Here is a 72089-nt window from a genome sequence, read left to right on the forward strand (position 1 = left end):
ATTTGGTTTACTCACATTTATACATGTCCATTATTTTAATAATCATTGCTAATACGTATCATTATACACCGTGTCCATAAATTTACTGTCATACTTTAAAGTGGTATTACGTAGCTTTGGATAATCGTATTTAAATGAAATTGGTGACATTTGAAAGAAAAACTGAAATATTTTTGTGCATGTCAACAATGGACACCAATATCAGCAATGGACAACAATGAACGAGATCAAACATAGAAACTGAAATAAATTCACTCCTGACAACAATGGACGATGCGGGTTCGTTGTTGGATATTTAGCAGGCAGGCAGGTTACATGTGAATGTTTTCCGTTAAAATTGTGTTGTTATTACAGAAGATTTAAGAACGTAGTTGAGGTGTTTTAGAATATCATTACACGCAGAGTTTGGTGAAGGTCTTCTACAATTGGCCGCCGAGGTCACCTGACTAGACGGTCTGTGACTTTTTTTATGGGGTTACATAAAAGATTGTGTCCATGCACCCCCATTGACTCAAAACCTGCAAATTTGCATCACTTCTGCAATCCAGTCCATCCCTGTGGAAATGTTGGAGCGTGTGTGGCATGAATGGGAATATCGCCTTGATGTCTGCAGGGCCACTCGTGAGTTGAGTTTTTCTTTCAAATGTCACCAATTTATAGATATATTTTTTTCAAACAACATGCAATTATCACGGTTGTTCAGTGACCCTGGTATAAGAAAATTAAAAGGTAACTTTGGAAACATTGTCACTCTTCGAATACTTCTGAGAAATGAATGTAAACAATAAACATCAAGTTGTAGAGCCTTGGTCTATAAGCGACTGTGTTGCTGCTTGTCAGGTCGAGGGGGGGGGGGGGACAGGTTTCTATCGGTCAGTTAATTTTTTTCGTTACTATGGACCATAATATTTCAACTCTACGCTTGTAAGTTTAGCTTTAGCTGCAATACTGCCATGGCATTGGTGGCCACATCTAATACTCCAACAGCATTTCACCAACCACCACGGTGGATTTGTTATCACAGCACGCTACGACTTCAGAGGTCCCGGGTTCGAATGCCGGCCTGGACATGGGTATTCTTTATAATTTTCCCTTCATTCATTTGATCATATCATCACTCATACTCATCGTCGCGATTAACCAAACTAACTAACTCTCTAGCCTTCTTAAACCCGAAGGTTCATGGCTGCAGCATCACAGGCCTTCCCTCTTTCCCTATCCTGAGCAAGATCTATACACTCTTTTCCATCCCTATCGATTTCCTTTAGGTCTATCGCAACGTTGTCCCTCCATCTTCGTCTTGGTCTTTCTACAGGTCTCTTACCATCAGGTTTCCCAACAAGAATCCTGTAAACTCCTCTTTCCTCTCCCATTCGTGCCACATGGCCTGCCCACCTAAGTCTTCTTGATTTAATTAATTATTCTAATAATATCTCCCCCACCCCCGGGCGATTAACCAAAAGTGGATTGAAAAAGACAACCTAATTCAATCAGTCCCAACAGAATTTCGGATCATATATGTTCCATATTTTCGGATCTGCCCCCTCCCTCAAAAGAATCCTGGGCACGGCCCTGCCAATGTATATGGTTTATATGGACTAACAAATTCTTACACTTCGACAATCTTTCGTTCTTTATATTTTTACGACGCTTTTTTACCTCTTAGGTTAATCGCGACGATCAAGTTGATGAAATGGATGAAATAACTATTCAGGGTTGTCTGTTTTGTAGAGCTCCGAAGAACAATAAATGTTTTTTAAGTTCAAAATAAGGAGGTGAAACACGGCTAAATGTGTGCGAAAGAAATGATGAAAAAGGTGAGTGTCTGTTCTTAGTCGATGCCTCCCTCTTTCTCCTCTGCGAGAGACGTTCCATGGGGAATTAAGGTAAAAGCTAGTTATCGATCTATGGGGATGTATCAGATAGTCAGCGCAGGAAGATTAATGGTCCCCTGTCGCCATCTTTGTGATTAAATTGATTGACGAGGCTTTCCATCGATAGGCGACACGTCTCAATAACTAGCTGCGATTCAACGAAGCGGTTTCGGCTTTTGAAAAGGCTTCAGTTCATTTCAGTCTTGACACCAGTGCAAGAACATGTCTGTGTGCAGTTTCTGGCAGCGCTAAACACGACGCTTTGGAGCCCACATCAATGAGTATGTTCTATTTGGATTATACTTGACATCAACATTTAATGAATGTATCTTAGTATGGCCACCTCATCTTCAAGGCATCTTCACCTTCTTCCCAAATGTGAAATATTACTTCACCTTACTGAGGCACCTTGACACGTCCTTTCTCCTTGGACTAATATTTATTGTTTTTAATTGTTTATTGTTCTTCCCAGTTGGGGAAATATTTATTGTTTTTCTTAATCGCTGTAATTCGGTACATGATTTTTGTGTTATTTATTGCATACACCTATCACTGATGATGTCACAGGTTAGTGACTGACCTGTATGTATGTATCTTGTAAGACTTGTTGCCATGGTAATTATGTACTGTAGTTTTTTCTAGTTTTGAGTTGTCAAGCTGAATTGTAAGATGCTGTTATTTCTTTGAAATTAGAATACATTTACGCATATAAGTAAAAACTTGAATTTAATTTTTAAACAACGCACTGGGAGGCATCAAGTGAATGCTGTGAGGTAGTAGATGCCTCATTAATCGTGAGGTCATTTGAAATAGGGATGGTATTGAGCCAAGACTAGATTTGTTAGTCTCGAGTCACCAAATACACATACACACACACTACAAACTTTCACATCGTATAGAGGCCATTAAGACAAGAAACTGTTCTAAATAATGTTTTTCTTGACATCTCGGTTCTAAGCTACTAGCTTTCAAAAAGCAGAATTTATCCTGATTGAATGCAACGCTGCATTACAGATTTCCTTTTAAATTTTGACCAGGAATACTGCGCCAAGTGCTACTGCAACATGACAATGCACACCCACACTCCGCTAACGTGACAAAAGCTGCTACCCACCTTACTTCCCTGATCTTTCGCCCTTGGATTTCAACAATTTCCGTTTTCTATCCAACAATCTTCAACGAAACTCCTTTGATATCGAAAATGGTCTTCAAACTCAGCTTTACGACTTATATAACTCCAAGTAGCTTATTTCTTCGTATTTAAATTCATCCGGAAAGAAAGGTTCCTGGACCGAAATGGAATACTTTACAGGTAAAAAGGTCCTTTACGGTCCAGAATTCATTTACGCTTGCTGGTTTTCTCTCCTAGACCGGAATTTAATTTTTTTTAAATTCGTGGAGCTTTAACAGCCTTGTATGTAACATATCTAATTACTTTCAATAAAGCCAATACTAAACCTTTCTTAAATATCCGATAAATTCGTTGCGGGGGGGGCGACACCACCGTAACAATTTTTACACCCCCATTCAGATACTCCCGGCAAAACCTTATGGCGCAAACTTACCCCTGGTTACCAGTTGAACCGGAAGTAACAAAAGGGACGCATAGATTTCACAGCCCCGGCCAGAAACAGCGCTTACTTTTCCGCCGCAGTGCAGCTCCTATGGTCCCTAACGCGGTGTGTAGCAGGCGTCAAATGGGCCCATTGTTGCCGTGCTGTGGAGGCCCGGCTACTGGAAAAGCGGGCAAAGCCTGTGGGCAGGGCAGCCTCGCTTTGAGCCCCTCCGCCCGCTGAAAGGAGAATTTCCACCGCAAAGGGCGCCACCTAGTTATATCAATATTTGTAACTTACCACGAAATTCGCCCTTTTTTTTGTTGTTGCGACGGAAGCGCACCTGGCGATGCGAAGTCGGTTCTGGTTGACCGGAGATTTCGGATCTGATCCGCCTTCTTGGTAGTTGCGACAGTGTTGCTGACCCAGGTAAGAAATATCTAAATACCGATATATTTTTATTCTATTGTAACTACTTGATTTCGCAGAAGCTGGAAAACGAGAGTAGATAGGGTGGATACTGACAGGGAATTATTGGCTCCGGGAAATTCTGCGTGAATTTCTCTCCGTAGACGTGAAAAATTGCAACTTTTATTAATCTAAATCCCATTGAATTTATATATGCTTAATAATGACCTGAGGCAAGATTTTCACGGTTTAGCTTTCATTTTTCTCGAGGAAGGACAAGAAAGCTGCTTGGAAAATGAAACAGAATTCTCTCAATTCGTTAACTTTGTTAGTGTCCTTTGCAGAATACTCTGACACACGGAAAATTATTGCAGGATAAGAAATCTTGAAGCTGATTGGGTAAATTTGAGTTTGAAATTCTTATAGTAACAATTTTTCGTAGATTAGTAGCCGGCCGCTGTGGCGGAGTGGCTAGCACATCTCGCTACGACGCTAGGGGTCCCGGGTTCGAATCCTGGCCTGGGCATAGATGTTTCTGACTGTCCATTTATCAATTGTCAATTGATGATTCCAAACAAAAAGAACGACTTTCGATGGACCATTTCCATCCCACGAAAGGTCTCATATATTTCCTAACGGGACACGGTCCCTACGGTCAACACCTAAATAAGCACAACCTCAGACAGACTGATAAGTGCCTGAAATGTTATACAGAGACGGACACACCGGAATATAAAGCCTTCTTTTGCCACACATCGAACAAACAAATCGAAGATTTAAGACAAAAGCTACCAAACTTCAACACGTACCAGTTAATAAGAAATCCCGAGCACTTTACGTTACTAAACGACTTAACAAACCTGGTGTCGAAAGAGGAACATTCCCTCTTCAAATCCGGCATCACTCACCTCCCCATTCAACCCCTACCTCCGGAATGTAATATACCCCCCAGAAGATCACAAAGAATCCACCTTCGACAAACTCAACAACAACAACAGGATATCCCTCCTTCGGACTAAGATCACCAAGAGGATAATGAAGCAGAACCTATCACAGGAACATCAAAAAGGAGACACTAATACACAAGACAGTGATACGCCAAAACGAAAAAAAGGTTACGCCTCCCAGGAGAAAGACAAAGGATAACACTGCAAGGATTCGACCCAGGAACCGACCGAATTTAACGCAGATTTTTCTTTTTCCTTTCTTTCTTAAACTGTAATCTTACACCCCCTTCTTTATTCTCGTTACTAAACACTCTGCAAACTTCTCTCACTGATTCTTGACAATTCTCCATATTTCCACTACCAAAGGTACTAAAGTACCCGATACTTCCCAAGAAATCTCCCTACTTCTTTCCTTCCTGATGATGTCCCATTTACCAACCGTCGTACCGATGTTCATCCCAGTCCGACCAACTCTTGCTGGTCTCCCGCAAGTCTCCTTGCATCAAGCACCACTCGTTCTTTCATATCCCTTCCTAGTATTAATACTTACATCTCAAAGCCAATAATACTCTCACTATCTCAAACATAACATACTAGAACATAGACCCTGCTTAACGTTCATAGAATCGTGTTAATGTCTATCCCTCATCTCATCCATCAACACTAATGCACATGATACACAATAAAACTTATCCTAACAAATCATTACCCACCCAATTACACACTTATGTATTTCCGTATCTGTGTTCATAAATAATATTAATGTTAAACACTAACACTTATTTACTTCCTACTATTTCTAACCTTTATCTTAATCTTCTTACCTTGTAGAATGATGTAAAACCAACTTTGTTCAGGAAAACCGAACAAATTTGGTTCTTCACACTGGGGCATTCTTGCCAATGTCACAGTGAATTATTGTAATAAAAAATTGGAAAATAAAGGATGACTCAAAGAAAAGCGGGGGAATCCGCAAAAAAATTCGCGGAACTGACGCCCTGGGTTAATTTTCATGTACCAAGGCATAAGCGCATACCTCCGAAAGTAGTTTGACTACTTTCATCCGTATACATAAAATAATAATCGTTCTATGTAACCATATCTTGTATACTGTTTAGGAAAATAAAATTCTTTGTTCTGTCCATTCATCAATTTTATCATATCATCACTCATTCCCATCTTCGCAAATTAGCCAAACGTGGTACGAAAAGCGAAGTAAAATAAAGCAAATCAAATCAAATCAAATAAAAAATCGTAGATTAATATACCCCGTAACATTAGTGACTTGCATTTGTTGATGTATTTAGTGTCCCAGTATGTGAAATGGCAAATGTAAACCCCAAATGTAAATATTTTAAATATGTATGCCGTTTGATTGAATTGAATTTGGATAAATTGGAATCACACAGACCCTTTATATTGTTAATATATTTGTGTGTGGGTGGTGAGAGGCGGTAATACATAAGGTTGAAATGGAGGAAACTCTTGTTTGTATCCTTGAATTTTTTTAAAGTTTGCCTTGAAAACCGGGAATTATGCTTGAATTTTATCATGCTCGTGGAGTGGCAACCCTGTAGACAGATCCAGATAAGAATCAGAGTTGCAATAAAAAGGCATGTGGAAGTATCACGAACAAACCAAAATCATTGTCTGGCCGCCCATACATACATACTCGACATGGCGTCCGCTATTGTCTACTCCGTACTCCATGCAACGATCCGAGACTGACTGTCCGATTTTTTTCTCGTACAGCATTTGCAAAATTTACCTGAACTAAATTTACTATGAGACTTCTTCAGATGTACACTCACCGGCACTAAAAATGGGACACCCTAGATCCTGAAATATTCGCTTCCCTCCAAGGCGTTAGGTGTGTTGTCTAACTCTAAGGCGGTGGTAGCGTTCCCATTGAAAATTTGCCATTAAAATCCACTTATCTTCGTAGACAACACACACAACGGAAGTGAGTATTTCAGGATCTAGGTATAACATATGTATTGCTGTTGACTGTACCAAGCAGAAATACAGGGTGTCTCAAAAGTAATAGCGCAAACTGACACAGGTGGAAGTACACGATATTAGAAGCCAAAAAGTCTCAGTAAACATGGGTCTGCAAAAGCCGTTTTCGAGATAATCGCGAATGTGTGATTACAAGCTGCCACTGACTTCAGTGTTTGTAAACGTTGTCTTAGTTGGTAAAATGTTCGTTGCTGTAAGTTTCCATTTTAACTACGCAGTCCAGCACAACTGCCGTGACTCCCACAGTACGATTAGACTGTGTACTGATTGTATCCATCCTGTTTGATTCCAACGCCATCTCTCGGAAATCTTCTGTTCTGTAAACAAAGAGCAAACCTCGGAACGAGCAAGGAGTAAAGCACTCGTTGTTTACAAAATGCAATCAATGACTGCTTGTAGCCACACATTCGCACACATTATAAGCATTTTACCAACTAGGACGACGTTTACAAACAATGAAGTCAGTGGCGGCTTGTAATCACACATTCGCGATTATCGCGAAAACGGCACGTTTGCAGACCCATGTTTACTGACACTTTTTTGCTTCTATTATCGTGTACTTTCACCTGTGTCATTTTACGCTATTACTTATGAGACACCCTGTATACAGTGTGTTCCAAAAAATCTAAGTAAGTGTTGTGTGTGTGTTTCTTGTTTTGGAAGAAAGGTAAGATAATAGTGGGACCTTCACATCAACGCTGCGTACCTGGAGCAGGTCCTTATACGCTTACATGCGAATTTACACACCTTTTGTGGGATCAATGGTTTGGATTTCGAGAAGCAAATCTTCCATCAGGACGATGCCACTCCACACATCGGCAATATTAATCTGGCATACCTCGAGGAACTCTCTCCAAATAGGGTCTCGTCCATTTAATCTGCCTTTCCCTATCTCACCAGAAGCCTATGGGGCTTTTCCGTGGGTCATGGGCAAGGAACAGTATTTCAATCCGGTACTACGTTGAGTCTATGATAACAGCTATAACTCCATATCAGTACGCTGCCATAGTTGTATAAGGACGACCAGTCAATGATTTTGATTTGTTCGTGATACTTCCAGTTGCCTTTTTTTATTGTAACACCCTGTATATTTGATTTTCTACATATAAATCATATTTTTTGTTGATAGTAATAACAAAGTCAATAAATTAATATCAATTGTGACCTTTGCTGCGAGATTCCATACGGTAGACACTATTCAGTAAAAAGTCTAATTTTAGTGTTCATGCCGTCGAAAAGAGGTGTCAAAAGAGCAAAATCAATAAGAAAAACTATTCATTGATTGATTTATTTATTTGATGTTTTAAGTCCACTTTATAAACAGTAAGGCTAATCGGCACTGGACCTACAGTATATAGTGGGATCCGAACCACTAGGCAATGTGCCTCTACCGGGTATGGTATCGAACCAGGGAACCCTTGATTACAAGGCGACGATGCTACCACTGCACCATCAGGGATGTCCTGAAGAGCTATTTAACTTAATGACCTTTGTATGCTTTGGAAGTTTTGTAGTGACACACACACATCTTGTTCAATCTATATATTTCGAGACGAGACCGAGAAGACGAGACGGATATTTTTAAATCGAGACGAGACTACTCTCCCAAGTCTCGTCTCGTTTCGATATCACCCCTGCTTGTTCGATATTTGTATGGGAATATTTCCCATAATGGGTTGGATACACTGAAGAAAACTGTCTTGGTGTCGAAGGAGATAGACTGTGATGGATGGCCTTTTTATTACTCTCGCAGAATAATCGTCATAAAAACGGAACTTTCCCCAAAGTCGGTCCCTTCTCACCTGCAGTTTCGAAGGACACGGAGAGGAGTGACTTCCACATTCAAAGCATTTCCGGCGGAGACCTTACATCATTAGACCTAACCAAACTTCCCAAGCCTTGGTCGCTCACTTTTGTCCAGATATCAGAAAGGACGAGTCATTGTGCAAGGGAAGTGTAACAAGCCCGACATCCGCCATTTTGTTACTCCCACATTGACACAGGTTCTGCCGATTCAGCGCGATTTGTCGAACGGCGATAAACAGAATTTTTGTCAAAACATGACAGTTGTCAGTCGGACAATAGAGGATCCGCGTAACAAGATAGGAGATGTTCTCTTTGAGTATTGGTCCATTCATATTCCAGCTGGTACAAGATCTTGCCTCTACTCAAACAAATTGAAATGCATCAAAGTAAAGCAGATTCATTTTTACTGTACTAAAGTAAAATAGAAACATTTTTGATGCATTAAAGTTAACTAGATTAATTTTTGGTGCGTCAAAGCAAAATAATAATTTTTGATGCACCAAAGTTAACTAGATTAATTTGTGGTGCGTCAAAGTAAAATAGAATCATGTTTGACGCATCATAGTTAATTAGATTAATTCTTGGTGCCTCAAAGTAAAATAGAATCATTTTTGATGCATCAAAGTTAACTAGATTAATTTTTGGTGCGTCAAAGTAAAATAGAATCATGTTTGACGCATCATAGTTAACTAGATTAATTCTTGGTGCCTCAAAGTAAAATAGAATCATTTTTGATGCATCAAAGTTAACTAGATTAATTTTTGGTGCGTCAAAGTAAAATAATAATGATGCACCAAAGTTAACTAGATTAATTTTTGGTGCGTCAAAGTAAAAAGATTGATTTTTAATGCATCAAAGTAAACTAGATTCATTTGTGGCAAGTAGATTAAATTTTGGTGCATGAAAATTAAACTATGAAAAAAGTGAGATTACTTTTAATGCATTGAAGTAAACTTGCTGAAGTTTTGGTACAGCAAAATGATTTTTTTTTTGTAGATCAGTGACTAAATTAAGTGTGGTTTTGTGAAGTTATGGATTTAATTACATACATAAAATTAATATTTTACTGTAGAGTAGATAATATGTTTAGATCTACCTAACCATTGATGCGAATATTAAGGTAGTGCCTCCCTGATGGCGCAGTGGTAGCGTCGTTGCCTTGTAATCAAGGGGTCCCGGGTTCGATACCCGGTGGAGGCACATAGTGTTTCGGATCCCACTTTAAACTGTAGGCCCAGTCCCGATTAGTCTTACTGTGCACAAAGTGGACTTGAAACACCAAATCACACACATACACACACACACTCGAATATTTAGGGTTCTGTAGCTGGAGGGAGCTTCAAAATTTCTGTATTGACCACAAGGTCAATTGGGGAACTTTGGGAAATGAAATTAATATTAACGGACTCCAATCTCGAATGGCAGAAACAGTGGAATGCCAAGGGGTGGGGGTTATAATCACACTTTGCCCAAGCATTCCTAAGAGAAGAACGTGAAATGCAGTGAAAGATGGCAAAAGATATGGCCGTCTGCTAAGAGAAGTCCTTGGAAGCCACTGGTCAGAAAACAGCGGCAATTGGATTCGGTGGTTGAACACACCAATGAAAATCCACTTGGTGGAGCTGGCCTTCAAAGGTTGTTGCACCATGGTTAATTTGTCTATACTGATCGGAGCCCTAACTGACGGCTGCCCTACATAGCCCTATTTATCCACCAATCGTCTTCGGGGGTGTGTGAATGATTGTCAACAACCTCAGTTGTGAAGTAAAAGCTGTAGGTTAACATCGCTCTCCCATTACCACTTTGCCAAGTGCACGTCTGTTTTTGTCAGATGTTTTTATTAGATTGTTTGAACAGTGTTTGCGTGTTCTTTGTACTATTTTTCTGTGCTTGGCGTACTATTGAACAACTTTTATCCAGTATCGGCGCTGATCAACTCTCCCCCGTTTTACAGTACTTTTGGCAGCATGTGGTGTATGCGATGCTCATTTGTTTCACCCGCCAGCAACGTTCGGGTGTCTTGTGAACGAAAATGCCCGATGTCAACCGAAGAGAATTGAACTGATCGCAGATTCGTCGTTTCCCAGCCGCCAGTTGAAAATGCGAGCAGCATAGACATGTTGGACTTCATTGAATATGTAAAAAGAAAAATCTATGCATGTTTATAGGATAGCCAGTGTCTCTGAGAGCTTTAATTTTTAATGTTGAAAGCTAACGCTGGTAAAATAAAACAATATATAATATCCTTGCAGGATATGAGATTGTTGACATCTGATATTCTTGCTGTTCGCAAAGCATGGAGTGAGGGAGGAATTACTTGTCGAGAAAACCGAGCGAAGGCGTCGATGCCTTGTCTTCTGCTCCAAGACATCAATTGGGGGAGGGTTCCGGAACCGGAAATGGCTGCTGTTCTACCCTCTGCAGGCTAAGAAGAGAACTAAATGTAAGGGGAGAAGGAGAAAAACCACAGATACGCTCAATTTCTCTCGCGACAACTATTGAATGGCGTCCCCCCGCGGTTCCATTGTGGCCTTGTTTGGCGCGAGGGGTGTGAGGCCGAAGGAAAGATCCGTCCGTCCGTCAGTTGGAATCCTCTTTTCGCGAGCAAAGGTAAACGGGACAAAAGCCTTAACAGGCCAATTTGTCAGCGACCAAAGCCCCTTGCTCCGCAACCGATTCAACATGGCCCAGCGCGAGGCTTTGTGCAACAGTGTGAACGAATTTAACGGTTCAGCGGGCCAGGTGAGCCCTCCGCTGTGGCGCTGGTGTCGCTACTGTGATAAATTACGAACTGCCTTCTATCCCGACTCTGCGCTCTATAATTGTGGCACAGAGGGCGTGTTCGATACCCAGGAGAGAAGTTAGTGTGGAGAAAAGGTGCATACCCTAAAGGTTTTATACCTATTCAGACTTCATTCACAATACCTCGGATATTTCTTTTATCCAGTGATACTAATAATAATTATACCCGTATTTATTCCTAGTTAACTTTAAACTTTTATCACTCCATATAAACCTCCATATTTTGAGGGTTGAGCGCTGCTTCCCATTTTTACATTACCATACAACCAATATATTCACAAATTGTCTTATTTACAAATCTAAGTATGCACTTACACTACGATGTTCTTGATTTATCCCGATGGCGTAGTGGTAACGTCGTCGCCTTGTAATCAAGGGGTCCCGGGTTCGATACCCGTTGGAGGCACATTTCACAGAGGGTCGGATCCTACTTTAAACTGTAGGCCCAGTCCCGATTAGGCTAATGGGGTGTAAGGGGTGGCCCTTTCAAGGACACCCAAATGTCAATCTAACTTCCACATAGTACACCCTGGACTGCATTTTGAAGACTAACTGCATGGCGACAGCGGCAGTATATTTCTCAGTAGGGCTGCGTGTGTGCTGAGTGCACCTTTACAGTCTCAGCTTTTAACCTAAGTAAGAATATTTTAGCCCTCCGACATTATAGTTCTGATAAGGGCTGGACCCCGTATATTATGACGGGTGCAACCTAAGTGTTGACGCACCCGCAATTTCAAATTCAATCAACCGATTACATCTGTGCATAAATGAACTTAAAACAACAATCAATCAATCCTGATTTAATAAAAGTTTTTCATTTTTTTTTTTTTTTTTAACCTTGTGCAGTTTTCTGCCCTTATAGCATTTGATAGATTGTTGATTATTTTAATTGCCATCTGTTGGCTCCTTCTTGAACCAAAACAATCTGGCGAAGTACGGTTTCAGAAGTTATTTATTTCGGATGTTATATGGGCGTGTGTGCATGTTCTGTTGAAGCTCGTATCGTATCATATTTTTTCGCAAATAATGCCGTTTCATAAATGTGTAATGAACACAGAATTAATATTTCGTAAACGCCTTGCACAGCTACTTACAACAAACACGGTCGCCATGATCTTCTCATAAGCTTCTTGGCACGATTCAATAAATAGCCTACTGGATGGTGTGTTTATTATTAACATATAAGCACGTTAAAGTACGAAACAGTCCGGATATCTGATATTTGGATTATATGAATTATCCGGATATTCGTATTATCCGAATTTGTGCATTATCTGGACACTTTTATCGCTTATCCGTTTTACGAACTATCCACATAATTCTTTATTCGTCATTATCTTATTTCACTGTACGGATTTTCTACAAATCCTTCATCATTTTTTTCTATCCGGATTATCCATTACGTTCGCAAAGGATATCAGATAACTCTAAATCCTTATTTTGTGGCGATCCCTAAGATGCTTGTGCCCTTTTAAAGTTGTCCTCGCAATGCTAGATCAAAACTGAAATTTTAGCTGTGATCGAACCCAGGACCACCCGCACCAAAAGTAAAGGGCCTCAAGAAATCTCCAGAGTCCTAACAAGATGAAAAGCACATGTAGAGCGCCACGCTGCTCAATGCGAAAAGAGACATGCTCAAAAACCCGTTCAATAGAGTCGACGTCCCATCTCGCTGGCGTTTTCCGTACGAGTGCGTCCATCCAGCGACGCACTCAGCCGCTTTCCAACTTTTGGAATTTACTGCTCATGACTCCATGGCGCTCCTCCAGGCCTTCCGGAGAGGGGGAGAGAAGACGCACGTCGCCGAAGACATTGACATTCATCCATTGGGCCGCAAGGGGGCCAACCGAGCGTGGCAGTCCTTCCGGAAACTATCAATTGCGGATCTCGGTTAGGCGGGGAAGGGAGCCGTACATCACGAGGAGGAAGGCTCGTTCTTCATGGATTGCAGAATTCCGCATGCAAGTAGGGCGCTGTTGTTGCGGCCCCGTTCCACTCCAGCAATTTCCATTTATTAATTCGCTCGGGCGTAGCTCCATATGTAATTCTGTCTGCTGGAACTGCTCGCTGCTTCCTCCTCCATGGACGCAGACGGGCGCTGACAGCAAGGCCATTTGTTTGCCCGGGATTCATGGAAGTGGATGAAAACGTGCGTCCACGCCACTGGTGGCAAATAGACGGAAATTTTCCCTCTGCGAAATTTTGAAGCAATTTTAATGTGGTTGCAATATTGCAGTGAATCTTGGCTACTACAATGTATTTTATTTACCAATTCAAAAATTACATCTATTTTAATAAATATATACAATTTCTTTGTATATATAATAATTATAAATGATATGAGATTGATAAGGTGTGGGAAAATGTTTGCCTTCTATACTCTGTCCAGGGAATCTCTGGAGCGACCGAAAGAAAGCAAGTCGTTTCATGCCCTGTCTTGAAGAGTGTAAAATCCATGTTTTAGTTTAGCTGACAGCGCGAATCCAGTTAGTGAGCCTACCAACAGTCTAAAGCTTAAGCAGGATGGATAGCGATAGGTGCTGGATTGATATGACGTCATCGGTTTGCTTGTGGATTGGTTGCTACAGAAGTTACGACTCGCTCGCAAGCTGCAAATGTAGATCTTCCAGAGATGTTACGAAAGTAATCTCACTCTACCTATCGTATTGGGTCAATTGTGCCCGGCGCCTCCACCACTGGCGTAGCTTAATGCTAATCGCTTGGCTGTTGAGAGCACAATTGTTCCAATACGAGAGGTGCACAAATATTGGAATAGCAATGCTAATACATGGATTTTAAACTCTTCAAGACTGACTTGGCATGACTTGTTACAGATGAATGAATCTGATCCGTATTCAACACAAACTCCAGTCCCTTCAAGAGCATTAATTCAACTCCTCCTGATCATTTCAATAACAAAAAGGCCCCTCCTTTATTTGTATTTTCTTTGTATTCAGTCCACTGACATTTCCTGACTCCAAGTCATTCACTCCTCACATTCCAATCTTAATCAAGCCTTTTGCATTTTCCACGTACCTGTGTTACTTTCATGCTTGCTCAACACTAATATCTCTTGCTACTAAAATGTAATGTGAATACTTTCTGACTTACAAAGATTCCTATCTTACTATTAATGAGTGATATATATTTCGTTATTTCTAAGTTACTCTACGAAGTATCTGCGCCAGAGGGCTCGACCAATGAATACCTGCGAGGGAACTTCTGTGGAGAGGAAAAACTACTGTAGCTCCCAGCTGTTTGTATCAACGTGTACTGCTTCGCTCCACATTCTTCTGCGCAACCTTGCTCCCCCGGGATAGAGTACACGAGGGAATTTTACGTAAACAGTTTATCATAATGGACACGCTTTCTTCAGCAGGACAAATTTGCTTTTGTTCTCTATCTGTAACGCAGACCCTCATTGGGTGGGTGAGTGGAGGGGGGGGGGGCTTGAAAAGGGGCACAAAATGAAAACAAAATGTGAAATGTTGAAAAATTATAAATAACTAAGTACGGAATATATGTGATAGCTGGAATTTTTATCCCGTTTGTATGGAACCACGCGGTACGTATTTCTGATTGTTAAAGGTTATTGCATTTGCTCGTTACTTTCACATTAAATATATTATTTTCCTAGATTTTGGTTGTGCTTTCTATTCATATTATGTGTCTGCTAATACTCTGTATAAATGTCAATATCAGCCATACTGTTCTACTGGTAACATGCATAGGTTTAAGAATTACAAAACGTTAACAAACGTTGTTCCTTTACACACTGCGGGAAAACTGGACACTTTCCGTCCACAGAATTAACGCGAAGTTAATTATTTAGATTTCTTATACAAAATGTGTAATAGACCTTATATTAGGTATTTCAATAAACACTTGGAGTAATACTAAGCAAGAAACTTGAAGACTGAAATACATTCCCAAAAAGATTAAACATTTAATATTAACGATAATAATTTTGATAATAATAATAGTGAGAAGTAACGCTAGAATGCATTTTTGCACAATAAATATTTAACGCTAGTAAAACAAGGACTTCCAACCAAATCACTTTCAAGATAAATTATGTCTTTAATGGCATTAAATAATATTTTTTCACAAGTTCGACGCCTTCCCTTCTCCTTCCTCCTCTAAATGTACTTTGGTTGTGAATGTGAGTTCCTTGAACGTAGTTTCCCCGCGAAGTTCTTCAGTTTATTGCGTTTTAATTATCTTGCTACTGTCTTCAAACTGTCACCTAAAGGATTTTTGTTTAGTAATGAAAAGAATGTTTTAAAAACATTTCTTGAACGTTGTTTCTTATGGCTCATTACTTGATTCCGCGGTTGTCTTGTCGGTATGGCGTCTACCACGCGGGAGACCCAGGTTTGATTTCTGCGTTGGATGATCTAAAAGCGACTCTGGGGCTCACGCAGTCTCAAATCAGTGGGTACCTGGAGGCAACCCTGGGGGGTAAAAGTGGCTGGAACGTGGTGCTGATCACACCAGTTCCGAAATGGCCGAGATCCACATCCCCTGGAATGGCACGGTGCACTATGCACGTAGAACTCTACGTTTACAATCCTCTGGAATATAAATGTTCTGTGATACAATGATCTTCGGGAATAAACTATGGTGGAGACATTCAAAAGATGAATTGAAGAATTGTTGAGTATTATCACGTTACGGTCATCTGATGCCTGGAGGAAGAAAGGGCTGATGGCCCTTTGGAGTCGAAGGGCTTCTGGTCGCGTGCCTCCTCCACCCTTTTGTGTTCGCATTGTCGTCTCCCATCTTTCTCCACTGACTCAGCTTCCGCGTCTCTCCCTCGCTCGCCAGTTTCCGATCGAACTAGCCCCCCACTGGGAGGAAGCACGGATTGACGTCCACCAACTTCAAACTTTCCCTCCAGAAACTTCTTGTTACTCGCAGCATCAATGCGGGTGAATAAAGCAAAGTGACTGGCGCGGTCTCTTTCTTATCCCTAAGACTGCACCAACAACTTCATGTAGCTGCTTTTAAAACTGTTGACCGGCGCCATTGTATTGTTATTTTTGTTAATTAGCGTCGCTTTTCTGCCACTTTTGACTAATAGCGACGATGATGATGTGGTGAAATTTGATGAAGGGACACTTAGAAAAAAACATTCAAGACGGAAACCCACGCACCTCGGTGGCGATATCGAAGGTCGACCACTTATTGCCTCGGATATTGTTGAATATTTACAAGAAATTACTGTTTTCTTTTCTACCGGTCCATACACAGGTCGAAATCTCAGAAAAGTTGTTACTCTTCCCGCAGGAGACTCGAACCTGCGCGTCCCGTAGCATAAGCGCACGGCCACGGTGCGAGACTAAGATTATTACTTTAGTTATACATATAAATATGTATTCTCACTTTTAGACCATTCTTAAAAACTGATAATGCGAGGTGTTAGCCCAATAACAATATATGGTAAATAATAATTATAATGTAGTAATTTCCGATGCTAACATTCGCTGACCTCCATGGAGAAGAGGTTAGCATAGCGCGGTACAGAGGTCCAGGGTTCGAATCGCAGTCTGGTCCTGGGTGTTCTTTCTGAGCGTCTATCATTTTCATCATAACATAATTTCGTCGTCGCCTTGTAATAAATGCGTCTCAGGTTCGGCACATAGTGGTTCCGATCCCACTTTAAACTGTAGGTGCAGTCTCGATTAGCCTTACTGTGCATAAAAAAGTAAAGTAAAAAGTAAAGTGTTCCCCTGTGCATAGCACCACGCCATGAAGGCGTATAGGGGGTGTGGGGGTAACGCCCCACACTTTCTTGATCCGGTCGTGTGCATAAAGTGGACCTAAAATACCAACTCAATAAATCAATCATAACATCATTTATCCTCATCGTCACGATTAGCCAAAAGTGGAAGAAAAGTGACGCTAAGTAACAAAAATCAAATCAAGCCTAGGAAAGCCTCTACGAAAGGCACCCCAGCTATTGACAAAATAGCATTTGACTCCAAAGATACTTTATTTCACTTCACTACGTAATATAATATAATAAATAAAAAAAAAAAAGCGGTTAGGGTGGTCGCGTAGCGAAGAGCGCTGTGAATCTTTCCGCGAGTTGAAATCTTGTCTGCCAGAACGACTGGACGTCGACGCAGGGGACGAGCAATCAACCAGGAGAGTGAAGCTGTCATTCTCACTCCACGTCCGGGCAGCTATTAGCAAATTGAATACGTCCAGAGCCATTCCCTCGAGCTTGCAAGATTCCATTGGGGGGAATGGGAAGGTGAGAAGACAGGGGAATGTCCAAAACACAACTGGGATTGAACGCTCTACAAATTCGAAGATATTTTCCTTTCAATAAAACTCATTTGTTGACGAAAAAGTTCGAAAGATTTCTGGTGCAGAAAAAAGCAATCTCCTTCAATACGGTGTAACCTCTCAAGACACAATCTATCCAGTCCTCCTTCCTAGACGTTCATGTTCTTACAAAGCTTTTTTCTCACCACGTTTCTCTAGTCATTGTTATCTATTCGCTTATTTCATATCTTTATATTTTTAGTTGGGCCAATCCATGAATTCCGGGTGTGACAATCACATTCTTGAAATCCAAATATTTTGTAAACAAAGACATTGAGCTCATCTATATCATAATTATAGTATTCAGAATGATGACATTGTTACTGTCCTGAAGAGTGAACTCTGTGAACAACGTTGTTTTGGAGCAATTCAAGAATAACGGGAGTTCTGGGTGTGAACGCCGGTAAAAGCTTCACCTACCACCACACAACTTGAAAACTATGTAACCTTTTACAACTTTTTTTATCCATCATATTTTTGGTGGGAGAATGTAGATTGTAACCTTTCATCTCATGTATTTTATACCAGCGAAAAAAATAATATTTTTACTGTTATTCATGTTTAAGAAAGTTCCGGTGTGACCTATGTGAATACCTCATTTATTAACTCCATTTAATACCATATTACTCATCTAATACTTTAACTGAACAATATCAAAGGGGAAAAGAACATCCTCAACTCATAAATTTTAATATTAACGAAATTTATTTGTGAAAATTACAAATTTATTAAGCATTGTTTATACACTCAAGTCTTAATGTAAAAGAGACAACCTTTTATCACATTTTCCACTTCTCTTTGTCAATCTGTATTCTTAAAGCCACTCAAGGACATGTGAAATTAGTAACTACGTATTTAGTGTCCCGCACTAAGCCAAAGCTAGAGCTTAAGTTTAATGTTGTTTAAATAGTATTTGGACTAATATTACTTTTTGAGTGGTAGGATCACTTTGTCATGGATTGGCCCAGTTATTTTAGTCACTCATTTCATGTATTTGTATTTTTAGTTATTTTTCTAATTCATTTCATGTGTTTGTATTTTTAGTTAATTTTCTAATTCATTTCATGTGTTTGTATTTTTAGTTAATTTTCTAATTCATTTCATGTGTTTGTATGTTTAGTTATTTTTCTAATTCATTTCATGTGTTTGTACTTTGCTATTTTTCTAATTCATTTCATGTGTTTGTACTTCTAGTTATTTCTCTAATTCATTTCATGTGTTTGTATTTTTAGTTATTTTTCTAATTCATTTCATGTGTTTGTATTTTTAGTTATTTTTATCATTCATTTCATGTGTTTGTACTTTTAGTTATTTTTCTTATTCATTTCATGTATTTGTACTTTTAGTTATTTTTCTAATTCATTTCATGTATTTGTATTTTTAGTTATTTTTTAAATTCATTTCATGTGTTTGTATTTTTAGTTACTTTTCTAATTCATTTCATGTATTTGTATTTTTAGTTATTTTTCTTATTCATTTCATGTACTTGTACTTTTAGTTATCTTATTCGTTCATTTCATGTTGTATTTGCATGATTTAGTTATTTTACATGCTCATTGCACGCATATTGAAGTGGAAATATCCTGATTGATTTGAAATTTTTGGTTGTCCTAAATGGAACATGCCAATGAAAATCAGCACTTACTAAATTAATTTAATGATACTGGCCAGAGGAAACTAAAAGATTGCATTAGGCCCAGTCGTTGTCAACTAATTTAAACCAAGTTTTATATTTGACAACAAGCCTTCGAACTAATATTCTCTATGATTATGCCATAATTTATTTATAAATATTAAATTTCCAGGGTACATATTCAATGACGTTTAAGTTTATAAAAATTGAAAGTTGTTTACGAGTAAAATTTTTGGGATCGACTTTTTAAAAACAATTTTACCGGGCCGCAGGCTCACGAAGGTTGGGAACCACTGCTCTAGGAGGAATTTGAAACAGATGGAATTTTTCAGAATTTGGAATTATTGCTGTTTTTCCAAAGCAGAAGAATATTGGAAAAAATACTTTGGTGGCAAAAGTCCAGGGAGACCTTACTCACGAAAATGGCGTTTCAACTTCCGGAAGTTGAAACCAAAGAAAGTGAACGGTGATGAGATGGCACCTCCTGACCAACCCTCTTGTCAGAAGTCTTGGCACCAAATGCCAGTTTATTACTTCCCTCCGGCAGGAGAGCCACGTGAATGCAGTTGCGAAAATCTCCCAGAAGCCCTTTGTTGGGGCAGAGCTTTTACATGAGGACAAGACTCTTGTTCAAGCGCCACAATGAGGAGATTTCGGAAGTGTATCGAAACGAGGACTGCGACAAAATCCTTCTTGGGCTCCGGAGACTGATTCCCATACAAAATCGAAATATTTTTTTCCTATTCTTCCGCTGTGTACGACTGAAATCTCCAGTCCGCTCGTTGTCCTTTGTACTCGCTAAACCCATCCTTGTACCTGGATGGATTCCATTCACACGGAACCTCCGCGATAAACGAGGAGTGAAGAGAAGTCTTAGAGCAAGATGTAGTCGTGGCCTCTGCTCAACTGAATGTCCACAAAGGAATCTTAACCTAATTTTTTTTCTCGCCTTCATCCGTTCTTTATTGCTTCTTTCTCTTTTGGAAGCTGAAAGTACTGCTTCACTTTTCGATGATGAATGTCAATAAACAGAAATAGTGAATGCCATTGCGTCCACAGGAATATTTCCAGGGGAGTGAGGCATTTATTGTCCAAACCATTACTTCAGTTTGAAGTCATCGTTGATTTCGATTTGATTTTTCATCATCTGAGTCCATTTTCTGCCACATTTAGCTAACCGCGACGATGATGATGAGTGATATCATGAAACTGATGAATGGACATTCACAAAAAGCATCCGGTCCCCGTTTCGTGTCCCGGTCTGGCCATGGGTGTTCTTCGTCAATGTGTCCTCATCATGTCATCACTCATCCTCATCGTTGCGATTATCCAAAAGTGGCAGAAAAACGAATTAAAATAATCAATCAAACAACATTCATATCCAGGCCAGGATTCGAACCCGGAACCCTTGGCGTCATAGCGCGGTGTGCTGACCACTCCTCCACGGAGACCGGCTTGAAGCTATCGTGTTCCTGCAACAAACTAAACAAATTAGTCCTTTACGAGTATAATAATTAAGGCAACCGCGTAGCCAAGTGGTTAGCGCTCTCGCCGCCTGTGATGCGAGTGGTCCTGGAGAGAGCCTACCGAATTTTCGGCATTTGCTACCTCCATTTGGTGCAAGGAGCATAAATCTTAATCTTATACCTCAGCTAGCTTATCTACAGGGTAGGGTTCTTTGTAGACAACGAAATCAGACAGGATGCCTTCCAATGAAGACGTTTAAACGAATATATTATTTAAACACAGGATGCATGGAGTAAGAATATTTACATGAAAAGCTACTTTTTTCTATAATTCTCGTTTACAGTCAATTTTCATCTCAATATGCTTTTTATTATTTCTTTTCTCTATTTGAATATTCTTCTATCTGGACTTCCTTCGTAATGGACGGATCTGGATCTGGACTTCCTTCTTAATGGACGGTCTAGATCTGGACTTCCTTCTTAATGGACGTTCTGGATCTGGATTTCCTTCTTAATGGACGGTCTGGACTTCCTTCTCAATATAGAGGATCTGGATCTGGACTTCCTTCTTAATGGACGTTCTGGACTTCCTTCTTAATGGATGTTCTGGATCTGGACTTTCTTCTTGTCTTCTTTGTGAACTTCCCTTTGGATTTCCATTTATTTATGTTTTTTGACGATTTAATGAATTCCTTTATCCCTTAAGCTTTGGGCAATATACTAATCTCCTCCATTGCGACTGCGATTGGAACGCGCCAACACTAACTGGGTACAACAGAGTGTATACTTGGTGTAAACAAAGTTTTCACTATGGGGATGGTAAATCAATCTTAAAGATTTGATATCAGTTCAAAAACACAAATTTGTATTAGTGCTTTAACTTAATTAATTTTCGTATTAATTTACATATGAGTACTGATTTGATTTATCGAGTATGTACATTAATTTATTTTTTGTATATATTCTTTGTCTTCTTATAATATATTCTATTGTTTTTCATCTTTTCAATTTGCTTTGTTCTTATTTATAAAGTTATTCACATATATTATGCCAATTCTTAATCTTGCACGCCTGGTGCTGCCATCTCTGTTCCGCTTTGGCAAACTATTTACATTACTTGGTCCTATTGGGTACGTAACACATTGGTCCAGCGCCGTGAGGACAATTGGGGAGGCTACTTGAAAAGAAGTAGTGGCGGCTCTGGTATCAAAAGCCAGGAAACAGCAGCGATGGGACTCGATGCGCCGACCACGCGTCACCCAATGAAAAGCCAGACCTTGGTCCTCCAAGGGCTTCTCCGCCCTTCAGATTAGTTTTAGTTTTATAATAATTAATGCAAATTACTTTTACTAAAATCAAATTGCATGCGTGAAACATAATTTTTCAGGGGAAAGGACACTCTTTTTCCGATGTTTATTTCCATTACCTAAACATAAAAATCCTTTCATGAATTCATATTTATTTAAATTCTGCCCTCAACAGAGGTAAAACCCCGATTGCAGAAGGCAGATTAACATACACATATATTATCATTAGCACATATACAAACATGCATAGACCAATAATACAAGTAGTTAAATACTGTACATAGTCAAATAATCAAATTAACCAATCGTAATCTTTCACCATACAAGAACGAAGACTTGTGCAATAATTGCATATATTGAAAACACATTAGACATACATGTACAATTGTAGAATATGCTAGAAAATAAATAAAAAAGCGGTACCGAAATGAGTACAGTCAACGGCATAAATAATGGTAAGCAAATTGTCCATCGCTATTTTTATTACTTTTTTATTCTACATCCTGTGCTGTTTTAAGGAATGAAATCATGTTGACGTCTTTATTTCAATTTATTACAATCGCATTGTGTAATACAGACTGAATGGAAATGGTGATGGACAATTCGCCTTTTTTTCTTTTGCCGTTGGGTGTACAATGTATTAGTTGTTGTAATTCTGATTAAATCATTGTTTTACAAACAGCATAGAATGGAGTGCCTAGTAAAAACAAAAGAAAAACATCACTAACGTGTTACTTTTAAAGTAACTTTCGGGTGAATTAACGCAAACAGTAACACGTTACTGTGAGCCCCTCCCCCAACCCTGCTCCTAAGAAATTGATTCCCCTCGCTCGTCTCAGGTGACAACCACGTGTCCGCAGAGTGGAAAATCTGTTCCATTCTCAACGACAGGTGATTGATGGTCGTCCGCTCTCTGCACGCCCAGACTGATTCATCCGAAAAGTAACCGTGACTTGCCGGGAAAAGAGGAAAGCAGTGTTGCCACATGAGGGGAAATTTCCTACGAAGAAGGGAAATTTAGGTAAAATTTTAGATAAATAGCGAAAAAGAGAATTTTGTTAAAAGTGGATTATTTCGGGTTCGCAGGGTGATTTTTTTTTTTTTTTTTTGCCCCCTGCCTGCACAAAAGCTAAGAATTATTCTGTTTTGATACACAGAATCAAACTCCCGAGAGTCGAACTCCGTTTACACTGCAGTGATCGCTTTGATGACTAGCGTGACCAGACGTCCGGATCTTTGCAGGACAGTCCTTTTTTTGAAGGCCATGTCCTGTGGTCTGCGATGCCTCTCCTAAAAACAAATATGTCCTTTATTTCAACAGCGTCCTGCGAAATGTCCTGCAAATTGTTTCTCAATAAAGTGCTTCCTTTCATAAATACACATAAAGTTTTTCATGTAAATTGGTGGCATACATTCATGTACACACAGGCGTGTATATATTTATACAAGATCATGTACACAAGGAAATAGTCGTACATCCAAAATGTTCACGCTCACTTCTCTCGTAGCATTGGTCATGTTCTCAACTTTATACTTAGAAATACATGTTGCTATTGATTTGTTCATATGATATAATATACGAGGTTCAAGTCATGACTGTCTAGAAGTATATGGTGTTGCTGTTATTTTTTGAATTAGCAACTAGTATTAAAAAAGAAAGGTAAAGTGCTCCCCTGTGCTTAGCACCACGCCATGAAGGCGTATAGGGAGTGTGGGGGTAACGTCCCACACTTTCTTGATCCGGTCGTGATTAGGGGTGATTTGATCAGCATCACGCCCTTGACCGCCTTTATCCCCCAGGTACCCATGTTATTCGACGCTGGGGCCGCTTCCAACGTTAGTAGTCAGACGCGTTACCGACTGAGCCACCAGCAACCTGGTGTATTACACTATACCCCATAATACATAATTAGAACAGTAACAGTGATAATGAAATGTCTTTCTTCTTATCAAAGATTTTTATCATTAATACAACTTAATTGTGAATGTTATAAAAAGATGACAGTCACAATGGGGGAGGGGAGAAACTAGGAACAAGAAAGTGAGTAAAGAAACACAGAAAAGAACATGAAGAGCGAGAGACATAGAAAGGCTAATCTGTAAAATGAAGAAGTGTAGCAAAAAGAGGAAGGAATGGAAGAATATAAAAGAGAGATGAATAGAAGGAAGATATGTAAGATAAGAAAACAGATTAAAGAGAGCTGTATATGAAGGTAGCCGAAATTTCTTTCTGCAGTTTAGCAACACCCTTTACCTTGGTTCCCAGTGTATGTTCCTGGAACAGTACAGGAACTGTGTTCATGATGTCATTACTTGAAATTTATCTATTGACTTGTTATTAGAGCTCATATTTCAGTGGAGCACACTAGTGATCCCTGCAACAATTGACGGGAGTGTTTTCTGATACATATGTAGGCCTACGTGTTTCTAAAATCTGTTATAAGTAGGAGTCATTCCATGCGAAATCAACACAGCCCCCAACCTGACCATCTCCGATTTTCATGAAATTTGGGGAGTTGAAACTATGCATGGAACTTGGTAACTATGATTTTTTTTTGTTTCATTTGTTTTGTAATTGTTAAATTATTCAAGGTCAAAGTTAGCAGAAAATGCCCTTTTTGAGCCCGCTTAGTTATACTAAATGTGCTGTAACTCCGCCCCTATTTCATCTAGGAAGCTCAAATAAAGCTTATTGTACAGGGAATTGAACAAGTTTTCCAGTGATATATAACAAGCCTACCTTTGGATAAAAATATAATTTTGTCACGTGGCCTTGACCTTTGACCTTGAATATCTCAAAACATGTCATCACCAAAATTCGTGAAAAAAATATATGTGGTCCCTCATGTCATACTCTAAAACATATCAAAAAATCATTCTGGGACTGCAATGGGATCAGAAGATACAATAAAATATGTGTAACTATGTGACTGATAAAAGCCTCATTACATGAACTATGACGAGTCAATAGTCCTTTAACACCCCCTACAAAATGTAAAGGAGTTATCCTGGTCATGAAAGAAATATGTTAGGCACAGGGAGATCTCTAGCCGTGTGTGTTAAGCACAGGTCCGGCATATTGTTGACCGCCATATTGAATTCAACGCAAAAATTTCAAAGGAAAGGGGGTGATGTGATATATCAAATCAGGCTAGAATTTCACGAGAAATGAAGTGCTAACTTTGACCTTGAATAATTTAACAATTACAAGACAAATGAAACTAAAAATTTTCATAGTTACTAAGTTCCATGCATAGTTTCAACTCCCCAAATTTCATAAAAATCGGAGATGGTCAGGTTGAAAATTGCACATATCGGTGTTGATTTGGCATGGAATGACTCGTAGGTGTGTCCAGACCACCAAAAACCTCTTTGTGATCTTTTGGGGAAATAAAGTAACAAGTAACTCTAAGATATGCATTTTTGTTTGGTTACATCACATCCAAATGTAATGCACTAGATTTAGATTGTCCTCCCTCCTGTAATGTGTTAAGTGAAATTATTTTATTGTTAAGTGAGCCCGAATACCAGATACATATTTTCCAATAATGGGTAAAAACGATAATATTCTATGGATCACAATTTTGACCCGCGCGACCTATAGTGTTAATAAGGATTCCAGGTAATTTTTTCCTTGAATTTTTCACGGGTTCAAGTGCTGGCACAATTTCCCCAAAAGTTACGTTGCACCATTTCGGCTTCTTTCTTTGTGTGTGTGAGCACGGACAGCCTTCGGTAAAGAAGCCCGAACAAATATGAAACCATCAATTTTTATCTTCATGGCGGAGTCGGAAGTACTATCCGACCCACTTCCTCCCCCTCCCCTCCATCCGCAATCAGCGAAAGAAGATGGGGTGGGGGGAGGAAGGGCGATTTGGACGATATGCTTTTCGCTCTCGCTACATTGAACCCAATTTGAACTGTGGGGAGCGGAGCGGCCCCATTTATCTTCGCTCTGCACGTCGTCAGCGCCTTCCCCTCCCGCTATTGGCTGCGTAAGGAGAGCCCGGGATGGATTTCGGCTCTTCTGCAGGTGAAATGGGCGTCTCGGTTAATTGGCTTAAATGAAAAGACATTTTAGACTCCATGTATAACTTCCAGAAAATAATTTAGGTTGTGTTATCAAGAAGAAAAAAAGTGCTCCCTTGTGCTTTGCACCACGCCATGAAGGCGTATAGGGGGTGTAGAGTTTGGGCCCCACACTTTCTTGATCTCGTGGAGTGATGTGATCAGCACCACATCCCTGACCGCCTTTACCCCCCAGAGTTTCCTCCAGGTACACACTTTATACGACGCTGGGTGGACGCCGGAGCCGCTTGAACAGGTTGAAAAAGTCCCGGTTTTCCCCCGCCGGAGATCGAACCCGGGTCTCTCGCACGGTAGTCAGACGCCCCAACGACTCAGCTACCGGGCTATTTGTCTTATAAACTTCTTCGAAAAATTTGCCCGAAGTAGCATTGGTGAAAAATACAGGAGGTGAATAACTTGTAAAAAATACATAGCTCAGAGAAAGTAACGCCTAAGAACAATTTCAAAAATAAAGTCAGGAAAATTACCTCATTTTTTTTAACTTAACGGTACGCAACTCATAGCAATGTTGTGTCATGTGTTGTTTCTTCTTCTTTTTTTGGCTTACACCACCTTTAAGCGATTTCTAGCCAAAGGTACCGAATACAGATTTTATTATCTTTGTTCTTGTTTCAAACACAGTAATCTGTATGCTTATTCACTTTCCTCAGGAAATTATACTCTCTATTGTCACTTATTCAATTTTGTGACCTATCTGTTGCCAAGCTATAGTGAAGTTTTGTGGTTTTTGGTATCGATTCATCATGATCATTCTTCACCGTTTCCTCCATGCCTGACTGGGTCGGCATAGAAGTCAAGCCTCTCCATTTTTTCCTGGTCTTCCACCACCCCTCTCTTTCCACGGTGTTCCAATCTTGTCCTCTTCTTACACTCTCCACTATCCGCTCTTTCCACCGACATCTTGGTTTCCCCCTTGGCCTTATTCCCACTCCTTTTGCATTGTGAGCTCTTACTGGTAGTCTTTCTGCTTCCATCCTCTTCATGTGTCCGAACCATCTCATCTGTGCCTGATCTATCCTGTCCTGAAGCTTCACCACACCCACTGTCTGTTGGATCTCTTCATTCCTTATTCTATCCCTTCTAGTCCTCCCCAATATACTCCTTAAAAATTTCATCTCCACTGCCTGCATCTTTCTTTCGTCTCTCTCTGTCATTGTCCAAGTCTTTGCTCCATACGTAATTATTGGCACATAGTATGTTTTATATATTACCTTCTTGCATTTCATAGGTACATCCCTGTTCCAGATTAATCTTCGAACACTTTGGTATCGATTAGGTAAGCGTTGTAAATTTATATTAAAATTGGAAGAGAAAGAAAAAGAGGAAGAGAAAGAAAAAGAGAGAAGGTTTGGAATAAGGAGTATGGGGAAGACCACAGAAAAGATATGCAAAGTGCTTAGGAAAGCGGGCATTAAAACTTACAGGAAGGAAGGGAGAAGCATCTTAGGAATAGCGAAGAATGCAAACAAGAAAAAGGAAAACAGAGAAGAGGAAGAGGAAGGGATTATCTACGAAGTGAAATGTAAAGAATGTCAGAGTGTGTACATAGGAGAAACGAAAAAAAGGCTGAAAGACAGGTTGAAACAACATAGGGATGATGTACGACTTAAGAGAGAGAGAAATGCGATATTTAAACACACGAGAGAAACAGGACATGACATAGAATGGGATGAGGCTAAGCAGATAGGAAGGGAGAAGAGAATGCTAGTGAGAAAATGGAAGGAGTCCAAGGAAATAGAGAAGAAAGGTGAAAAAGACACAATGAACTGGAATGGGGGACTGAAGTTAAACAAAGAATGGAAGAAGGTGTTAGAAAGAGTGGAAAGGACAAGAGAGAAAGAGGAGAGGAGAAGGAAGGAGAATGAAGAAAGAAAGGAAAAATAGAGTGAGATAAAGAGTCCAACCACCTTCCAGATGAAAGGAAACGTTTAGCTAAATCGCCTGTCAGATGAAAGTACAGTTGACAAGGAAAGGCCAGCTGCTGGAATGTTCCAGGAAAACAACTTTCTAATAGTCTTGCGTCTGGAGGGGAGTAATTTTTGTGTATATATATCGTCCTGCTTTGTACTTTGTTTCATTTGTACATGGTACATTGTCTGAAGAAGACCTTGCTAGAAGGTTGAAACGTTACGTTTAGTTTATGTCTTATAATAAAATAAATTTCTGCCTAGGTCAGCATATTGAGTTTTTAAATAATTATGTGCATAAATCCATTTCAGTCAAAAGAAATAACAGCTTCTTAAAATTCAGCTTGACCTCACTTTAAAACTCAAAGTCCGAACTAAAGACAAAACACAGTCGTAATTCCCATGGCAACAGCTCATACAAGATATGTACATAAAGGTCAGTCACTATCTTAACATTATCACATACTAAATAACAGAGATTAATAAGCATTTGTACAACGAGAAAGGTAATTAGGTAAGAATAATAAACATTTGTACAAGAGGAGATGACGTGTCAACTTTAGACATCAACAGTGTTTCAAAGGCAAAAGATACCGTTGCAATAAGAAAGAGAGACAATTCAATGTAAGTAAAAACAGGAAGAACGAGAAATCAGGTGACACCAGGGCTGGCTCGGTAGCTCAGTTGGTAGAGCAAGGACGATGACACCAGAGACCTGGATTCGAGTTCTGGTTTAGCCTCCATTTCTCTCTGAAATTCTTACGTAGTACATGTCCTGCGTGTGCGAGAAGAGTTGTCTTGAGTCTGTCAATATTTGAGGACGAGTGTGCCTCATAAGGACAACCTTCCCAAGCTCTAAGCTGATCGAAACTTAATAAAACTTGACTTAACGAGCATAGAAACATACGGTCTCCCTTTCTGGCTGACCGCAACATGTATCGTTTAGCATGTATCTCCACACCTCGGCCATAAATCACGTGGTCCTTTGTCGCACCTCAATGCACTCCAGCACCCACGGAAGATAAGGGCCCCCGGTCACCTCGAGCGATAAAGCCCCCGATGAATGCCCGCCAACCAGTGATGAGGAAACGGGAGATAACCCCCATCCCCCCCTCGCCCTGCGCCCAGTCCAGCCGGCAATTGAGATGAACTTCCGCGCCATCTCACCCTTTGCCCCGCCGGAGTCCCGCTCTTCGTTTTTTTTCCATCCCCCACCCTTCGGGGTTGAAAGAGATTTCGGGGGGATTTATTGTAACGATGACCCGCCATCGTTTTACATGGGGTGACCTTGTTTATTTGGAGGGGAGGGGGATCTGGTCAATTACAAATATCTGGTCGCTTCGCTTCATTGGTTCCGTTTGTCGTTTGTCTTTCGTCTTTTGTTCGTGCCGCTCTGTCCTGCTTTCCAAAATGCGTTTTCTGAGCTTTGTCAACTTCTTTGTTGCTGACGACCCACCCCCCCATTACAGTTGAGTCAAGATACGCAATGTGCAGTATTTCGCCGTAATGCGTAAGGTACCTTTCAGACAGAAGCGACACGCGACACCGAAGTAGACAAGCGACAAGATACACGGGCCACATCGAGTCTGTAGAAAAAGCATTCTCTGCGCATGCGCCACCAACAGACCGAGGCGACAAGATGAACGGTTCTGAGAATACTACCAAGCCCGAGCGTTAAGAAATATGTGTGTCGTGTCGCTTCGGTACAAAAGGTTTCATTTATTTCTAAAGGTTCGTTTCTAAGCGACACGTATCGGACCGTTTTCTCAATGGAGTTCACCATGTTGCTTCGATCTGTTTTTAGTGAATGCGCAGTGAATGCTTTCTACAGATGCATGAGGTCCGTGTAGCTTGTCGGATGTCTCTTACAGTTCCGCCGGGTCAGGAACCGACGCGGAGACCGCCTTTATGACAGTGACCCTCTGTTGCCGCGTTTACCTGCGTAGGAACTCGCGGTCAAACAGCCAATTAGGCCCACCGCTTTTGCAAACGCCGACAACGTTAAAATCCCCCCTTCACAAAGCAGCCAGCAGGAAAACAGGATTTTGTCAAAATAACCGTTCTGCCCTGTGATTGCACACCGGTAAGTACAACGGCGGAATTATAGGTTCGAATCGAAGAGCTTTCAGGCCGAAGCGACACGTGTAGCTTGGTAATGAATATCCAGAAATATTTTTTTTAAAAATAAATAATTTATGATTTCGTTTTTAAAAATATATTTATGGTGCACGTAAATGTTATCTCTATATATATAAAAATGGATGTATGTGTGTGTGTATGTGAGTGTGCATATTTGTTTGTTCCGGCATAACTCGCGAACGCCTGGAGCAATTTCAACCAAACTTGGTACACGTATCACTTGCAACCTGGAAATAAATACTGTGGAGGTAAGACAGCCCTGGCACGCCTAGGGGTGAGGGTGGGAAACGGTGACATGTAAAAATAATCGAGAACCACCGATATTAAATTCCGCACAAACAGACATCCGTGACTCTATGCAATCCGCACAACGATAGTGTTTCTCGGGTTGCCTAACATTCAGGCTGTGTTGCGAATGAAATCCATAGCTTTCGTGACACTCTCAAAGCGGTTCAACTTCAAGTTCATCACCGGCATGGGGGTGAGAGGGGGTGAAAAATAAAATGCCACGAATGACCTAGATTAGTTTCGAATCCATAGTTTTCGGAGTCGCTAAGCTAATTGGTGACATTCACGATCACATTTAAAATTAGTTCCATTTTACACTATAGTTAGAATTCATTATTTTCCTATCTAATACAAGATTGGGATAAATAAATACCCGGGCAAAGAGGGGTAATCAGCTAGTTTATAAATAAACAGGAAGCCTGAAAAATTTTGAGCTTTAGAAAATTATAAATGTTGCGTTAACTTTCAGCAGTTTACTCATTAGTATGTTTTCTTTGGAAAATTACTATTGATATATCTAATTTAGATAAATAACCAGGTTCTATGCCTAAGCAGCATATCGTCAGAGAAACTTTCTGAACTTGTATGGCAATAAAAATGGGACACCTATATACTGAAATACTTGCAACCCTGCAAGGCGTTGTGTGTTGCCTAACTCTACGGCGATAAGTGGATTTAATTAAATAAAATTTCGGTGGCAAGTTCTAGAATTTTAAGTATGAGCCTTTACAGCTGTGCATACCATACAGAGAAGAAAAAATTTAGTACAATTTTCCTACACCCTTCCTCCTTTCAGACTACTTCCACATTCATACTGCTTGGGAGTTCACAAACACCGTCTATATTTCCATTCTTTCACTACACTTGCACTGTTACCTGAGTGATTCCTAAATTTTCTCAGATTTATGTATTTACATACATTTTCGCTATCGTCATGAGCTTCTTTGCTCTCCTTGCCCAGACATAGTGTAGGAAAGTTCCCAGATTCCTTAGTTGCGTCTCCCCCCCTCTCGGTCTCTCTCTCCTAACAACGCTTGTCATTATATTCTCAATGTTAGCTTAACTTATTTCCCTGGTATATTTTTGTCTTGCCTTCCCTGTTTCTTTGCACTGGAGGACAATGTGAAATTTCGTCTCGTCTCTCTACGATCCCGTCCTCCCGTTTTAGTTTAACTTGTACCCATCCCCCCAGTCTGAACCAGGCCAATCCTGACCTTTCTTTTGCCCCACACAAATCCACGTAGTTCCTCCTTCCGCATTCTCGATCCGTATCCACTATTTTCGCTGATGATAACGTTATTTTTGCTTCGCATTCTGCCAAAATTTTGTTAATGTCTTCCAGCCTGGCACGTGTGGCCTCTATCATCTGCATATCAATTCTCCCCTCTATTCCCTCTTCCCACACCCATCCCAGCCCTATACTGTATAATTCCGTCTTTATTTTTGCTACCCATTGCCTCTCATTAACCCCCCCCCCCCCACTTATCTGTGATTGTACTATCACCGAGTTAGGTAACACGCCATGCCAGGGAAGAGATCTAGGTGTCCTACTTTGTATTGCCAAAACCAGGTTTTTTTTCCTTTATAGATAAGGTCTAGCATAGTGCTGGGGCAAACATTGCGATATGTGGGGGGAGGAAACTGCCCCCGGCCCCCCTAATCGCCGCCACTGCCTGTGACTGTACATAACGCGTATCGGCCTGTGGCGTAGCATGGGCATTTCGGGTGGGAACGCCAAGTCCGAAGAAAGGGTCGGCCCTTTTTTGCTTAATAATGTACTTATGGTATTAGTCGCCACAGGTATTGTTTATTTGTCTGAAGTCAGCTGGGTTTTCAATAAAACATCATCCATGCATGTTTTAGCTAGAAAATTAGATAGATGCCTCACTATGCCACAAGTGTTTTGAACTCTGGTGTTTTACACCTTTTTTTGTACCTTTTTTGCATGACGCAAGTCATTAAGAAACCTACCTGAATCACAAGCGACTCTGCACAACAGTAGACGTCATTGTTGTGGATGATCCAACTACTGATTGATTTGGTTTATTTTACTTCGCTTTTCTACCACTTTTGGTTAATCGCGAATATGAGTGATGATATTGAAGAAGGGACACTCACAAAGAACACCCCTGCTCACACCGGGATTCGAATCAGGGTCTCTGTCGTCTTGGCGTACTGTGCAAAACACCCTGACACGGAGGGGGTGGATGATCCAACTATCGTACACTCAACTGACGTAACATTGCTGATTGGTAATTCAGACCACTGTTTATTACATCTTGAGGATGTTGATAAACATTTTAAAATAATTTTGTCCAGAGACCACTCGATGTTAAGAGTTTTCAAATGAATGCTAAACATTTCCATTAAGCAGTTAGATACTAACAAAAAATAATAATAATAATAATAAAGAATAGTTTTGCGGGTTAAGTGGTAGAGCAGGCACAGGTTGAATTTCTACCACGAGGACTTCAGCAACTTATTAGACGAAAACTGTGTTGATCTTTTAGTTTCTAATACACACCGCTGTTCGTGCGATAAATTATACAATGCAGTGGCCATTAAGAAGTGGTATACAGTAGAGCGTCGATTATCCGAACGTCGGTCAACCGAACGACCGCTTAACCGAACTGTGTACTCGCTCACTTTCAGATATCTGTAATGAAAAAAGTACGTGACTTAGCTGCTCGTAAGCGTGTAGGCTTGCTTAGACAGACCAAAATAAAGGATTTTTTTAAACGTTAATTTTGTGTACTGTCTGTATTGTTCATGCAAAATGCGTACGTAATATGTACATATTTTTGTTTAATAAACTGTACCACATACTATATATTCCTACTAAAGTTGCCTTTCTACGTTACTTTGTAATACATACTTAAAGAGATGCCTGTTTTTATGAATAAATTTACTGTACAGTACTTCTTTTTGGCAAATAAACATGTACAGTTCGATTATCCGAACAAACCAGTTTTCCGAACACCCATGTCCCCCAATTACTTCGGATAATCGACGCTCTACTGTATTTGAATTTGGTAAAGTTAGGTCAGTCAATATTGCGTATTGTAGCATCACATAGCACGAGTGGCATGAGCGCGAAGAACCTGGTAGAAATTCTATCGCTGTCGTCTGTTTCAGAAGGCAGGAAGGGTCACATGAACCAATCACGTAGCGTAGCCCTCTGCTCCATACGCAGGCGTACGAGAGAGCATTTGTGCGCGTGTTGTAGAGATCCAAGCCTCTCCAAGCTTTCCCTCCAGATAGACAGCAAGGAATATAGATTCCTCTATGCCGAACCTGCCCGGCGTACGGCCAGGAAAGGCATTGAAAAAAAAATGCTAGAATGAGTGTTGTTTATGGAGCGTTGCAAGCGGATCGCGAAAAATAGCTATTATAATGCCATGAAGGTCAAACATATATGAAATTAGTCACGTTTTACTTTATATTTACAGCATTTACGCATTTTTTAAATTTTAAATCTGGGAACGCCGGGCGTACGGGCGTACTATAACGCTACGCCACTGGATCGGCGGTGTGTTAATGTTCAGCGAGCCAAAGGACAATGCAGTATTCCTTGCGGTAGACCGGTATAATATATCCTTGTGCTCACGAGACATTCATAAAACACCTCTTTCTTATGAATGTGTGATATAAACATTTCACGCTGACCCTGCAGCACGATATTACAGTACCGTTGAAATAAATACCTTAAAACATGGAAGAGGAAACTCAATTTTGAAAATTTTATGTGCATACGGAGTGTCTTGCAGTGAAGCGTTGCTATAGTATACCGTAAAATCTGGAAAGATATGTGCTTAGGAGGGCCTCTTGGAACAGAACACAAAATGCAGTACATACTTCATTTGGGTATCCACTTCTCGCTGCCTTCGCTGTAAACAGTTGACTGCAGAAACTACGGTCCAACCAACCACCGTAAAACAATAACCGTGGCATTTTTAAGGTATTAACGGCGATTACATGATTAATCTAATAGTGTAAATTTAAGGATTATCCTTTAAAAATATAATGATGGTACACTGGGAAGCATAATTAATGCGAGGCCCATCACCATGCTCCATTACTTTGTTTTATGCAATATGAAGTTCAAAAACTCAGACAACCGATTTCCGTGGCGTAGCAGAGCGCCAGAGGTCATGGGGTTGAGTCTGACAAGGACATAGGGGTGCGTTGTGAGTGTCCATTCAGTTTCAGCATATCATCACTTTCCCTTATCTTCGCGATTAACCGAAGGTGGCAGAAAAGTGTAGTAAAATAAATCAATCAAGAACCGAGGCCGAAGATCCACCAAAAAGCCTCTGCACTAGCTTCAGTTCAATGTCATTCCCTAAAGTCATAATGTGTTGAGTTTGTCTCGTGCAGGTCCTTTTACAACCTCGTACTTTCAACTTTTCTCAAGAGACTTCCCACACCCCTTGTTTTAAACTTTTAAGTAAGAATTTTACATAAGGAGATATTTTCCCGTGTGCATTGAAGGGTGCAAGATGGCCGGCCATATGTGCCGACGGCAATTTTAAATCAATCAATCAAAACCCTAAAGTCATGTACAATGCAAGACAAAAGTCAGTAAAACTAATGATGGACAATGGTAATACTTACGTATCCCACTATACACGCAACTTCAATTTATAATCTTTATCTGTCTCTACGTATGATAGGGATCTATAAGTATAATTATCAACACCCCCTCAAAATCACAACACCCACCTCTCCCGAAATTTTTATAGCCCCATTTTATGTTATTTTGGCTCCAAGTTTACATTCACAACTCCATAAAAATTACCTCCAGCAGTTGCCTGCACATTTACAAAAATTGGATGCATCCTACTTTTCCTATGAATTTGAATATTTTATCATACATAACCACTTGCCTAGTGACTTGTAGACTGTTCAAGTGATCAACTTTCGATCTCGCCACCTGAGTCCTCGGGGTAGAGTCCAGATCTGGGCACGGCGATCTTTTTAAGTGTCCCTTCATCAATTTCATGTAATCATCATTCATCCTCATGATTAGCCAAAATTGCCAGAATATCGATACTACATAAGAAATACTTTATTGTAACCTTTGAAGTTGTACGCTTATTCTGAAGGATTTTAAAACATCGGAAGTCAAAAAGCATGTGCTTTATAATAGCTTTAACTTCTACACGATATTTGAAGTATTGAGACTGCACTAATGTAAGCGAATTATTGATCAGCATTCATCATGTTGATATGCAAACGATCTAATTTGTATTTCTTAATCGACTCGTCGTTCCAGCTGTATTTACTTCTCGGAAATTGCTCTGCGTAACGAGCGAGGAGATTAGATTAGAATCCTATTAGCTGGAATTAGATTGTTTAGCCTAACAATGTCGTTCGTGCCCCATTAGCTGGAAGTCAGCTGTCCTTTCGCACGGACAGACGCTCAGCCAATCACAAGGAAGCTGCGGCGACAAATTAGCCCCTCCTTCCTCATTCGCTGATGATTGCTCCTAAGCGGCAATGATTTCTTTCGGGAAAATCTAAAGGTAGGCGGACAAGGTACTTATCTCAGTCCTGAATTCAGGATTGTGAGAGAGCTTTCTTGTCCTCATTTCAGGAAAGCATATTCTACCGTCTTTAAACCCGCCGTGAACGGAACTATAAGTGGAAATCGCCCTGAAAAGCGATCCTGAATTTCATTCAGCTACCAATCAGATTTCAGAAGGTCAGGTTCAAATTTCCTACCATATTGATATTTTGAACTGAACATATCTACGTAAACTAACTAACTCTCTAGCCTTCTTAAACCCAAAGGTTTATGGCTGCAGCAACACAAGCATTCCATCTGTCCCTATCCTGGGCAAGATCAATCCAATCTTTTCCATCCTTACCGATTTCCTTTAGGTCCATCTCAGCGTTATTCCTCCATCTTTGTCTTGGCCATTCCACAAGTTTCTTACCATCAGGTCTCCCAACAAGAATCCTGTAAACTCTTCTTTCCTCTCACATTCGTTTCACATGAGCTGCCCAATAAGTCTTCTTGAAACCTTCTCCACTCACCTGGCTCCTCATCCCTTTTGGGTCCAAATATTTTCCTAAGGATTTTATTTTGAAATACTCTTAATTTATGTTCCTTTGAATGTAAGGAACCAAGTTTCGCATCCATATAATACTACACGCAAAATTACTGTTTTGTATATTTTAACTTTCAGTTTCTTAGATGATATACGAGAGGATAAAAGTTTATGAAGAGAAAAGTAACGTGCATTTCCTGAATTAAGCCTGCTCTTTATTTCCTCTACGTAAAGCTGGACATATGTGCTCGTATGTTCACGTTGCATCTTTTAACTGTGCCGATGTTATTCCACTACTCATTGTTGGAGAAAACATCTTTCTTCAACAATTATTAGCATCTATATATTGGTGAAGCGATACATTATATTTTTGCAGTCGCTATTATTAAGGCTGCGATTTTAGGAATTGTGCGAGGCACCTTCTGCTGCCATCCTGAACTGAGGATACAAAACAATCTACGGATGGGTCAAGTACATATTCAGTCCTCAATATTCAGGGTTGAAGTAAGTACCACATGACAAAAAGGGCCCTAGGGACAATCACTATCAACACCAACTCAATCAAAAACCACAACCTCCCCCAATACATAACCCAATTTATTAGCTAAATTTGTTTTCACAACTTCCTTCAAATTACCTCCAATCCAGATAGAAAATCTGGATAAATACCTGCCTAGTGACGTTAAGGGCATTTTGAAATTCTTCATGTATAGGGGTGCATATAAACTATTATGATCAAGACACTATTTAGAGCGTATATGCCGTACTTAGGTGGGGCTGTCACATTTGATCCCAACTCCCTCTATATCAAGTGTCCATATCTGAGGACTCCAAGATATATTTCTACATAATAGTGAATAGGACGATAAGTATGGGAGAGTAAACTTCTATGATTATGTAAGGCTTTTTGAGAACACTTGCTATTTTGGTTAGTCGTGAATGAGTTGGCAATATTAGCTCATTGCTCGTTAAAGTAAATTAAACAATCTCTGTTTGATATCACGTATCGCTAAACCAATCAGCGATAAAATGAATAGTAAACCTGTCCCAGACTTACCATGCAGTTGCACAAGTGTTCAGCGTCCGAGATTTTAAAACAAGCCTCGTATATTGGTCAAAAGAAATATCATTAACTTTAGCATAAGTTTATTGCTGCCCCACCCTCCATTTCGAAAGCCTTCACAAATGCACATTTTTACCGAGCTGCAATCTAATGAAAGAAACTTCCGGCACTTGCCAATACCAACGAGATTGAACCGAACGGACAGGGGAGGGGGGTGGGAGCAAATAAGGTATCGGACTTGCTGACGTGGACCGAGTGTCCGAGCCTTCATCACAAGGCTTTATATACGCCAGAATGGACACAAGTCACTTCCTGCACTGCTGGACAAATGAACCGTTCTGTTTCCCTCGTCCAGGACAGTTTGTTTTATGTTTTCATCCCGTTCGCTTTCGGCACTCGGAGGGGGGTGAGGGACAATAGCGGAAGTGCCCTAATTCATCGAGGCAAATTTGATTGAGGCAGTAAAAAAATTGGCCGGGTCAGCAAGTGTCATTTGGGGAGATGCAGTGCCCGAGCGTCCATTCGCAATTTCGTCTTGCCTAAGTGAATCTCCGTCCTTTAGAATTTTGACGCTCAGCTTCACCCAATCTGCCTACGAACTCAACGTCTTGCAAAGACAATCTTCTTTAAACTGTCTCCCTCGCTTGGCGTCTACTTTGTTTTATTGCCATTTGTCTCTGTTTTCCTTTTTTCCAGTTTCCTCCCTTATAGAAAGAAGGGGAGAGGAGAGGACTATGTCTTCTATGTTAACGGAACGTTCAGATGATGTGCACAACCGCGGTCGTGCAGACCATTTGGATGAATTCATTAGCGTCAGCAAAAACAAATTTCCGTCACTGTCAAATATGTAGTAAAGTTCCGCAATTCGAAAGGTTTAAACTCGGTGAGATTAATTTTTCAATTTTCAGGATGTATTTGCCACCTTTAGTAAATTATCCATTACGGTATTTAGTACTTAAGATTTAGATAGACCAGGGTTTACGACATGTGCTAGTTAAATGTTTCACAGATACTACAATAGTCACGTGCGATATCGAAAAACGATTTATATCTGAATTGCCAGGTTTTACACTAATGTATTAGATTGTAAGGTTACTGGTAAATCAGATATTGCAATAATTACAAGGGTCTACACAAGTAAGCAGTAATTATACAGTAAAACCTGTCTATCCCGGAAGATGGTGCTTCCGAGCAAAATTTTCCGTCTTAGCAGTTTTCCTTCTTATACAGGGTTGACTTCAAATACAGTATAGAGCGCTGCAGGAAATAATGGAAAGACAGATTTACATTTCGCATTACTTATAATGTAGAGTACTAATGCATATACGTGCATGAATAAAAATACGATATAGTCGCAATAAGCATAGCAGAGATTACAATTATGTAACTACACAACATGTTGGTACACTTTTTACAGTATTGTAAGGACGTACAGTTGTACTTATGTATCTTTTCAAACCCGGGACCCCTGTCGTCGTAGCGCGATGTGCATAGATGGAAAGAGAAAGATTGAATAAGAGAGGTGAAGAAAGATTGAGATAAAAGTGAAGAAAAAGAAAGAAACAAAGAGAGATAACAAGAAAAATAGAAAGATGACGAAAGAACAGAGGAGAAATAGACAAAGAAAGGCGGAGAAAGATGGTAAGAGATGAAAGAAAGAAACTGTATCGTAACAGCTATGAGTACTGTAGCGCATTCTTTCATATCGACAATGTTACCGATAAGCGAGTGGCAACAGAGGCGTGTTCCACTTACAGTATTGCACTGTTTTCTTGCGAGTGAAAAATATAAAGGAAGACATTTCCGTCTTACTGAGAATAAAAACATCTCGTTGGTCTTTAAATGGTGTTCCGTTTCCGCAGGTCATTTTCAGGTATAAAATCGGTCCGTTCTGGGGACTTTTTTTTTCCGTATTTACACACAGAAAAAACTGGTTTGTTCGAAATTACCAAAAAAGTTTGCTTGAGCTGTTTGGTTATGCTTTTCGTTTCCGATAACTAAATGTTGCTTGTAATTACTAAATAATTTTGTTTAAGAATACCAAAAAATTTGGTCAGACGAGATATGGTACTCGTAAACAAAATGATACATATGTAAGTAAAGAGAAACATAACGTTTGGTTAAATTTACTACATGTGCGTGAGCGTGCTTTCGAATTTGAAATAACGATTGTCCAGTTTCGTCGAGTTGGTTTCCTTCGTATAGAGGTTCCGGAATATGCAGTTTTTACTGTATTATAAGTTCCTATTAGCAATAATGTGAGATTTGAGAGTCTGAGAAATAACAATTCCCGTTTAACATAAATGCTAATTGATTAGTTTGTGTTTTCTCATTTTACGTCGATTTTAGCTAATCAAGACGATGAAGGTGTGTGATCTAACGACTCTTAATTGACTAAATGTGAGTATGAGAACAAGTTGATTCTGCTGTGCAAATATATAATATTTAACACTACCAAGAAAACATTTCGACTTAACCACACATAAACAAGTTTCGAGCTAGACTCTATTCTCTGGCCGCTGTACCAACCGGTGTCCATTCACAGCGCAGAACGTCCTCTTTCCCGGCTGGCTGCTTTTGGGAAGAGGAGTTTTTAAGCTGCCGCTTCTTGCTCAAGGAATAGGCCTAATTGGTTGTTTGACCGTGAGTTCCTTCGTGTATACGCGGCAACAGAGGGTCACTGCCATATAGGCGGTCTCCGCGCCGGATCCTAGGCCGTCTCGTCTATAACTCTTCAGTTTCACACGGCACCTAGAGTGAGACCGCGCTAAATCCCGGCGCGGTAACCGCCTTTATGGCAGTGACCCTCTGTTGTGGCGTTTCCCTACGAAGGAACTCCAGTAGCGGCTCGTGCCTAAAATAACTGGTGAAGAAGTACATTTATAGGCAATGAAAAACAAATAGTAAGTGTCAGTGGGCCCCCCCACAATTTAAAACGTATTTTTTGTCCTCATCCGTCCATCTGGAAAATGGTATCTGCAATAAATTACGCACTAAGTCATTTACTGGGTTCATTGTACAAACCACAGCTCAACACATGAACACAACACACGATAGGAAACGCGGAACACATACGCGGAACAAGACCTCGCGAGAACGCAACGATTTTGCCACAACCACTGGATGCAATGTTTTGTATCGACGAGAGAACTGCTGCACCTAGATGGCGACACCCGTTCAATTCCAACGCTAAGTGACGTCACAGTTGCCATGACAACCGGCTAAAGTCTTCCGCAACCTGGCGGCGTCTGCTCTTGGTTTGTTTATGCTACGACGAACTTTACACGTGCGTAGCGCCGAGCGGCGTATTGTTTGAGTATTATCGTGTGCGTTCTGCTGGGAAATAGTTTAATTTAACAAGCAAATGAAAAATGTCAATATTAATTTGAAAATTAGGTGAAAACATCTGCACTTGTTGCACTTGGCCAGCCGCCACTGAGGAACTCGCTGTCAAACAACCAATTAGGCCTAGGCCTAGAGCCGACAACATTAAAAAGCCCCCTCTCCAAAGCAACCAGCAGTTAAGCAGGATTTTGTTCTGCGCTGTTATTGCAAACCAGTTCCTGGCTTGACTCGAGAATAGTACCTGACAAACGTGGAATACATACTTTGCAACGTGGAGCAACGTATTAGTAGCGAGCGTTGCAGATCTACTTAGGCGCCTATCGAACAGTGACGAACTGGCACGAGAATGAACGAAAGTACCCGAAGAGTTCGGATTCAAAGCTCATTCGAGTTACTCTCCCAGCGACTAGAGTTATGAATTTTCAGTCGATATTTGCTACTTTTGTAGGCGGGTAGAAAGGTGCGGTGTTCGCCCTTGAACCAATCAAGGAATGATCGTTACGCTGGAGACGATTCGTTTTCTTTATTTTCCCTGGTCGAGCGTCACTAGCTCGTGACGTCATAGTGCACGCTATCTAGCGTCGTCCGTCGGAACTATTTCGCGCTCGAGCGAAAACCTCTCGTTGCATTACTCCAAGACCCACCCTTGGAGCCATGAAGTTCCTTTCATCGCGTAGGCTGTATACGAGTCCGGATAAGCTCGAATGGAAACTTGAGGAGCAGCATCTACCCTTGGTGGCCATTCCAGGGAAGGTATCGATTGCAGAAGACCACTGCCAAGAACCGTCCGTCCCTCCCCCGCCCACCCTCGAGAGCTGATGAAGCAATAAAGCTCTTCGCCAGAGAGGAGATTTCTCCGGAGCGAAATTAGGGCGGGGGAGGGGCCGGCCCTCATCATCACATCCTTACTCATTTGACGGACAGTAACGGGAGCAATATTGGCCGGAAGAGGCGACGATAACTCGCTGACGGCGAGCGGAGGAAATGAAGATGAAAGTTGGATTCCCGCCCCGCCCCGCCTCGCAAAAGGTTTCTCGTGGAGAGGAAACGTGCCGCCATTTGCTGCCTTGGTTTATTGGGGCGACATCTTTGCTAATTTCGCCCGGCATAAGGGCGCTGTTTCTCACCGTCTCGACAAGGGCAGTAAAGCCGGGATGAATATTGCTCAGGGTGGACGAGAGGCGCCGGATTTTGGGGAGGAACTTCATGCAGTCTCAACGTTCAGCGTGGTTGGACTTCCAGATGCTCACAAGTCGTGTGTCATGACGTCTTTTCTAAAGACACCAAAATATCAACCTCTCTTCCACGTACCACACACCAGTAAACTGCATTCCTGCAGGCCAATGAGGCTCTGGAGTTTGGACCTACACCCAATATAATCGTCTGTATGGTCCGGCCAAGGTAAACGAAACTAGCCGGATAATACGATTCCAAACGCGAGAGGGGAAGCAGGTAGAACACTCACCAAACCATCCTGTGGTATTTTGCTTGTAAGGTTTTGCTTGTTGTGTTTATTACTGCTTGCTGTGTTGTGTTTGGATGTCTCGTACAAACCGTTTCCAAGTGGAACAAATAAATTTGTGACGTTATAGTCCCTCTTGCACATTCTACAAAACGCCTTCGATATATTATACAATTCCACAAAGACAAACCATTCAGTTACTACATTTACTTTTTTGTCATTCATTGTTTTCTTCCTAATTGGCAGGTTTTTCACTGCAATCTCCAGCTTTTCCTATTCTCTGCCTTACGCTTCGTAATAGCATACGACCCAGTTAATTTAATATCATCCATAAGCTGATATATCTTTCTTCCACGGACTTTCCCTCCTTCAACCATTCCCTCCAAGGCATCTCTTAGGAGGCAGTTCCTTCTTAGACATTGTACTAACCAGTTTCTTTTCCTCTTCTTGATGGTCTCCAGTATAGATCCTTTTTCACCAACTCTTTTCAGCACGGCTTCGTTTCTTACCTTGCCCGTCCATTTTACACGTTCCATTTTTCGCCATGCCCACATTTCAAAAGCTTCGAGTCGTTTCTCTTCATTCCTTCTCAACGTCCATGTTTCTGCACCATATAGTGCTACACTCCACACAAAACATTTCACTAATCTCTTCGTTAGACCTTTGTCCATGGGTCCACAAAAAATATTTTTTCTTCTATTGAAAGCTTCTTTTGCTATTGCGATTCTCATTTTCACTTCTTGTTTGCAGCTCATGTCACTGCTTATAGTGCATCCGAGGTACTCGAAGCTATCCACTTGCTGGATTCTTTCACTGTTTGCTCTGACATTAATATTCCTTGGTTTCCGTCCTATGACCATTGCCTTTGCCTTGTTTACATTAATCTTCATCCCATACTGCTTACAGCTGCTGTTTAACTCTTCTAACATACTATTTATGGTTCTTTCATCCACAGCGAATAATGGCATGTCATTATATTTATAATACTACGTATAATACTATTATTGGTGAATACTATCCTGATTACTGCTGTGTACATTTGTGCTAATTATAATATTTAGTAAGATCAAATTAATTGAATGATCAAAATAAAGTTACAGGTTTACAAATAAGTTTATCTACTAATGTGCGTGATTAATACTTTCCTGATATATTCTGTTTCGTAGTATATGGATGACTATTATTTTTCATTCTGTGACCTTACATAATTCGTAAACATCTCTACGAATTTGGCGGCGATATTACTACCTTTGAAACTTCATTGTTGTCAGAGCAGACTATTTCACGGAACACGCTTCCTGACCCCTATTTTGCCAATGAACGCGTCCAGTTGACGCATGCGCACTTCCGTCTATGGTCTCGACTAAGGCAGCCAGACAGTAGGGCTGTGTGTTGTCCTTACGTGTGCTGAGCGCCCCTTTACAGCCTCAGCTTTTAACCTGGGTTCTATATATTTTAGTCCTCGGAGACAGGTGTTGATTTTATTAATTGTAAAGGGTGTGGCCTCTTATAATATGGTGGGTGCAAATAGCCACTTCAGTCAGGATTTCCACTTCAGTCAACCAATCGCGTTTACGAGTAATTCAGGTTGTACAGTCGTCGGCAGATGTCTGTTTTCATGCTGTACTGAAGCTGAGGTAGACTTGTTGCTCTCTCTGATAATGAATTTATTAAACTCCAATTCAGTCATTCTTCATTCAAGAGCAAGGCTCAGCCTGTAGTTGTTCTGCCCCCTATGAATACATATACTCAAAAAAAAAGAGAACACATACCTAGAAAGAAAAGTATCATGAAAAACATATATGAAGCCTTAGGGATATGAGGACGGGTTTCCGCGAGGCTCTCCCCTCCGCGGCGGCTGCGGAGCACTGTTGCCAACTTACCTCTTTTGGAGCCGGATCTGGCCCTTTCGTGCACAAGTTTGGCTGTGAACTAGGGCGCCCGCCCCCTTGTCTTACTATGATGCCATCACTGGCTAAAATAAACCAACTTTTGCCACCCTTTTGTCTCCCCACCCTCTCTTACCTCACCACCTACTTTTTTATAGTGCCGTGGCTGACGTGAAGATGACATAATAGCTTAAATTGATCGTCGATAGAGCACTTTCACTTCTGAAGAAATAGGAAGAAGGCAGATGGTGTTATAGCTCGACCACAAGGAAAAAATCCTTCCGTCAAAAGCGTTCGCACACCTTCCCTGCCGTTCCCTGTGCTCGGAGCAGTGTTGCCAGGTCAGACTTGATTGTTCCTTGGGAAACCAGAAGATCTGCTACAAAATCCGATGATCTAATAGTAGCGGATAAACGACGTTCTCGGGGGTGGAGGGGCGGCATAGGCGTGCGCACTGGGGGGCAAGGGGACGTCCGCAGATTTCTTCCCGCGAGGGAGAAACAATGCATTTTTATCAGGCAAGTAAACGAGGCATATTACCCCGTAATAATGTTGCCCCCTCAGAAAACACCACTTGAGTTTGAAATTATCACGTTCCTACATCCATGGATGTAAATTACTGTGACTGAAATCAACTCATACGTCTGAAATAATAGGTACTTTTATGTCAACATTCATTTTTCAGAAGGGGATGGGGGCGGCGACCATCCTTGCAATTCCTTCTGGACGTCCATGCCGCTATATAATTTTGTAGAAAATTAAATATTTAAGTAGAATAGTATATTAAGGATAGAAAACTAAGTATCTTCAAGCCCATGAAAGTTCCGAGCAACTACGGGGAAGGGGTGCATTATTTCCTTTGTAATTGAACTATGCCGCTTCGTTCTCTATCAAATTTCTTGTTAATAACACTCACATGCTTTATCCGTCAGTTATGCTGCCTCTATGTTTCTGCATTTAATATATATACATTACACACACACACACACACACACACACACACACATACACATATATATATACGCCTAAAATTACACTAAGGGAATTTTCGATGGTTCCTGACGCTATTTACGCCCCTGTTTTGTACCCACCAATACAATAAAACATTGAGATGGAATGAGGTTTTTCTTTACCGACTGAACATTTATCAAAGCTTTTGCCTCCCTAATCCACTCTACATCTCCCCTCCATGTTCAAGTAAGATGAGCAGGACGTTGGAGGTTCCACAGCAATAGTTTCTTAAGGAATTCTACCGAGAAATCAATAGGTCTGGCAACATTGACGTGGCCGCGCTGAAAAGCTCCTTCCCCCTGTACTTTCCCCACCCGCCAGCGCGATGAGGTTCTGTGCAGGTTTCTTTCCTTGTGGTTCCTCTATAACTGTTTACTAGGGCCAAACGAACAGGAGAAGAAGGGTAGGTGGCTGAGGAATGCACCAGCACTTACCTCTGCTTCCTGGCGGCGGCACTGGCTGCTACTATCAATGATGCAGTTGTGATAGATGTAAGTAAAAGGAGAGATGCTACAGGGCACCCTTCGCTTATATTGTAGCCAGTTCAGCTGTAACCTCTGTTTCCTGTGGAATTCTCCTATGCAAGTCGGAGCATTTCAGGAAACCGAATGTGAAGTACACCACAAACGCTCTGCACCCGCATCCCGAGCCATCTACAATATTGTTATTCGGGAACACTTTATTTCCGATTGCGGACAAATCAAAATTCTGTCCTAATCTGAGAAAGTTTCATGCAGGAAAGGGTAGAGTTGAAGTATATGCTTCAAGCTCACAGTGACGTAAGAACTTACGTGGAATTTAGTTTCCCAAGATCCTTCGCGCACAAGGCGAGTTCATCTCTGAAGCATCTCCCCATTCACGTTGTTTTCGGCTGAGGATCGTCACTAATTAAAACGTACGAGGCCCTCAAAGGGCCACGGCTCGAGAGCCCTTGGAGAAAAATGCCGAGGAGTCGTTAGCAGGGCCTTATTATGGCGCCGTTAATGAAGTATGCTCCTGCTAAATGGAGCTCATCAGCGGAGCCTCTCATCTGGTTAATTGCGAGGAGGAGAACGAAGGAGAGGGGAAACGGCGGAGAGTTTCATCAAGAAATGGTTCCCTGCTGCGCTCTTTCTTAGCATAACTCACCTTGCGACCTGAAACTATGTTTCCAAGAAAACAGGTTGGAGCTACGGTCACGGAACTCGTTCGGTATCTAGGGATGTGACGAAGCTGAAAATTTACCGATGCCGATGTACCCACCGATAATTTTTGGAGCCGATACCGATGCCGATATTTAACCGATTCCGATACATAAGATTATTAAACAGAAATGGGATGTTATTTTATGCATGACAAAAATAAATTTGATATGTACATTTATATTACATATCATACGTATATACATATATTTTCTCAAGAATCTACGAAAGGTTATGTGAACCTAGAGATTTAACATTAGTACACAAGCAGTTCTTTAAAATGCAAATTGAATTCCTGTTCTGGCAGATTCAACTTCAGAAATACGAGATTTAGAAGTACTTCAGGAAGTAACCTACTTCTTTTCTTATCACAAATCTGTTCAGTAACTCTGAACACTCAATCACTGAATACTGATGCAGCAGCTATGCTCAAGTATTTTCTCAGCACTTGCTTCAGGTTTGAATACTCACTTTTGAATTTCCAATACAACAGCAGATCCTGGTTAAGCAATGTACTGTTTTATTTCCGATTTATTCATTTCTCTGAATGAGAGTTTGCAATAATTTTATTACAAAAACTCTACAATAATGATGAATCATAACCTAATTTTCAATAAATCTTACAAAACTAGAATATAAAACTTATTAGAAGGTAAAACTCTAGTATAATCTGTACCGGTTTAAATAACGGATTTTTGCCGATGCCGATATGGCAATTTCTGCCGATTTCTATACATCTGTAATCGGCTTCGGCACATCCCTGCCGTATACCCTCTGGTGAACCTTACTGCATAGCGTACTCCTTCTGTTACAATGCGTGTACTATCGATTTTCGCTTCGTTTATATTTTCGTTTATTTTCGTATCTTCCACAGTCTGTGAGGAAGCTTTTAGTATGTTCTTCACACCTTAATGTGTTGTGTTTCTCTTCTGCAGGTCTCTCTTCAATGTTACACTTTTAATTTTTCCCAAGGGGCTTTTTACATCCCTTGTTTTAAATTTGTCAGTAAGAATTGTAGATGAGAGGATATTTCCCCGTGTACAATGAAGGGTGCAAAACGGCCTAAAGTGCCGACGCACTCAAAAATTTTAATTCAATCAATCAATAATTATTTGTAACTTGACCATTACTCCTGTGAGCTTATCACGGTCACGTTTCAGTGAGCGAGAACACAATAGCCCCGTCTAGTTCGCTCCACTTTTTGACACTAAACGCACGCTCATGAAATTAGGCGGGTGGCAGAAGTTCGCGCTGTTGCCACGTCGAAGGACAACTCCTTGTGTTCGGATCTCTTTGGATTACCCATGTGATGCAAAGTGGCAGTATTTGCTCGGAAGGTCAGTGATGACACCAAGGGCGTCGCAAGAAAGTTTCCTAGGGGGGGGGGGGGTCGAATCGAAGATGTCGAGGACACCTCCTAAGAAATTTTGTGACAAAGACCAGTGGCATATGCAGAAGTTTATCAAGGGGGGCTTCATTTTAAAAATTATTGCATTGTCGGTATTTTAAGTTGTTGTTTTTATTATTATTATTATCACTAGTTGTAGTAGAGTCGAATTACTTTCGGAACGTCTCTAGCGGACGGAGCTAGTCTATCTAGCGAGCCTAGTGGGAGTGTAGAGCCTGAGCAGGAGGCTTAGCAGTAGGCTCTGGGTTGAGATGACGTCAGCGGTTCGCTTAGTTGATTGGCTGCTTCGAGAGTTGTGACTCGTTCCGAAGCTTCAAACGCATAACAGCCAAAGATGTTATGGAAATAATCTCCCTCTACTAGAAGTAGCAATAGCAGTTTTAGTTTAGTTCATTTTAGCTTGATTGATTGAGTTGGTATTTTAAGTCCACTTTATGCACAGTAAGGCTAATTGAGACTGGACCTACAATTTAAAGTGCGATTGAAAAAAAAGTAGATGGCAATTTCCAGGGGGGGGTCGACCGATCGACGACCATGGATGACACAATTGTGTCCCGGAGAGAGGGGGTCGGTCTGATGTTTCAAACTAGGCAGCGCTGCTTGGTTGACGTTGCCACACAGTGCGAGGGAACCAGCAACTTCTGTCCCTCTCTCGCTTTGCTTTTCCCATATGTGGCAACAGCGCTATTCTGCCCAGCTGTCTAGTTTCATGGCCGTGCGTTTACCTGTACTGCATGTGTATCCCCGTGTGAGGCTTGCGCAAGGAAATGACGTTCAACCAAGTACACATAAGCGGTGTTCAAGTTCAGAAGATTCAACAAATGCATGTCTGCTGCTTTAAACGTTTATTTGATTAGTTAGCACGCACCACTTGATCATACACCACACATTAGACCGATCCGGAGAGTAGTGCAGACACCAAGTAACGGTTGTTTCACTCGGGGCGGAACCCTGTATTTCGTTCATAACTCGGACACTAATAATGATATTACAACGAAATTTGGAGTGGACTTACCTCCGTTCTGGAAATGGCCACCATTGGCGTCCACGCAGCAAACCATCGCGCGACCTGGAGTAGCAACGGCGCCGATCGGTCGCGCCCGTTTATCAGCTTTCCCCGTTTGCCGCCGGTGTGTCGCGCCAGTCTAGCCCCTGTTTGAGCTTGCAGACTCGCCTCGGCTGGTCTCAGTTGCTGCTGCGCGTTTGTCGACCGCGTAATTTCCAGGGGACTTTGGCCACCGCGCTCGCCCGATCTCACGCCGCCTGATTTTTTTTTGTGGGGATATTTGAAGTCTCAGGTTTACGCCAACAATCCGCGAACCGTAGAGGCCTTGAAAGCAAACGTCAGTGCGGCCATCCCAGCGGTGACACCTGACGTACTGAGACGGACTTTCCACAATATGGAACGCCGCGTCCAATGCTGCCTGGACGACAATGATGGCCATTTCCAACACTTGTTATGATGTCACCCGACTTCGCATGAACGGAGGTAAGTCCACTCCAAATTTCGTTGCAATATTTTTATTAGTGTTCGAGTTATGAAACCAGTGAAACACCCTGTACATTACGTGACATCAAAATCAACGAAGTTGACGAGTCGGTGTTGAGAGTGAGTGCTGAGAGAGTCAAAAAGTGCTGCGAACTAGACGGGGCTAATGCTGAGAAGGAAGAAGGTACGGATACACGATGCTCGTCAGTATTTTATCGCCATCATTTGACTGTTTAATGATTTTGTAAAAATGTGTACAGTTAATGCGCAGCGTTACCAACCGTACAGTCTGACCATACATGTACGGACGTACAGTCCAGACCTTAGTCCGTATGCTAAATGCACGGCTTGTCAAAATTTGCTCTTGCAGTTTTATTCCCAAGAAATTCTTAAACCAATCGTACGGAAATGCTGACAAAAATTCGGTCCGTTTGCCATGTGCGTTCGGTATTATCCTTTTCAAAAGTTTGCAACGCTGCATAGCGAAGGATAAAATCGGGTAACTTCCATCGCCCATTACACAATCCCGTTTCTCTCACTGTTCATTGGTGGAGCCGTCTCGCGTCACCACTTGCGCAGAGACTTGTTCTCATTCGCCTGGTCTATAGTTAGCTGGTACAGGGTGTATGTGCTGTTTTTGTTGTATGAGTTTGGGTTTTCCTAGAATGTAAATATACTAAGTGTTTCTACATTACGTGTAAAAGTTATCCTAAGATTTAATGATGAACGTTAGAAATAATGTTTTAAGGTACTTAAGGTGTAGTATTCTACACATTTTTTTGGGTGTTAAGGGTGATCCTTCCACGCAGGACACCCAATTGTAAATCTCACTTCTACATAGTACACCCTGGACTGCATTTTGCAGACTAACGAGGCTCTAGCGTCTGTGTTTTGTTCTTATGCATGCTGAGTGCACGTTTACAGCCTCAGCTTTTAACCGACGTCAGAATGTTTTAATATTTTAGTTAACAACATTACAGTGAAGTTAATTTAGGTAAGGTAAAGGGGCTGGACCCAGTATAGCAAAATAGCGTTTAACTGCTGACGCACCCAAACCTTCAAATTCAAATTCTACACTCTTTTTCCTATTTTTGCTCATAAAAATTATTGAATATTAAATCAAGAGAAATGTAAGTGTTTTTACAGTTTATACAGAGCATTCCCTGACATTCGCTTCGCGACTCAGCGGCAAGCGGCCCGGCGTCAGCGCTTGTCTTTCCCGGTGAACGGAATCCGCGACAGTCGCTAGAGTCGGCTATTAAAATTACAGTTTTCATATTGTGTACTAACGTTGACTACAGAAGATGTTGAAAATGATGTCCCTCTGCTGCAACACATTCCTGACATCTCCGAAGGAATTGGCATTTACACGTGCAAGTTCGTCTACTCTAATTCTCCCGATTTCTCGTACAATACTCTCTTTAACTCACGGATGGTGTGCGAATTGTCTTTGTATACTTTATTTTTTTATAGATTTCCCCATTTTTTCTTTCCACAGGAAATTTCGTTGCAAAAAGTCTTCGCACTTCTCTACAATTCCTCTTTCCGAAGTAACACTCGACAACATAAATCCTTTGTTGTAATGTAAACTTTTGTGGTGTCATATTAAGCCACAATGTTCAACACACGGACACGACACAACACAACGAGGGAGGATTATGCTGGCGTCAGTCTGCAACGTCAACAGAAAGGGAAAGAGAGCGAAGGCAGGGAGAGCGAAAAAAACAGACTGTAGCGTTGGACTGTCGCGGACCCGTTCACCGGGAAAGGCAATCGCTGATGCCGGGCCGCTTACCGCCGAGTCTCGTAGCGAATGTCAGGGAATGCTCTGTATTTTACATTTCCTTTTGTGCGAACTTCAACCCATCAGCACATATATTTTGTTACCTTTCCTTTCATAGTTATTAAATGAATACGAGAGGCCGAAGGCCGGGAGCGCACAAACCAAAGGCTGCGTCGCTTGTGGTTAAAAATGTATACCACGAGCGCACAAAATCCATGGCGATGTTTCCACGTTGTGTCAAGTGTTTTTGCCTAACCTAACCTAACCTCAATGTGAGCTGGTGTTCTGCCGACAGGCAGGCACACAAACAAAGGAATAGAAGCGTTTAACGGGACTATAATATAATATTCATTGTATTCTACTATTCCTTACAATTATGGTGTATCGGTTCAGCGTTAACAAATAAGTTACAAACAAAGTCATTCATTGTATTCATGAAAGTTTTGTTATAATAAACATATGTAATACTTCTTGATATTTGACTTTTTATGCAATTAAATGATCCTCTACACAGGTCAGCCATTACACAGTCATAGATGTGGCAATGCAGCATTCGATGTTGTGCGCTCATGGCACCTTTCTTATACCACGAGCGCACACTTTCACATTTTTGTGAGCTAGTGGACCGCACCCATACGAAAATAATGCACTTTTACGAAAAGCGATTCTGATACAGGCCCGTAGCCAGGCAGGGGCCAGGGGGCTTATCCCCCCCGGCATCATCGTGAGCCCCCCTAGCATTGTCGTTAGCACCCGGTCATTAGGTAAAACTATTGTATAATTTGTTTGTAGTGACAAGTGAAAATGTAGACAGCGGATATTATGTGCTCATAACTTGATGAAAGGACAAATTCACAGAACGATTACTTCATCTTGTTTATGAACTGAAGTCTAAGTAGCGGAAAGTACAGGGTGTCTATAAATGATTGAAAGCAGTTTCATGATGTTACTGTACATGTATTATTGAACGTATCACGAAGTAACTTTGCAGTTTTGTAGAGAAACTCAACAAGATTTGTGACATGTTACAAGTTATGGGAGTTCTCTCTTCGCCGTGCCGCCGTTGAGCATATTCGTGACTTTCCGGAACTCAATGCTTTTGGAGCAATGTCAAAATTTAAAGTTTACGGCCGCTTCTTCTCCAGCGGACAACCATTACAGAATACGGGTATCTTGACATGTTAGAAAATTGGCTCATGCCACAGTTCGAGACAGACAGTGAGGACTTTGTCCACCAGTTGGATTGTGCTCCGCCCCAGTTCCATCACGATATCCACAAAATCTTAACCACCAGAGTATCAAACCGATGGGTCGGTCGTTGTGGAAATGATGATCAACAACTGCTGTCATTGCCTCACGGTGGCTTTTTTTGTGTGTGGGGTTATGTGAAGGATCTAGTGTTTGTGCCTCCATTACCGAGTGATCTAGCAGAACTGCGGGCTCGTATCATCAGTGCTTTTGATCGAATTGATAGGTACATGATTCATCGCGTTTGGGAATAACTTGATTATAAAGTTTATGTCTGCAGAATCACGAAGAGGGGGCATATCGAACACTTGTAATGTGTCACAAAAATTGTTGAGTTTCTCTACAAAACTGTAAAGTTACTTCACAATATGTTCGATAATACACGTACAGTAACATCGTGAAACTGCTTCAATCATATGTAGACACCCTGTATTTAGTAGGTTGTATAGAGTTTAAAAAGTTCTTGTATAGCAGGGCCGTAGCCAGGCTGAGCTCCCCCTTGACATTAGCTAGAACTATTTTCTATAATTTGTTTGCAGTGAAGAATGAAAATGTAGACAGCAGATATTATTTTGCTCACAGCTTGGTGAAGGATAAATTCACAGAACATAAACTTCATCTTGTTTATGAGCTGAAGTCGAAGTAGCGGCAAATATTTAGAAGATTCTCTAGACTATAGAATGTTCTTTCGCAGAGAAGCTTCTTTATCCGTACCTTTGCCGCCTCCCGTTTAGACAGAAATCTGTGACTTTGACGTCATCATCCACATTCCTTCCATATCTGCATCAAAGGTCAACAGTTCCTAAGTTTTGGGAACGAAGAGAAGTTTTATTCCTTCAGCTGGGGGTGGAATGTACGGTAGGCACTATAATTGAATATTGTGCATTTTTTTGTATGATATAAATATCTGTATCATCAAAAGTAGGGTGTAGTATGTAATAAGGGATGATGTTAATAGCAATTAACCCTTCAAGAGATGTTTTAGAAGATACCTATAGAAACATGTACTATTTGTGTGATATTTCTAAATTTTATATTAACTTAATGACTCCCCCACACACACACAAATAATTTACCTTCATTTAACACAGTTAAGCTTTTGAGAAATTGACTTGGTTTAAAAAGCCCCCCCTGATAACCCGTGAGCCCCCCCCCCTGGAGATCAATTCTAGCTACGGGCCTGTTCTGATATCTACAAAATACTTATGTACATTATTCTATAAATTATTTCTTTAAGGTGATTTAAGTCGCGATTTACATCAATCTGATTTAAATCAATTCACCTTGCGTAAAGTAATAACTAGGGAACGGAACTTTAGGTAAATAAATGTTGTTTTTTTTCTGCGATAAGATAGAGACCTCGTTTTTGCCAAAATTCTGATCATAGCCTTATATGTCAAGACAGCAAATTTTGTTTTACATAAAAACACATATTTTCAGTTTTCCGTATGTAAATACATATTTTGCGAATTTTCACTTTGAATACATAAAATCGCTCATTTACTTCAGCTACCTCGAAATCCTCGAAGGAAAAATGTTTATTTTCCGCACCTCTTTCATATGGAGAGTGTTAGCTTTGTTTCGTCTTTGAACACTCTCGCTGGCAGACTTCTGGCGCCTCCGCCTACGATCTTATTGGGGGAAAATATTACCCCCACTGGATCTAACCCTCAAGCGCTAATGTCTAAATGTACAGATTTTTTTGGGAAAAACCAAGGTTTTCAAACTTTGTGCCAAATTGCACGTGTTTTGGAAGGTGAAGTAGAGGAAGAGGAAGCTTTGGAAAACTTCAGCGTTAGTGGCATTTCTTGCTTCAAATATGCAAGAATTGTTTTTTGTGACGTGGAGCGATCTTTCTCGAAATATAAGATGCTTTTTAGAGATAATCGTCACAGTTTTTACGATGAATGGAGAATTTGGAAATACTATGGTGATCCACTGCAACTCTTCCAAGAAATAGCTCGCTAAGAGGTAAGCATTTAGAAACTGATTTGTTTAAAATGTATGTAATATTTTGTTTTTGTTACCAGATGTTTTTTTTTTATTTTTGTCACATATTTTCCTGTTTTTATCACATATTTTCAACATTTATGACACAAAAAAAAAAATATTTCTGAGTTTTTTAGCACGTTCCGTTCCCTAGTAATAACATTGTTAAGCCTTCTTTACATGCTTCCAAACTTTGAAAAGATTGTTCTGAGTCTGAAGAAGACATTGCTAAAAGGTTGAAAAGTCCTTTGTATAGTGTGTTTTTTTAAAATAAATTTCTGCCTTGGTCAACATAGTGTGTTATCTTGCGTAAAGGTAAACAAAATTCACAACAATAAAAAACTGGTGTCCTTATTCTTTGCGTCTTGCTTCCCCATACCTTTGATCTTTCCTGAAATCCAATCTCCATTCACCCTCTCTCTTCGTGAAGGCAGCCATTCACGAAGACAACCTTTCTGCTCGCGTAAGCTCAAGTCATGCCTTATCCGATTGTTTACAGTTTATCGCTCAGAGGTCTTGATGTGACAAATTGATTCCCGTGTTAGCAACCCGCCGACCACTGCAACCGTAGTTCACGCCACTTAATTCAGTCCGAGATCACGAGGGGAGCTGCGATCGATGCTTGTATTTACTCAAGTTCCTCACTCCCGGCCCATTTGCCGCGTCAAAACACGCTCTGAAAAATAGTAAAAGCTTTCAGGGAACGTGTTCGGTCAACCGAGAAGGGAAAACAAGCAAAAAAATGAATCTGTGTGGTTTCCAATGGTCATTAATCAGAGGAATCAAGAATGTGACACAAATGCTGGTTTTTCTCGACAGCCATTGGTCGTCGATCATCGTCTTCCGAAGCTTTCTTTTGTTTCGTCACTTCCGACCTTCTGTCTCCCTCCATCGTGCGCAGACAAATGAATAATAACCTTCCTCTAACCTGGCAATTGTAACAGATTGCATTATTTAAACATAGATTGTTGCCCTTTTACAGAACTTACAAGAACGTTTGATGGTTACAAACTGCAGAGCCTTCTCATTTCCTAAAGGAATACTGAGTATTAAAGATTTCTCCTAGTGCATTTATTTTAAAAAAAACAGTCAAGATGTATCTTATAATTTAAACCCAAATGGAAGAAAATTAAAAGATTGCAACCCTCCTTAGTTCAGATTTCATTATAAAAATACCAGGTTGATGAAAAAGTTTGATGGTTACAAACTGGCCGTTTTGTAACCATCTTTTAGCATCATGAATTTTAGGTCGGTATTGCTGCTATAACCATTTTTCGTCTTCTTCATCTTCTAAGAGAACCAAACCCAGCAAGCCTAACCCAAACACCACAGATTATTTACTACCCAATAAGCTACCAACCAATGAGAATGCTTGAAACAGTTGTAGCAGCAATCACTACCATTATTGAAATGGTGTCAGTTTAACTTGATAAGGTTTCAAATACTCGGAAGTTCTGAAAAATTAACGATTCCACTTTTGAGAAACATTGGATGGGCTGAAGTCGGAGATTTGCTTTATAATTTTATGCAATAATATACGAATATGTTATAAGCAGGCTGGGATTCTGCCCTTTTTTGTTCCTTGGCCAGAAAATGTAGGCTTTTACGTTTTACAACACTTTCAGAGCATTTGTGACAGTTTTGTCTATTTTAGTCATAAGTGCCTAACTATTTAGAAGATTTAGAAGAGCTTAATCCGGTAAAATAATAAAAGATAGTCTGTCGATATTCATGACTTTTAGTGCCCGTTTTGTACGTTTCGGTGCTTTCTTGTCTGTCTACTTTGAGTTTTTAGCGTCTATCAATCTGGTTATAAGCCCTTATCCTCCTTTTGCTTTCGTAATAACGAATTGACCATGGAGAGTGTAAATAATATAGAATACTGACAATGTAGATGTAACAAATTATTTTAAATATTTTGACAGCACTCGTTCAGAAATTAAGTTTCCTTAAGTGCGGGGATTTATTTCTAAAATATAGCGTGATTCAAAAGTCCCTTACCATCCCTTATAAAATGTAAAGGTGTTAGCTGAGTACAGTTGGTCATGATTAGGGCTCGAAAGTTGAGGAAAAATCATTTTTCCCCTAGTGTCCGAAGACGAGGCCCAACATAATATATGTTCATTTTGGGTCATTGTAGGCCAGAAAAAATTTGTCCTTTTTTGCCTTTTTCGGCGTTTTTTGGCTTATTGGTCCTCTTTTTAGCCTTCTTTAGGTCTTAACGGCTTTTTTTTTTTTGCGACTTCACCTTCTTTCGACTACGTTTTTACTGCTCATTCTCAATTCGAATCATCATCAGTTCATCACCTCTTAAACATCCTTTCTGTAGTGAAGAAATAAAATAAATAAATAAATTTGAACTATCCCTGAAACGAGAAAAAAACATTTTTGGACGACTGAAGCAGGTACGGTACAAGTCCTTTAACCGTAACTTGCCTGGAAGGTCGGGCTGTAAGTGGCAACTTTCTCTTGTTTTGAACCTTTCAGTTTTTTTGCACTGTGTGCTCCATACCACCAGAATTTTGTATTTTTTTATTTATTAAATATATAATTAAAACTGAAGTTATTAATTAATTTGGATCACATTGATACGTCTTTTTTGTTGTTTTTAGATCCTTTTTGACATTTTTAGGTCTTCTTATAGGTCTTTTTTTGGCAATTTATAGGTCTTCAACTTCCGAGCCCTAGTCATGATAGAAACAGGTTAGGTTTAGGCGGAACCACATTTTTGTGTTCCTAAGCGGACGTCCGCCATTTTGAATTCAACTCAAAACATTTAAATGAGAAGGGTGTGATGTGATATATCAAATGAGGCTAGAATTTCACGAGAAATGCAATGGTAAAGGTTTTTTCAACCTTAACCAGGAAAAGTTAAGACTGCATGGTTGTAACAAATGTATCATTTTCCAGGTGTGAGAAAAAAGTCCCAGAATGCTCCTAACGCCACGAGGAACACATCGAGATCGTACTGCTGTCGTGGGAGAGAAGTTCCCGTGTCATTGCAAATTTCTTTTAAATCAAGGACACTGCCAACGAGGCCCAGTGACAGTTGCACAATTACTCCAAAAGTTCCGGGAGACAGGATCAGTCAACGACAGACGACGATCAGGACGTCCCAGAACTTCCACTGAGCATTCTGGCACTGTTTTCTCACACCTAGAAAATGAGACATTGTTAAAATCATAATTTTTTCCTGTTTCAAGATAGGTTGAAAAACCTTCACCATTGCATTTCTCGTGCAATTCTAGCCTGATTTGATATATCACATCACTCCCTTTCCATTTAAAAATTTCAAGTTGAATTCAATATGGCGGACATCCGCTTGGAATACACCAATATGGTTCCCCCTAACCTGTTTCTATCATGATTATTTGTACCCGGCCTAACTCCTTTACATTTCATAGGGGTTTTTACGGGAGTTTTGAATCACCCTTCATGATAACAGGCAAATTATTGGGTAGGCTGGAGCCCCACAGGCACATATAAGTTGGCGCCACCGCTCCTTCTCCAGTAAAAGGGGAACTGAGGTTCAACACCATCAATTTGATGTCTTAAGCAGAGCAGATAGTGCAGAGCCTTCCTCATTTCCTAAAGAAATACTGACAAGGGAGGTTATGTAAGTGTTCCCCTCCGATTTCCACGAAACTTGGCAGGTGTATAGAGGGGCCCAAAGGAAGAAATAAGTGTTTTCTTTTTGTTTCGGCTAAAAAACGGTTCTAGGGAGCAAAACCCGCCTCAAATGTCAAGATGAGGACAAATTGACGTGGGGATTTGACCCGTGTCCCCCCCTCCGATTTCCATGAAAAAAACACGCATTTCTTCCTTTGGGCCCCTCTATACCCCTACCAAGTTTCATGGAAATCGGAGGGGGACACTTAGATAACCTCCTTTGTGAGTATTAAAGATTTCTCCTAGTGCATTTATTTTAAAAAAACAGTCAAGATGTATTTTATAATTTAAACCCAAATGGAAGAAGAAATTATTGCAACCCTCAGTTCAGATTTCATTATAAAAATACCTTGTTGATGAAATAGTTTGAAAAATATAGCGCTGTCTACTAAATACATAAACCTATATCTTCCTTCTTACAGTCATATTCCCTCAGCGATTTCCAGGATTTTTGAGTCAACCAAATAGTGACTTTAGACTTAACTCCACAAGGCATGGGAGGGACTGCTGATGTCTCTTGCTCCGTTCGCGTGGCAGAGCCTCGCGTGCTGCTCTCTGTTGGGAGGATACGGAGTTAATCAGAGTTTCCCATCTTCCTAGTAATTGAGACTTGAACCTTCAACCACGGATTCTAATTCTAAATAAGATCCTACATGCAACCGAGAAAGACAATTTGTACATGAATGACATTGTAGATCGTCAAAGTACTTTAGCAATTTACAATAATACTGAAATTGCGTTTTGCGAACAATTTCAAACACGCGGCAGTAAATAAATACAGAGAAACTCCACGAAGCTGGTTTTTTGTTGTTCTATTAATTGGAATTTAACCTATAGCCTGACAAGTTAAGTTCCGATATGCGCAGATCGCTGCGGAGCACTTCCTATTACGTCATCCTCCCCACCACTCTTCTACGTACTGGTCTGGCCTTGAGAGTACGAGTGGTGCCAACTCAGCAAAATTAAGCTAAAACAAATATGACGAACTATTTTTACTGTGTAGAGTGACGGTGCTGGCTCATATCAGTTTATCAGTGGTTCATTTGATTTAATCCGGTCTTTGAAAATGCGTGCGGTGCGCGGATCGTAAACTGTAGTATTACGCACGCGCGTTAAGATTTATAACGAAGAGAAATTACTGGGCGAATGACTTCATTTTCTGAATGCGACATCGAGCAGTGGCCTGTTTTTTTTTTTTTTTAAGCCGAGTGGGGTGAGGGTTATTTTGTTTATCGTACAACAATCACTACGAGAAGGCAATCTGATAACATGCTTGCCTGTGTTCTTGCTCTTTACTCTTGGCTGCATATTTTTGAAATGCAAAAATCAAATCATGCCGGGTCCAACGAAATCCACAATCTGCTCTGGAAAGCCCCTTAGAGGACAGGCCAGATAAATTGTTTACAATGTTGCAACATATTTGCGAAATCAGAAGGAGTTACATAAACTTAAGTATAATGTTGTCGAGTCCACAAGCGCCGCCGCGGGAGTATCTAAATGGATGGTTTCTCAAGTTTTAAAAGAATTGGATTGGATTTGATTTATTGTTTTAACTCCACTTTATTCACAGTAAGGCTAATCGGGACTGGGCGTACAGTTTAAAGTGGGATCCGAACCACTATGTGCCTCCACCGGGATCCCTTGATTACAAGGCGACGACGCTACCACTGCACCATCGGCTAGTTTAAGTTTTAAAAGAAGGAAAAGAGTCGTTGGTGAAAGGTGAGCTGAAGTTCTGTACTCCGACAGGTAGATAACAGCCCAGGAAAAAGCGGATACAAATTTCGTTCAAAATCCTCAGACCATTCCGCTCCCTCCAGGTTGCAACACTGCGAACCAACGTCGCTGCGGAGAATGGACTGGGGAAATGTGGTGTGAGCTGCGCAACAGCTACTTGCAGCGTCTTGTTTTTAAACTTGTCAAGTTATAACCCCCCCCCCCTTTTGACACTCTTGCCCCCGCACTATGCTAAACCTTATGTACCAAGGAAAAGTAAACTGTCCTTGCCCCACCCCACCCCCCCCCCAATTTTTGGAACCCAATCGCCGCCACTGCCTAAATCGTATACCCAGTGTTTTTCAGTTTCAGTTTTCAAGTCCATTTTATGCACAGAAAGGCTAATCGGGACTGGTCCTACAGTTTAAATTGCGATGATAACCACTATGTGCCTCCACCGGTTATTGAATCCGGGACCCCATTGATTACAAGGAGACAACGCTACCCACCTACCCAGTGTTTCTATCAGTAAAATTAAAGTAGAGAATTTCACTGGATTTTGTTTTGGAAGGGGAATCGTGCAACAGTGCAGCAAGGTACACGAACGTTTACAGTACTAAACCATTCTCTGGTATATCTTTCATAGAACTGTATTAATTGCAAATGATAATGCGTTTACTCGCAACAGAAAGAGTGGACTATTTTTGGAGGTTTTCAACTTTAGACATTGATGGTAAGTGACATAAGATGATGTCAGTTTGCAATTAGAGATGTTCTCTGTTTAGCTCTTGCGATTATTTTCTCATGTCATGGGGAATTTAATACCTGATGTTGGCCTTGAACTCGTGGACGTCCACGGAGGGGATGATGAATGATCATTTTCTGCAAAAATCCAAATATCCTTAGATTTCCTATATCTTCGCCATTCTTCCATATATTTTATACCGGGAATCTGTGGAGCAAGGCCGTGCATAGCGGCAGAGAAGGGGAGAAATCGAATGGGCACAGCGAAGCAGTACACGCTGATGAAAAGGCTGGTAACTGCAGTCGCTTCCCCTCCTCCTAAAGTTCCAGCCTCGAACACCTGCCTTTAGGTAATTTCTTATTACAATAGCCCAAATTACAACAGAAGGATATTTGAAAAATACATAGTTTGGCTATTAATAATTTACAAAGAAAGTTTACATATTCATTTGAGTTAACAATTATTTTGGTACCAGTTAGATAAGCCGGAGACACTTACCTCATATGCATAGCAGAACATTCTTCAACCTGGGGATCACTTTTTTTCCCATGAAAAACACGTTATTTTTAACATTATCATTCTTTATTTGTCGTTGCTAATTCGGCGGCCAAATCTTGACTCACGTTGTCTGTCGTCAGCTGATATGCAGTATTGTCAGCTGATGTGCAGTGTTGCCAAACCTATGAACCTATAAATGCCGCATAAGCTATTCACAAAACGTTTTGAATCGAAAATTGTTCCACAAACCATTCACGGAAGATTAGGTTAGGTTCAGTTAGGTTAGGAACATTTAGAAAAATAAATTTCAACAAAAAAAAAATAACTTCCACTACACTTAAATGTATTGCATGCTATGAACCTATAAATGCCGCACAAGCTATTCACAAAACGTTTTTATTAGAAAATTGTTCCACAAACCATTCACGTAAGGTTAGGTTAGGAAAATTTAGAAAAATAAATTTCAACAAAAAAAAACTTTCACTACACTTAAATGTATTGCATGCTACCGGCTTGCTTAAAATATTCATGGACTCTTCTCTCCAGTGGGAAATTTCTCTTGAAGAGGTACTCCGATAAGTAGCCCGTGAAGTGATATTTCTTGCGACCAAACATTGGGATGGAATGACGGACATTACGCCAAGCTCTCTCGATGTTTTGAGAATGAACTTGTACATTGTCGCCTCTCATTCTTTGCAGGTTTTCATGATGGATATGTCCACTTGCAGGTGTGTCGATGAACTCCACACTGTGGCTAACTTTGCGGTGCGTGTACCCTGCTCCCTGCAAGTTTATATATGCTTTCCAGCAATCTGAAATAATAATTGTTCCAGGAAGGATGAATTGTCGTATTACTTGCAGGAGAGTGTGTTCGTTGCGATTTTCTACAGGAACCATGAAGAAACGTTCACTGTTCTCCCTTTCAATTACTCCAAACACCCACTGACCCCCAACTGAACGTGCCCTTCGATTTAAACATTTTTTGGTCTTTCCGAACTTTGCTTCATCAACTTCTACAACCACTCCCGGACCTCCTATTGCTCTCGAATTCGCAATCACCCATTCTTCGCACACTTGTCTGCAGTGGTTTGACCAATCCACAATTGTTCCCGGACAGATGTTCAGTTCGAATTCTATGAATTGTTGTCTTGGGTAGGGCAACAACAACCAAAGCTTACAAAATTTCACGATCTTCGGTAGACTTTCTTTACTTTGTCCTATAAATGTACCCTGCCTTGCAGAGATTTTGAATCCACATGGAAATCTTTTATACATTAATTTACCACGCCCCTGGACTCTTTTCGTACATATATACAGCCATTTCCCCATCCCGTGCAATGTGTAGCTTACATATACTAGAACATTTAGGACATTCCATTTCTTCCTTCACGATTCCATGTTCAATTAAAAAATCTCGTGGGTCTTCAATATCCGGGAACATTTTCACAACGCAACCTTGACACGTCATCTTGTCAAACTACCGCGTGGTTGCTACACTGACAGGGTGTTACATAACCGAACGCACGGAACATTTGATTCACGTAGTCGACGGCAATGGTGGCACGAGCTATCGTGCAACGGAGATGCATGAATGACGAAAAATACCTTACTTACAGGCCAAAAGTTGCATGATTCGAAAAAACAATTTCCCCGGCTTCAGAAAGTCCACAAGAACGCAATTCCGTAAGTACTTTCTCTTCTTTTCTCCTGTAAATTTGAAGAAATCCGTCTCCGGCTTATCTAATCGTTACCATTATTTCTTTAACGTTGATAAAATCTTACATTTTGGAAATATACAAATTTGAATGTTCCGCCATTAATTTAATTACAATTAGGTTAGTTCATCAAACATTGATAATCTTTGATTGGCGAATCTATATTTACATCATAATAAATACCCGTTGTCTTAAGCGAGCTAACTACGTTAGATTGCTACAGAAAGGTTAATACTTAGTTCGACAACGTCTTGATTGGCGCGTTTATATTTGCGTCACAACCTGAGCCATACAACATGTAGTATCATAGACATTAACAAGAACTCGAGGTAACACTATATAATTTTTTTTTTTAACATGTAACATGCGAAGTTACAAAATAAGTAAGGTCGTAACACACTCATATTTACATAAAAATGGAAGGCCCAAGATACAATTTTCATACTTAGCATATTTGAAATACCTAAGAGAGCAAGCGGGTGGTAGAACAAATGAATGACCCTTGGCCAGGTTGAAGCTTCTTGAAAATTTACAACTTCGTTACGATTCAGGCGAGGTCGGTTTTGGCACCCCATTGTACACCCTGTCACCCCCTGCCTCAAGCACAAGAAAGACACTGAAACTGAGTGATAGTCCCACATTATTGATTTTGCCCATTTCAGAGCAGAATCCTGCGTAATTTCCCGCCTGTTGTGTGCGAAGATTCTGTGTGTAATATGTTGAAAGTTATACATTGGACCCCTCTCCACGCCCCCCGGATTCGGCGCCCGTGCTGATGTGATTATATATATGACACTGTTTTCTCACACCTGGAAAGTGATATATTTGTTAAAATCATGCAGTCATAATTTTTCCTGATTAAAGATTGGTTGAAGAAACCTTCATCACTGCATTTCAAATGAAATTTCATCCTGATTTGATTCTAGTCCGACTGCCACGCGGGAGACCCAGGGTGGGAGATCTAAGGTTGGAATTTTTCCGGCTTTGTTCCCGCATAAAGCAGCCCACCCAGCCTCAAACCAAATGGTACCCGGTGCGGGGTAAAGGCGGCCAGAGCGTGGTGCTGATCACATCACCTCCAAAATGTGGGGCCCTTAATGTACCTTCATGGCACAGTGCTAAATGCACAGTGAAGTTTAACTTTACCTTTACCTGTATGTATAAATTGTATTCGTTTCTGTAACCCTGAATAATGTCGTTTATTTTTTACATACTCATATACGAACCCTCTACTATGTCAATGGCTGAGGGCCCCCTAGAGGCTTACTTCCCTCCGGGGTTTTGCGGCTTGTTGATCCGGCACTGCGTGAAGGGTAGTTTTCTTGTTAATACGTTCTGTGTATTTGTTCAACGTAACATGTCTATAAACGTACCATTTCAGGCTTTTTCAAAACCCGGTAGAAAGAGGCCCAAAGTTTACGAAGAAATTTTACAGTTCGTTGTTGGGATAGTGCGGCAGAAGGGATTTTAACGAAGACGAAGTTGGTGTGAACTTCACGTTTTGTCCTGAAGTGGCAGACGGAATGTACAATGTACTATGTATTTGTTACCTCTATTGGTTATATTGAAAAGGTTCAAAAATTGTGTTTTTAAAGACAAGGATAATTTGATTCTTTATTCCACTACATACATAGTTCAATGAGACTGCAACATGTATCTGAATGTTTACACTGTACGACCACTTTCTTAGAGTATAAGTCCAGGGGGAAGGCAAGGAGTGCACAGCGTGCCTGGAAAATGAATGCGTTACAAACAGTATTTGTTTTTTGTTTCTTTTTTGTGTTTGTGTATAATTCTGTATGCTTGAGGTTCTTCCATGGTTCAGTGTAGTTTAAAAGAGCCAAAAAGATGTGAACTTTCAGCCCTTCCCCCATGCGACGAGGGAGGAAGTATAAATATGGCCTCTGACAGAGGACAGGCGAGTGTGTTTAGGAACTGGATAGCAGAAGGGAGAGCGATCTTCGGTCTCCAGTGGCCTCCCATAAGAAAGAGCATCCCGAGGAGGTTCCGCCAATGCTAGCTTCCACTTGGCAGTTCTGCCGTGGGGCTGAAGTTACAGAAATGTAAATAATGTAAATTACAGAATTATTGGAATAATCCGAGCCTTGTTTTGTTAAATTGTAAATAAATGTATACAGCCCATTTCTGCGACTTTTCAGCCATCACCCTGCAGCATTAATTCAGTAAGTTCTTGCCTGTGATTGATTCTTTGGTTCCGAGCGCTCTGGTGAGGAATGGGATGCGTATTTACAAACTGCAGAACCAGAGGTATATAACGCTTTCTTATAGACCGTGTTAAAAATGTAAACATAAACATTGGTGAGGTCTTAACCGGTCCCCCCGGAACTTCCGGTTTAGGCCAGTCCCCGTTGTTGCCAGTGCAGATTCACCGGCATACGAAGTAAGAAATGAGCGCTTGTTTTCATCAGTTATGCAACGATAGTCAAGAAAGGTATTTGTTAAAGTTCTACTATGAAGGAGTGGACGTCGGATGATCAACTGCAGAGCAGATTATTAAAATATGACGTGTCTTTGTGGCCGCCAGTTGCATATACAAGTATCTCATGTACACGCACATATGAAGTGATACTTGACTCAATAATGTGTTCCCGATCGAACTGTGAAACCATATGCTAAGCAGCTGACACCCTATTTCCTTGTAAAAGAATCTCCACTTTGCCTTTTCATATTAACGTCCATAGCACCTTAAGCGTAACCGGATGTTCGAGGGGGACCAGACGAGTGCGCATGCTCCGCAGTAGCTCCGCCTTTAACACCGTCTATTGGCTGTGTGCACCGGAAGTGTTTATGTTCCGTGTCCATTGTTCCTTGCTTCTTCATTTACAGCAAAAGTATGGAAAAATTAGACTTGTGATTATATAGTAATATAGTTTGTAAACAGATTGTCGAAATTATGTTAAGAAATATACGTTTATATAATAAAATATAATGTTTAAAATGCTATATGTTGGATATACATAATTTTCTGAATAGTCATTGGTAGTTGCAATGTTTGCACTGATCTGACTTTAAATAGAAAAATCATTCACTTCAAGAAGAGTTCTGATTTCTGTCTTCTAAAACATTAATTTAAATAATTTTGCTAAAAAATGAACCTTAGTGTAAATGGGTTTCTTATCTTGTTGGGATGAATATCTGAAATCTACACTGTTAATTTGAACCCTGCCATCTAGCGTTAACTTGAAGGAACGCTGCATCAACTTCCGGAATGGCAGCCAATCAGTAGCCAAATATCGCTGGAGGTTCTGCAGTTCTATACGGTTTGTAAATACGCGAACGGGATGGAAACCCAGGACTAACGAGCCTATTTAGTTCTTTTTTTGGGGGTTTTCTGCCAGAACCGGCCCGGTAAGGGTGGAGTGTTGCGAAACAAATGTCAATCTAAAGTTATTATATTTCACACATACAATTTCATTTCAGTCAGTAATTTTTGTTAATCAGTGGCGGTGATTAGGGGTGCCCTCGCTTTTTGCTATTTTTGCCCCCGCATGCTAACCTTATCTACTAAGGGAAAGTAAACTGTCCTTGCTCCCCCCCCCCCCGTTTTGCCACCTTGCTCCCCAGTTTTGAAAGGTTGCATGCGTGTCTCATGGTTTTCCTTAGTTTCAGCATCGCACCCCCTAATTTTTTCCGCACCATCTCAGCACCCCTTAATCCTGCCGCCGCCATTGCTCTCACGTGTTCATTGGTGTAGCTGTCTCGCTTCACTACTTGCGCAGAATTATTTTCATACGCTTGCTCTAGAGATACCCCGGACAGAGTATACTTGGTTCAACACAATTTCCTTGCACCAGTCCAACACTGATATCAGGGTGGCGACAGACCTGGAAAACCTGGAAAACCGGGAAAAGTCAGGAAATTTGAGCTGTCAAAAAAAGTCAGGGAAATGTCAGGGAATTTCGTCTTCATTGATTTTTGTTTTTAAATATCGTTATGGAACTCTGCACGGGAACAGGAAATGTCGTTCGTAAGTTCCGGCCTCAACTTTTAGGACCCTTTTGCGCGACACAACCACGGCACCAGAAACCAGTGATAACAGGAGGAGAGAGAGAGAGAGAGAGAGAGAGAGATTTCTCTCGCCCCGGCTTCTTGGCGGGAATTTTAAATTCGAACACTCTTTGGAGGAAAATTGTTATAACCCGGGCATTATGGGAGCAATCTACTTCGGATAAGTTTTGTCTTGCAGCTAGAATATCATAGCATGTAACCGTGTACGATTAAGAACGCCGAACCGAGGAAGGGGGGTTTGAGGGGCGCTACCCCCGAATTTCAATGAAAAAACATAAAAATCTGGAGTTTGCCCCCTCTTCTCCTGCTATTTGGAAAGAATGTGTGAACTTCAGTATTCCTTTCAAAGAATGAACATTTCTCAAGAGAATGAAACATGTTTCATGTTCTTGGGTGCCATACAAGTTGAATGATAAGCCAAAATGTCTTTTTTGTTGTTTTTTTTACGAAAAATATGTAATTTGCATTTTTGGAGGAAAATTGTTATAACTCGGCCACTATAGGAGCAATCTACTTAGGATAAGCTTTGTTTTGCAGCTAAAACATCATACCATGTAACCATGTACAATTCAGAACGCCTAACCAAGGAAGGGGGGGTTTAGGGGCGTGACCACCAAATTTCAATAAAAAGAACCATAAAAATCTGTAGTTTTCCCCCTCTTCTCCCCACTATTTTATGGAGAAGGCACAAACCTTAGTATTATATTCAAAGAATGGAAATTTCTCAAGAGAATGAAATATTTTTCATGTTCCTGGGTGTCATACAAGTTGAATAGTAAGCCAAAATGTGAAATTTGTTTTTACGAAAAATAGGTAATTTGCATTTTTGGAGGAAAATTGTTATGACTCGGGCACTATGGGAGCAATCTACTTCGGATAAGTTTTGTTTTTCAGCTAAAACATCATAGCATGTAACCGTGTACAATTCAGAACGCCGAACCGAGGAAGGGAGGGTTTGAGGGGCGCTACCCCCGAATATCAATGAAAAAAACATAATAATCTGGAGTTTGCCCCCTCTTCTCCTGATAATTTGTAAAGAAAGCGGGAACTTCAGTATTCCTTTCAAAGAATGAACATTTCTCAAGAGAATGAAACATGTTTCATGTTCTTGGGTGCCATACAAGTTGAATAATAAGCCAAAATGTCATTTTGGTTTGTTTTTTTATGAAAAATAGGTAATTTGCATTTTTGGAGGAAAATTGTTATAACTCGGGCACTATGGGAGCAATCTACTTCGGATAAGCTTTGTTTTGCAGCTAAAACATCATACCATGCAACCATGTACAATTCAAAACGCCTAACCGAGGAAGGGGGGTTTAGGGGCGTGACAACCGAATTTCAATAAAAGAAAAACCCATAAATATCTGTAGTTTTCCCCCTCTTCTCCCCGCTATTTTATGGAGAAGGCACAAACCTTAGTATTCTCTTCAAAGAATGGACGTTTCTAAAGAGATTGAAACATGTTTCATGTTCCTGGGTGCCATACAAGTTGAATAATGAGCCAAAATGTAACTGTTCGCAAATGTGGCATGGATATGTATGGAGAGGGGTGAGAGGGGGGGTGTTGGTCATCAATATGAATTTCCCAGGTTTGCTCCAGACCTGTGTCAAGATTTTCCACCCAAACATAAGAGTATGAAGGTCCAAAAAGCACATTCATTTCGTAATCAGCACCATGATACCATATGGTATCATCGGGCCAGTACTACCTTACTCTGATGATACCATATGGTATCATCGGGGGAGTAAAGGTTAAGCCTCTAAATATTACGTGGAAAATGCATTGAATTATCATTTTCTCTTGTCCGTATGGGAGTAGTAAGGGGACTTGTCAACAGATGGAGGGGATAAGAGCGGGTGGCGCCGTCCGATAGTTGTCGGACGTCGTAGTAAGGCATTTTGTTGGACAAACTGAAGGAACATGGAAACAAATAGGTTCCATTGATACATACGATTTTTGTCGAATATCGCCACCCGACAAAGTATCTCACTACAACATGCGACAGAAATTGCATGGAATGCAACATCCAAAAAAATCGCATGCATAAACAAGAAGAGCTTTAGACTGCAAATATGCTGCTGGAATTGTATTACTCTTCTGGCTCACTTCACCTTATTTAATGTAGCTGTGCTTACGAAGGTCTTCTTTCATCATCCTGACGTATTACTTCTTTCACACAAGTTAACATAAGTTTACAATGATATTGCACTATTCTTAGATATAAAGAAGAATCCAACCAAACGTGATATATATTGAATACTATCACGAAAAAGTGAAACATAAATTTGCATTGGTGAACGTTATAAAAATTGGCAAGTGCATCCCAACCTCAAATTTACTGAAACACTAGTATTGCAATGAAATTAACGCCACTGTCTGTCCTGTCTGTTTAAACTCGTGAGAGATGGTCATTAATATCTCACTGAGTAAGTTTAATGTCCAATATTATGAAATATAATACAAATAATAAATACGTAAATATTTTAATATCATATTTACTCGAATCATTCAATCATAAAAGCAAATCACTTTCTTCAAGAATTGACTTTTCTCTGCCAGCCCATCTACATTTTATACGAGGGGTGGCCAGAAAGTAATTTCCAATTAGTATAGGGGCATTAATTGTTCGCAAACGCAAAAACCGTGAAAAATTGTAATTGCTGCGAAGTTATGATTAGGAATATGCAGTGATGTCTGGACAGATTTTTCGCCCGTTAGAAATATCGAAATAATGCGAATTTGGCATAAAATGCGAATTGTTGGCGTTTTTAGCAATTTTTTAAAAAAGAAATGTCCTAAAACAACGGAAAATTCCATGAAATCCAACATTCTTGTATTTTCAAGGCCATGTTTGTGTACATAGAACATGCAAGTTTTCCAACATTTTACTCAAGAGTAAACTATAGAGTTATACATACATGGAATAATTCCAACAGCCACATTAAATCATGTATTTCCCACGATTTTTTCAACTTCTATCAAAACCATTTGCATCACAGAGCAAAGTGGTAGGGTTCTAACAGGAGATCGAGTGCGTATCTACCGTCACACCACACCTTCGTATTTGTCGCACAAGATATTTTTGAATTACCAAGCAAAGTGAGCACCATCGCTCTCCGACCACTAGTGCTGCCTATAGGCAGCATTGGAGCTTCTTTCAGGATGCCCCTCGTATATGAACTTTCAGAAGCTTTTATTATTAGAGTGTTCCTGTTTTAATGTATGGTTAGCTAAATCAGGTACCTATACAATGCAATTCTATAAATTCCTTGCGTTATATTTCTAATACCTACATACCCTTTTCGTCAGCATTAATGGTATAACTGCATGTTGTCAGTTTCACAGTACTTCACTTGGATATACTGTACTGAAGCAGAAATCCCATTGATAATCTAAGGAAATATGACCCTCTATTTTGTTCGATTCAATTGTTTCACTTATATGCAAGAGTTAAGTTGTTTGCTTTACAGAAAAGAGAGACGTTGCTTTATGCATTGAAAAATGAGTCCGCACTCATGGTTCATGCAAGCAGAGGGTTCCAAACCTCAGTGGAAATATCAACATATAATACCGAGAATGTATAAGGAAACTGATAAATTACAAATTGTATTTCTTAATCAATCACTCTTCACTCTTTATCTCATTTAGTCGTAACTGTAAAAATAATCACGTATTTTATTTTAAACTTACTGTGTATGACAAAATTCCGTAATCCTTCCCTAGCTTGTGAATTGTAATAATTTTCCAAATTCACTATTTTGCAGTTTGAATTCCAATCATAGAGAATAGAGAAATTTAGTCAATTTCATAGAAGATAATATTAGTACTTAACAAAACCATTCGTGGATCTGTATGAGTTTATAATTTGTATTTGCAAAAACATCGATTTAGTTTAGTTTGTAATTGCCAGGGAAAAATGTATATTTTGTCCTGGAAAACCTGGAACAGTCAGGGAATTTCATTTCTGCTTGTTTGTAGCCACCCTGGATATGCACTTGCACTACATCTAGTGTGAAAAAGTGAGGAGAACTAGACTGACTAAAAGGATCCTGGTTTGAATCCCAGCGTTGACATAATTGTTCCTTTGCATGTGTACATCCCGATTGCGTAAACAGTGGCAGAAAAGCAACTCATAATATGAAAATAGAAAGAGACAATTTAGAAATTAGAAAAATAGCTACCAGAATCTTCTGGCTGCTTGAAAACTTAGGGTTGGGGATAATCGTTGGATTCTGTCCGGAGCACCCGTGCAGAAAACGTCGGAGGACGTCCTCGTCAGAGCGAGACAGAAATTGGAGAATCCAACCCCCCGACGCTCGAGCGACGAGCGCCACTGCGGAAGTGACGCGGCCATGTTGAGTGACGTGACTTCCGGATAACATTTCCGCCCGTTCCCGGATGGAAATGGAAGAGGGTTTGCTTACCATGACGTCACGAGATGGAATCACGTGACACGCGATGGGATTTCATCAACCACCGGAAGATGATTGCATCCACATCGCACCTGGAGGCTCCAGAAACACCTGGAAGCCTTCGTTTCCAGAGGAAAGTAACTGGATTTGTTCATAATCTCCCCAGCGGAGAGAAAACATTTATGATGATAGGGAGCTGTGAGGGGTTGGGATGGCATAGAGTCGATACTTGGCAAGATCTTGGTCTCATCTACATTTATAAATTCTCGTCTCGTTTGTTATGCTCTATTTCTCTTCTAGGGAGAGTAACCTGCCATGGCTCGACATGTTACTTGTCTTTGTTACTTCCCCAGGCAAAATAATTAGCACAACATTTCAATAACTAACAAAACCGGTTCAATAGAATATGAAGACATAGAATAACTACCATATTCATTACCATGGATATTATCTTGAATGATAGATCAGACGTTCTGTTTAAAAATATATATAAAAAAAACTATTTATTTCGTTGATTACATATGAAAGAAACACATAATAAATGACATGATCCTCTTTAATCGAAACAAACACTGTAATTATATATATATATATATATATATATATATATATATATATATATATATATTATATAAGAGGTTCGTACGCTGGCCTAGACCAGCAGTACTAGTTAAAAAATGTATCTAGCTTGTCACTAGAATACATGACAGGTTTCTGGAATTCCCTCACTTTCTTGTATATAATTAAAATGGCCTCTAAGAAATAGACTAAGCTTGGTTGAAATTACAACAACTAATTATGCGCTGTACTTG

Source organism: Lepisma saccharinum, chromosome 28, assembly GCF_977018435.1.
Source record: "Lepisma saccharinum chromosome 28, izLepSacc3.1, whole genome shotgun sequence".
Lineage (NCBI taxonomy): Eukaryota > Metazoa > Arthropoda > Insecta > Zygentoma > Lepismatidae > Lepisma > Lepisma saccharinum.